The 72089-nt window shown below is 43.6% G+C and overlaps 1 protein-coding gene across 1 annotated transcript; it reads right to left on the reverse strand.

Moving 5' to 3' along the window:
• Positions 1-17525: 17525 nt before the first annotated feature.
• On the reverse strand, positions 17526-42762 carry LOC126252045 (protein extra-macrochaetae-like). The gene is made up of 2 exons (XM_049952840.1): positions 42239-42762; positions 17526-18533 (listed from the first exon to the last, which is right to left on the reverse strand). The coding sequence occupies exons 1-2, from the start codon at positions 42677-42679 to the stop codon at positions 18477-18479; spliced, it is 498 nt and encodes a 165-aa protein (XP_049808797.1). The 5' UTR covers positions 42680-42762; the 3' UTR covers positions 17526-18476.
• Positions 42763-72089: the final 29327 nt, after the last annotated feature.

A 72089-nucleotide genomic window follows, 5' to 3' on the forward strand; every position in this document is an offset into this window, starting at 1 on the left:
TGGCGCAACTCCATTGATTGCCGTTTTGTTTCAGGTTCGAAGTGATGAACCCATGTTTCATCGCCTGTAACAATCTTTGACAAGAAATTGTCACCCTCAGCCACATGACGAGCAAGCAATTCCGCACAGATGGTTCTCCTTTGCTCTTTATGGTGTTCGGTTAGACAACGAGGGACCCAGCGGGAACAAACCTTTGAATATCCCAACTGGTGAACAATTGTGACGGCACTACCAACAGAGATGTCAAGTTGAGCACTGAGTTGTTTGATGGTGATCCGTCGATCATCTCGAACGAGTGTGTTCGCACGCTCCGCCATTGCAGAAGTCACAGCTGTGCACGGCCGGCCCGCACGCGGGAGATCAGACAGTCTTGCTTGACCTTGCGGCGATGATGACACACGCTTTGCCCGACGACTCACCGTGCTTTTGTCCACTGCCAGATCACCGTAGACATTCTGCAAGCGCCTATGAATATCTGAGACGCCCTGTTTTTCCGCCAAAAGAAACTCGATCACTGCCCGTTGTTTGCAATGCACATCCGTTACAGACGCCATTTTAACAGCTCCGTACAGCGCTGCCACCTGTCGGAAGTCAATGAAACTATACGAGACGAAGCGGGAATGTTTGAAAATATTCCAAAAGAAATTTCCGGTTTTTTCAACCAAAATTGGCCGAGAAAAAAAAGTGTTGCGTTACTTATTGAACTGCCCTCGTACTTAATGCGCCCATTTAGGATGGTTGCGGCCAGATATGTTCGCTGAGTGCACTTCATCGGCTTCTCAGTGCGCACGCATTGAAGTGCGCGACTCACGGTGGTACAGTGAAAGCTGTAATTACAGTGATGCAGCGACAGTTTGTGAATGTACTAAATGCATTAATGAAATGAAATGATCGAATGGCATTGATGGCCGGGAGACCCCACCTGAGGTACTTCGGCCGGTGAGTTGCAAGTGTTTTCAGGTGGCTCCACACTGGGCGACTTTCTTGTCAATGATGATGAAGCCAAAACAACACCCAGCCCCAGAGCGGAGAAAATCTCCAACCCGGCCGGGAATCAAACCCGGATTCGCTACATGGCAGTAAGACACGCTGACCAGTCAGGTAAGGAGGCGGACATTGTATTAAAGCGGAACTGATTTACGCTGGAGAACAAATTAGTTCCATTTGTAGCCACCAGGTTAAGATGTCGCGAAGTACGCTGTATGGCGGTATGACGTTCAGCCTGTCGTTTGACAGGCCGAAACGTGAGTGAAGAGTACGACTATCGAGAAGAGAGACCTTGCGCTGTTAGTGAAACTGCTTTATGTGAACGGCAGCAATTACGGTGCTGCATTGAGAGTATTGTCGACTGTAACTTCTGAGGATAGGCTCGATGTCATTAAATGGTTTAATGAAGATGATTGTGGTGTCACCGCCAGACACCACACTTGCTAGGTGGTAGCTTAAATCGGCCGCGGTCCATTAGTACATGTCGGACCCGCGTGTCGCCACTGTCAGGATCGCAGACCGAGCGCCACCACAAGGCAGGTCTCGAGAGACTGACTAGCACTCGCCCCAGTTGTACGACGACGTTGCTAGCGACTACACTGACGAAGCCTTTCTCTCATTTGCCGAGAGACAGTTAGAATAGCCTTCAGCTAAGTTAATGGCTACGACCTAGCAAGGCGCCATTAGTTACTTCATGAATCTATAGAGTCTCACTTGTATCATCAAGAATGCTGTATACCAAAGGACGATATAAAAGTTAAGTGTTCTAGTAGCTACGTTCTTTTCTTTATCACATTCATTACGAATCCTGTTCCAGACTTCGCGCCAGTCGGCGTGTGTGTACGTGTGCCCTCTCGGCTACCCGTCACTGTGGACTGGCTGCCTTGTCAGTCCACTACAATGCTGATGAAGCTTGAAAACGTGGGTGGTCTTGATGTGGCACCTGGAAGAGAAAGGTGCCCTATCGTGATATAAGTTAGTGACAACATTGCTCTGGCTCTAACTGACCATGCAGCATGTGCCCTGGATAGTGGTAATATTCGTGCAGTGTCATGAGAATTGTCCATTCCACGGTCAACAGTACGGAAATTTTTACGGTCTGTTTTACAGTGGTACGCATACAAGAGGGTGTAGCAACTGAAACCTCACGATCCACAGCAACGTTGTGAATTTGCTCTTCGGTTTCTGGCACGGATCGAAATTTACGGCATGTGACCGGGCAATATTCTAAGGAGCTACGAGGAATATTTTACACTGCAGGGCGCCGAATTTGGAGTACCGTTAAACCGCGAGTTGTGCACAAAGACCCATTGCACTTGCCGTATGTGACTGTGTAGTGTGGATTCACAGGAACCTTACTCTCGGTCGGTTCTTCCTTGAAGAAAACACACCCAGGGGGCCCAACAGATGTACCATGATGTCTGCACTTACCGATACCTCCTTGTAGAGCATGCGATTCCTGTTTTGGGAGAGCGCTACTCTGTGGAAACTACTGTTTTCAAGCTAGATGGGACAGCGCATCATGTCGCTCGCCAAGTGGAAGATTTTCAGAATGCTACTTTCCAGCCGGCCGCTGTGACCGAGTAGTTCTAAGCGCTTCAATCCGGAACCTCGCTGCTGCTACGGTTGCAGGTTCCAATCCTACCTCGGGCATGGATGTGTGAGATGTCCTTAGGTTAGTTAGGTTTAAGTAGTTCTAAGTCTAGGGGACTGATGACCTCAGATGTTAAGTCCCATAAAGCTTAGAGGCATTTGAAGCTACTTTCCACGACCGTGATATCTCCAGAGCTTTTCCAGATACATGGCCTACAAGATCATCTGATTTGAAGCCATGTCACTTTTGGCTCTGGGAATATCTAAAAGATCACGTTTGCTAGACTCATGTTCGATCCCTACGTAATGAGAAGGCCAATATACAGGAACGCATTGCTCAGGCTCCACTAGAACTGCTTCGAACCCAGGTTTCGGCCTTTAATGCCATTTTCAAGTAATTGAGTTTATGTCATTAACATATATTACAGGACATCAAGCTCAAAATTGGCCATAAATTAAGAAAAATATTGGCTCTCCACGAAATTTCAGATGTAGAATCAGCATCTACATCTTCACCTACATGGTTGCTCTGCAATTCACACTTAAGTGCCTGGCAGGGGGTTCGTCGAACCATTTTCATACTACTTCTCTACCATTCCACTCTCGAATGGCGCGTGGGATAGAGGAACACCTAGATATTTCTCTTATTTTATTATAATGATCATTTCTCCCTACGTAGGTGGGTGTCAACAAAATATTTTCGAATTCGGAAGAGAAAGTTGGCAATTGAAAATTCGTAAATAGATCTCGCCGCAAAGAAAACCGCCTTTGTTTCAGTGACTGCCATCCCAACTCACGTATCATATCAGTCACACTCTCACCCCTAATGTGCGATAACATAAAACGAGCTGCCCCTCTTTGCAATTTTTCGATGTCATCCGTCAATCCTACCTGGTAAGGATCTCACACCGCGCAGCAGTATTCCAGCAGAGGACGGACAAGTGTAATGTAGGCTGTCTCTTTAGTGGATTTGTCGCATCTTCTAAGTCTTCTGCCAACAAAGCGCAGTCTATGTTTCTCCTTCCCCAAAATATTATTTATGTGGTGTCCGCATCTCGTGGTCGTGCAGTAGCGTTCTCGCTTCCCACGCCCGGTTTCCCGGGTTCGATTCCCGGCGGGGTCAGGGATTTTCTCTGCCTCGTGATAACTGGGTGTTGTGTGCTGTCCTTAGGTTAGTCAGGTTTAAGTAGTTCTAAGTTCTAGTGGACTGATGACCATAGATGTTAAGTCCAATAGTGCTCAGAGCCAGCCCTTTATGTGGCCTTTCCAATGTAAGTTGCTCGTAATTGTAATTCCTAGGTATATAGTGAAATTGACAGCCCTTACATTTGTGGGATTTATCGTATACCCAAACTTTATCGGATTTCTTTTAGCACCCATGTGGATGTTCTCGCACTTTTCTTTGTTCAGTGCCAGTTGCCATTTTCCGCACCATACAGAAATTCTCTCTAGATCATTTTGTAATTGGAAATGATCGTCTGATGATTTTACTAGACGGTAAATTACAGCGTCATCTCCAAACAATGTATGGGGGCTGCTCAGATTATCACCTAGATCATTCATATAAAACAGGAACAGCAGAGGGCCTATGACACTACCTTGCGAAACGCCAGATATCACTTCTGTTCTACTCGATGATTTACCGTCTATCACTACGACCTGTGACCTCTCTGAGAGGAAATCACAAATCCACTCACACAACTGAGACGATACTCCATATGCAAGCAATTTGATCAATGGTCGCTTGTGAGGAATGGTATCAAAAGCCTTCTGGAAATCTAGGAATATTGAATCGATCTGAAATCCCTTGTCGACAGCACTCATTACCTCATGGGAATAAAGAGCTAGCTGTGTTGCACAAGAACGATATTTTCTGAATCCGTGTTGGTTATGTATCAATAAGTCATTTTCTTCAAGGTGATTCATAATGTTCGAGTGCAGTATATGCTCCAAAATCCTACAGCAAATTGAGGTCAGTGATATGGGTCTGTAATTCAATGAATTACTCCTATTTCCTGTCTTGAATATTGGTGTGGTTCAAAAATGGTTCAAATGGCTCTGAGCACTATGGGACTTAACTTCTGGGGTCATCAGTCCCCTAGAACTTAGAACTACTTAAACCTAACTAACCTATGGACATCACACACGTCCATGCCCGAGGCAGGATTCGAACCTGCGACCGTAGAGAATATTGGTGTGACCTGTGCTACTTTCCAATCTTTAGGAACAGATCTTTCGTCAAGTGAGCGGTTGTATATGATTGCTAAGTAAGGCGCTATTGCGTCTGCATACTCTGAAAGGAACGTGATTGGTATACCATCTGGACCTGAAGACTTGCCTTTCTTAAGTGATTAAGTGATATGAGTTCTTTCGCAACACCTAAGATATCTACTTTTATGTCACTCATGCTAACAGCTGTTCTTGTAAAAGGATCAGTAAATAATAGTGGGAGCACATCATGTGTAAATTAAATGTGTTTTTTCTAAATATGATGTGCTCCCACTATTATTTACTGTTTTTTTTTTCCAAGATGATGATATTACACGTGGCATTTCATGGGGAGCCAATATTGTTTTAATTTATGGCAAATTTTGAACTTGATGTCCTTCAATACATGTTAACGACATAAGCTCAGTGACTTGAAAATGGCATTAAAGGCCGAAACCTGGGTCATAATTAAATAAGCATCAAACAGTCAAATGGCGGTGTGTTTATTTAAAAATTATTGTACAATTTTTGCTCAACAACATCAAAAAATTGTTAATTACATCGTTATACGGCTGCAGCATCTCGTCGACGATTCGGATGTTCACATTAAAGAAATTGTGTAAGCAGTGGTTTCCGCGAGGGGTTGCCGCGCGGTCTAAGGCATGTTGTCACGGTCCGAGCGGCTCATCCTGTCGGAGGTTCGAGTCCTCCCTCGGGCATGGATCTGTGTGTCGTCCTTAGCGTAAGTTAGTTTAAGTTAGGTTAAATAGTGTGTAAGCTTAGGGACCGATGACCTCAGCAGTCTGGTCCCATAAGCCCTTACTACAAATTTCCAAATTTTCAAACAGTGGTTGATAATAAAATCAACATTATGCATTTTTCACTTGATTCATGTTTTTTTCCGACGTCAAGTTCCTAATCCATTACATATATAGACATTTCTATACTTTTTTGCATTCAAAGTGCTATATTTGCACCTGGTGGCCAAAACTTGAAATAATTTCTTTTCCAGCGTGTATCGCATTGGCATATGTACGAAGTTTGGCTGCCATACAGTAATTACAGCACACTCTGAACATCTGTGAGCAGCTTCTCTTTAATTATAAGCACCTGGTACCTTCCATGCCATCCTAAAACGCAAAACAATTTCTCATGAAGTGAAACTAAAGGCAGTAGCAGCCATGGACCGGAAAGAAGGGAGGGAGGGAAATCAAGTGACAAGAGTGTATGAGGAACGAAAAGAAAAGGAAGTTCGACTGAGGGAAAATGTGGTAATTTGCATTACTGTTTGTTAAAGAGAAACTGATCATTTCTGTTTATTGTTTTAGGTAAAGGGTATGAGTCTGCAAAAGGAAAGTACTTCAGCATTTGGCGCCCATAGTGCAGGGTAGCTTGTTCAATAAGCAACAGTACACAGAGAAGTCGTTTTCGACTACTTCTGGTTGATTGATGGGCACAGCCACCATTGCGACATGCTCAACGTGGAGTTTATCACTATTTACTGTCAATGACTGAGTTTAGAAGGTGTAATAATACTCATTACAGGAACTTACAGACATGTATTTAAGGCACAGAGCTATTGAATTTAGTGTTAGGAAAGCCAAACGGATCTACGAAGAAAAGTTTTGCGTCGAGCATCTTACTAACTGGAAGCAATAAATCTCTATGGGTAGAATCTGCGGAGAAACCTTGGACGTTCTAGCCACAGAGAGATTTTTCGACAAATAATTGTTCGCTGAGCAGAATTTGTGAAGGCTGTGTTGGAACGTGTGCGACAATACTCATTCGTGCGCAGCCGCTGACCGTGCCCTTAAAATACAAACTTTAAAGAATACTGTGTGGAGGGTAATTCTGGAGCAGCAGTTAAACTCTGTCGTAAACACTGTATGCAAGCAGTGGGGGAGAAATGATTTTGAATCCAAATTTCGTTCCTTTCAGTGGATTATTTTATGTAGTTCTGAACTTCCGAACTCTTTGCAGCCTATATTGTTTACGGATAAATATGTTTAAAGAGTGATAAAAATCGATAGCCCATACTCGTCTTATGTCCCGTATCCACTCCCTATCAAGTTTGGGGCTGAATTGTACAAAGACAACTAATGATACCTTATCTGCTGCTGCTTCATTTGACTGCTGTCAATTCGAGTCGTGCTGCTACAGCTGTTGGAGAGACTGTTTACGAGAGGCTATGGTTTCATCACGATGATGAAACTTTCCACTTCTACGTGGGTACCTTTGAAACAAGTAGTCTCACTGTGAACTGGAAAGGGCGGTCCTGTACCACGGCTATCGTCATTATCAGAATTGACCGTGCCGGATTTTCGTATGGGACTACAGGAAGTCGTTCATCTATGAGAACTAAAGAAGATTTATTTCTAAGATGCTCATTGTGCAACAGAGAAATTTGTAAGTGAGGTGGAAAATTCAGTGCTCTCCTGTAATGCTCGTATTGCCTCTTTGAACAGTTGCAATGGACTTCAGTTTTGTTATAAATTAAGTTTGTTCTGTCATTTATTTCTGACCATTACTACTAGGTATCTAGTCACTCTGTTTAGGATCCAATGTTCCAATGCGAATGATCTGTGGAGTCATTAATCAACAATAAATCGAGTAATTCATTAAATTTTCCGTCGGTACTTGGTGGAACATAGAAATATTAGAACTGAAACACACAGTACTTATGTTCTATAATAATGTCTGTAGTCCGTTGTGAACCAGCCTTGAGCTCTCTATACCATCGTCAGACAACTTACGACTAAACAGATGTCCACAGTGTGATTTGATAGCTGTGCAAAGGAGTTTCAAACATGCAATGTGGTCAGAAACAGTATGAAATTCTTGTAAGTGTGTTGCACGGTAGACTGTGCTGTGAAATACTTATTCAGAAAAAAATTCTATAGATTGCACCGTTTCTGAATTAATTAGCACTGGAGGTAGCCGATCAGGTCGTTGCGCGAGCAAGTTCACATGGTCCGCCAGATAGTGTCAGTTGTCCTCATAGCGTAGGCGATAGCGCACGAGACTGCTCAGCCTTTGAATGGGGGTTGCATCCTCACTATCGTCCCATGTCCAACATTTTTGTATCGCTCTCTTGATTCGTTTTAGGAAACGAAACGAAGAACACGCTTAGCGACGCCTTCTCTGGCGGGCCGCTTGCATTAGCGCCCACAACGGACTGACTTGCAAAATTCGATGCTAATTAAGTCGAGAAGGGCGAAACTTGTCGAGTTTTTATCTCAAAAACTATTTCTCAACACAACTTTGCAAGCCACATCCTTACAAGCTTTTCAGACTTCTCCTGGCGATCCTGATACGACTTTTTATGGCTGTGGAGAGTGTTTCACAATTCATGTTACACGCCTCTAGAGGTTGTAGAGTTGCGTAGGAACCCATGTTCGCAAACGTCATCCAACATCGTTACAGAGAGTCAAAGTTACAAGTGCCGGCGCGTGTAAATGTATGCATTAACAAGACGATTCCGTAATGAACTTGCAAACTTTCAAGGAAGTCTAGTAAACATGGGATCTAAAATTTATACTTTAAGAGCCATGAGCACTTGTTTACATCCGCTAGTGTAAAACGCATCTTTTGTACTGTACAAGTGCTCATAGCTCTTAAGCTATACATTTTAGAGTCCATGTTTACTAGACATTTTTTTCTTGTTTTCGTCCGCTCTACCACCTCAGGAAGTTTCCTACCGTACAATCTTAGCAAATACTGTACCGGTGTATGTATTCCACAGTCAGAGGTATAAGATCTGTTTCCGCTTGTAACTGTCGACCTGTTCTTTTCCGTCAAGGGCGCCGTTACCTTAAATCGTTATCCTTCAAAATTTGTAACATCATCAAGGAATCACCCTGTATATACATACATTTACAGGCGCCGGCACCTGTAACTATGAAGCTCTGTAGCGTCGATAGATGACGTTTCCGGACATGGGTCTCTATGTAAAACTTGATCTACTAGGTCCCTTCCAAAATCTTTAGAAGTCAATAACATGAATTGTGAAAATGTTCAAACGTGTGTGATATCCTAAGGGACCGAACTGCTGGGGTCATCGGTCCCTAGACTTGCACACAACTTAAACTAACTTGCGCTAAGGACAACACTCACAGCCATGCCCGAGGAAGGATTCGAACCTCCGGCGGGAGGGACCGCACAGTTCGTGACATAGCGCCTCCAACCGCGGCATGAATTGTGAAACACCCTGTAGACCTGTAGGAGAAACAGAAGCATAATAAAATAAAAAAAGAAGCCATGAACTAATAAACGTTATATTGCTTTAGGCTCCGATATTAAAATACACTGAAGTGCCAGAGAAATTGGTATAGACATGCGTATTCAAATACGGAGATATGGATATGTGAACAGGCAGAATACGGCGCTGCGGTCGGCAACGCTTATACACTCCTGGAAATGGAAAAAAGAACACATTGACACCGGTGTGTCAGACCCACCATACTTGCTCCGGACACTGCGAGAGGGCTGTACAAGCAATGATCACACGCACGGCACAGCGGACACACCAGGAACCGCGGTGTTGGCCGTCGAATGGCGCTAGCTGCGCAGCATTTGTGCACCGCCGCCGTCAGTGTCAGCCAGTTTGCCGTGGCATACGGAGCTCCATCGCAGTCTTTAACACTGGTAGCATGCCGCGACAGCGTGGACGTGAACCGTATGTGCAGTTGACGGACTTTGAGCGAGGGCGTATAGTGGGCATGCGGGAGGCCGGGTGGACGTACCGCCGGATTGCTCAACACGTGGGGCATGAGGTCTCCACAGTACATCGATGTTGTCGCCAGTGGTCGGCGGAAGGTGCACGTGCCCGTCGACCTGGGACCGGACCGCAGCGACGCACGGATGCACGCCAAGACCGTAGGATCCTACGCAGTGCCGTAGGGGACCGCACCGCCACTTCCCAGCAAATTAGGGACACTGTTGCTCCTGGGGTATCGGCGAGGACCATTCGCAACCGTCTCCATGAAGCTGGGCTACGGTCCCGCACACCGTTAGGCCGTCTTCCGCTCACGCCCCAACATCGTGCAGCCCGCCTCCAGTGGTGTCGCGACAGGCGTGAATGGAGGGACGAATGGAGACGTGTCGTCTTCAGCGATGAGAGTCGCTTCTGCCTTGGTGCCAATGATGGTCGTATGCGTGTTTGGCGCCGTGCAGGTGGGCGCCACAATCAGGACTGCATACGACCGAGGCACACAGGGCCAACACCCGGCATCATGGTGTGGGGAGCGATCTCATACACTGGCCGTACACCACTGGTGATCGTCGAGGGGACACTGAATAGTGCACGGTACATCCAAACCGTCATCGAACCGATCGTTCTACCATTCCTAGACCGGCAAGGGAACTTGCTGTTCCAACAGGACAATGCACGTCCGCATGTATCCCGTGCCACCCAACGTGCTCTAGAAGGTGTAAGTCAACTACCCTGGCCAGCAAGATCTCCGGATCTGTCCCCCATTGAGCATGTTTGGGACTGGATGAAGCGTCGTCTCACGCGGTCTGCACGTCCAGCACGAACGCTGGTCCAACTGAGGCGCCAGGTGGAAATGGCATGGCAAGCCGTTCCACAGGACTACATCCAGCATCTCTACGATCGTCTCCATGGGAGAATAGCAGCCTGCATTGCTGCGAAAGGTGGATTTACACTGTACTAGTGCCGACATTGTGCATGCTCTGTTGCCTGTGTCTATGTGCCTGTGTTTCTGTCAGTGTGATCATGTGATGTATCTGACCCCAGGAATGTGTCAATAAAGTTTCCCCTTCCTGGGACAATGAATTCACGGTGTTCTTATTTCAATTTCCAGGAGTGTAGAAGACAAGTGCCTGGAGCAGTCGTTAGATTGGTTACTGGTACTAAAATGGAAAATTATCAAGATTTAAGCGAGTTTGAACGTGGTGTTATAGTCGGCGCACGAGCGGTGGGGCACAGCATCTCCGAAGCAGCTGGGGATTTTCCCGTAAGTCATTTCACGAGAGTACCGTGAATATCAGGAATCCGGTACAACATCAAATCTCCGACATAGCTACGGCCGGCCAGTGATCCTGCAAGAACGGGACCAACGAAGATTGAAGAGAATATTTAAACGTAACAGAAATGCAACCTTTCCGCAAATTGCTGTAGATTTCAATGCTTGGCCATCAATGCGTGTCAACGTGCGAACGGTTGAACGAAAAATCACAGATGTGGGCATTCGGAGCCGAAAACCCACTCGCGTACCCTTGATGTGTGCACGACACAAAGCTTTACGCCTCCCCTGGCCCCGTCAGCACTAACATAGGACTGTTGATGACTGGAAATGTGTTTTTGGTCGGACGAGTCTCGTTTCAAATTGTATCGAGCGGATGGCCGTGAGTGAGTATGGACACAACCGCATGAATTCATGGAACCTGTATGTCAGCGTGGAACTGTTCAAGCTTGTGGAGGCTCTGTAATGGTTTGCGGTGTGTACAGTTGGAGTGGTAAGGGACCCCTTATACGTCTAGATACGATTCTGACAGGTGACGCGTACGTAAGCATCCTGTGTGATCATCCGCATACATTCTACATCTACATCTACATGACTACTCTGCAATTCACATTTAAGTTCTTGGCAGAGGGTTCATCGAACCACAATCATACTATCTCTCTACCATTCCGCTCCCGAACAGCGCGCGGGAAAAACGAACACCTAAACCTTTCTGTTCGAGCTCTAATTTCTCTTATTTTGTTTTGATGATCATTCCTACCTATGTAGGTTGGGCTCAACAAAATATTTTCGCATTCGGAAGAGAAAGTTGGTGACTGAAATTTCGTAAATAGATCTCGCCGTGACGAAAAACGTATTTCCTTTAATGACTTCCATCCCAACTCGCGTATGATATCTGCCACACTCTTTCCCCTATTACGTGATAATACAAAACGAGCTGCCCTTTTTTGCACCCTTTCGATGTCCTCCGTCAATCCCACCTGGTAAGGATCCCACACCGCGCAGCAATACTCTAACAGAGGACGAACGAGTGTAGTGTAAGCTGTCTCTTTAGTGGACTTGTTGCATCTTCCAAGTGTCCTTCCAATGAAACGCAACCTTTGGCTCGCCTTCCCCACAATATTATCTATGTGGTCTTTCCAACTGAAGTTGTTCGTAATTTTAACACCCAGGTACTTAGTTGAATTGACAGCCTTGAGAATTGTACTATTTATCGAGTAATCGAATTCCAACGGATTTCTTTTGGAACTCATGTGGATCACCTCACATTTTTCGTTATTTAGCGTCAACTGCCACCTGCCACACCATACAGCAATCTTTTCTAAATCGCTTTGCAACTGATACTGGTCTTCGGATGACCTTACTAGACGGTAAATTACAGCATCATCTGCGAACAACCTAAGAGAACTGCTCAGATTGTCACCCAGGTCATTTATATAGATCAGGAACAGCAGAGGTCCCATGACGCTTCCCTGGGGAACACCTGATATCACTTCAGTTTTACTCGATGATTTGCCGTCTATTACTACGAACCGCGACCTTCCTGACAGGAAATCGCGAATGCAGTCGCACAACTGAGACGATACCCCATAGGCCCGCAGCTTGATTAGAAGTCGCTTGTGAGGAACGGTGTCAAAAGCTTTCCGGAAATCTAGAAATACGGAATCAGCTTGAGATCCCCTGTCGATAGCGGCCATTACTTCGTGCGAATAAAGAGCTAGCTGCGTTGCACAAGAACGATGTTTTCTGAAACCATGCTGATTACGTATCAATAGATCGTTCCCTTCGAGTTGATTCATAATGTTTGAATACAGTATATGCTCCAAAACCCTACTGGAAACCGACGTCAAAGATATAGGTCTGTAGTTCGATGGATTACTCCTACTACCCTTCTTAAACACTGGTGCGACCTGCGCAATTTTCCAATCTGTAGGTGCAGATCTATCGGTGAGCGAGCGGTTGTTTATGATTGCTAAGTAGGGAGCTATTGTATCAGCGTAATCTGAAAGGAACCTAATCGGTATACAATCTGGACGTGAAGACTTGCCCATATCAAACGATTTGAGTTGCTTCGCAACCCCTAAGGTATCTACTTCTAAGAACCTCATGCTAGCAGCTGTTCGTGTTACAAATACTGGAATATTCCATTCGTCTTCCCTGGTGAAGGAATTTCGGAAAACTGCGTTCAATAACTCCGCTTTAGCGGCACAGTCGTCGGTAACAGTACCATCGGCACTGCGCAGCGAAGGTATTGACTGCGTCTTTCCGCTTGTGTACTTTACATACGACCAGAATTTCTTCGAATTTTCTACCAAATTTCGAGACAATGTTTCGTTGTTGAACCTATTAAAGTCATCTCGCATTGAAGTCCGTGCCAAATTTCGCGCGTCTGTATATTTTAGTCAGTCTTCGGGATTTCGCGTTCTTCATTTTCATTGTGCAGTCCGACCGACTTGGGCGATTCCAGAAGGATAGTGCGACACACCACACGTATAGAACTGCTACAGAGTGGCTTCAGGAACACTCGTCTGAGTTTAAACAATTCCGCTGAACCATATCTGGGATACTTTGCAACGTGCTGTTCAGAAAAGATCTCCACCCTCTCAGTACTCCTACGAATTTATGGACAGCCCTGCACGATTCATGGTGTCAATTTTCTCCCGCGCTAGGTCAGACATTATTCCATGCTACGCCGTCTTCCTTCACGTCTGCGTGCTAGCCGGGGCCTTACACGATATTAGGCAGGCGTACCAGTTTCTTTTGGCTCTTCAGTGTATAAGAGTGTTAAGGCCAAAACAAGTGAGCACTCGCACAGACTACCCTGGTATACGGACAAAATAACCCGTGAATGTGATGAACAGGCAAAACGAAAGTGGATTAGGGGGAGGATAGAGTTTGAGAGCAGTATGCTATTTAGAACACAAATGCATTTACTTGACCAAGTGTGAATAATATAACTCTAATTAATCATTAAAGATTAAGTCTGGATTCAGTGACTGGTGTTTATCGACAGCCTGAACTTGAGGTAATATTAGTTGCCTACCATAATTTGCCCGACGGCGAATATTACATTTAATTTCATAAGAATGACATTCAGTTCGAACATGTTCAGCAAAGGTAGAATCATTGGCGCATTAAGTGCAGAAAATCCCAAATTGCATTTCGTTCTAAAAGTGGAATCTTGTATTTACTGTTGAATAGTGTGGGAAACAGTATTCAAAGTTTATGAAGCTGGTATACAATTCCCGGATTTTAGTTTTCTAACAAGTTTAGTGTCATATCTACATACAGCACGCTATGAATGTGATTTAGTGTCTTCTGAGGAAGCTAGGGAAGTGCTGTTATTCACCACATCTTCTTTCTATGAAGTACGTTGTCACATAGGGTAGGGCTATAACCATTGTTGTATGTAATTTCTCTAATTACTTTTAATTCATTTTCGGAATATGATTTGATTTGTACTCATTGATGTACTGTTTTAAAATTTACAATTTTCGACTTTGGGTATTTCAGTATGCTTGTGTTGTCGTTATGTATAGTTGTGTTGTATGGTTGTAGAAGGTCATAAATGTCTGTTAAAACAACTTTCGTACAGTCATGAACTATCGCAAATGTTATGTGGACTTTCTGTTTAGTCTTTTAAGTTTTCTGAAGATGGTGAACCATGTCATTTCACAGTGATTTATAAAATACAGGGCGATTCAAAAAGAATACCACAACTTTAGGAATTTAAAACTCTGCAACGACAAAAGGCAGAGCTAAGCACTATCTGTCGGCGAATTAAGGGAGCTATAAAGTTTCATTTAGTTGTACATTTGTTCGCTTGAGGCGCTGTTGACTAGGCGTCAGCGTCAGTTGATGCTAAGATGGCGACCGCTCAATAGAAAGCTTTTTGTGTTATTGAGTACGGCAGAAGTGAATCGACGACAGTTGTTCAGCGTGCATTTCGAACGAAGTGTGGTGTTAAACCTCCTGATGGGTGGTGTATTAAACGTTGGTATAAACAGTTTACAGAGAATGGGTGTTTGTGCAAAGGGAAAAGTTCTGGACGGCCGAGAACGAGTGATGAAAATGTAGCACGCATCCAGCAAGCATTTGTTCGCAGCCCAGGAAAATCGACTCGCAGAGCTATCAGAGAGCTGCAAATTCCACAATCAACTGTATGGAGAGTCCTACGAAAAAGGTTAGTTATGAAGCCTGAACGTCAACTACCCGAGGCGATGGATCGGCCGCCAGGCAGCCCGTGACAGAGCACTTCATCACTGGCCTCCAAGAAGCCCTGATCTTACCCCCTGCGATTTTTTCTTATGGGGGTATGTTAAGGATATGGTGTTTCGGCCACCTCTCCCAGCCACCATTGATGATTTGAAACGAGAAATAACAGCAGCTATCCAAACTGTTACGCCTGATATGCTACAGAAAGTGTGGAACGAGTTGGAGTATCGGGTTGATATTGCTCGTGTGTCTGGAGGGGGCCATATTGAACATCTCTGAACTTGTTTTTGAGTGAAAAATAAACCTTTTTAAATACTCTTTGTAATGATGTATAACAGATAGTTATATTATGTTTCTTTCATTAAATACACATTTTTAAAGTTGTGGTATTCTTTTTGAATCACCCTGTATGATTGCGGACAGTCAATACGTTGTATGTTGTTTCAGATTTCAATAAATGAAGTCAGGTTAAAAATCTGCTGATGTGTTTTGGCTTTAATTGCTGATTCAGGTCTACACTGTCATTCGTCCACATATAATTATACAAACTCTTTGCTAAATGCGATGCAAAAGCCAGTTAATATTTTAAAGAAATTATGCACCTTGACTTTCGTACCTTGGTGATTTCAAATTGTCTCTCATTTTGTTTTCGTTGAGGCTGTGCGATTTCTTGTACTACAGAGCTTGTGTCTCATAACTACTGTTACTAGTTCACTGACATAATATAAAGCAGTGCTTACGAACAGCACCAGTTTACTGTATTTAATAACAATATATGTATCACAGATTAACAGTATCACATCGATGGATGCACGTATGATAGGCGAAAATTGTTGAACCTGATGCGATACCTACAGTCACAGGAACTTATGTCTTGGTGGAATGTTAAATGTAATGTCTCTATATCAAACAGTGATTAACCGTATGTAAGAGGACAGCATGGGTCCATTTTCGCCCCTACCTCATTACCACCCATATATGCTGTCCAATTGTTTTTTTCAGTTATGTCCATATTGCTCGCCCTAAAATCTTATTCAGCACCTGAAGTTTATACAATAAGTGGTGATTTCTTTTCTTAATACGATATTGGATCAGGTCATCTGGTATAATGTAAGTCACATTCAACATTGTTAACACCAGCACCTGCCTGCCACCATGTTGTCGTAAGAACCAACATCTGATCTTTAAATATCGAATTATTTCTATCACTTCTTTCCGTAATCTTCTTCTCTAACTGTAGTATCTAGTTAGAAATCTATCTGATCAAAACTAAAAACTGATATAGCAGATGCTGACTAGATGCTCACTTCATTTTACACATTAAAAGAAATGCATTTACGACACTAGCACTCTCTTATCATGTATGAAATGCGTAACAGTTAATAAAAATGACTAGAAGTGATTCCTCTGTGGCCACAGTTGGGGAGTTTTCGAAGAGGGAACTTCTTTCAGCTCAACAAACGTTACCTGACAAGTTGCTGAGACTTCAAACAGTAACATTTTACTTAGTTTGTTTATTGTAGCTATATTGCTTGATATCAAAATTATGTGACGTCATATGAGATAGTAATACTAAACTGAAGTGTTCAGAATACATTTTACGCAATTCAAGTTTTACAATACCTTAAGTAAATCATTATTAAGCATAAATGTCTTGTTTCCAGGCTGACTAGCAAAAATATGCCTAGACCACTATAATCTCAGTTTTTATCTGACATTAGTCATACCACAACAGCTGAAAAGTCTACTGTTCATATCTTTCACACTGTCTCATCATAACGGACGATTTTAATTTTTTTTGTTTGCAACTGATTTCGTTTTAGTTTTACACAGTATTTAGGCAACACCTAATGTCCTCCTTTCGTGCCTCAGTTTTTTAATGTCCAAACAGTGAACAGCATATGAGAAAGATCACCAGGAAAGTTGTCAAAATACTGTGTAAAGATAATCTACTTCAGCTGGAAATGCAGAACGTTCCAAACCTGTATCTTTGACTGTTAACACGTGACCATCTTAGTCTCAGGTTGTTGATATGGTAGTGAGCTTCACACTGGTATCATTATTCTTTTATTCCTTGCTTTTGCTATGAAAAACTATGGAATGATGTCAAAAACAGCGAATTTAGAAATGTATTTGTAGTTATGCGATCAAGTATGAGCCAGTGTAAATTGAAGTGCAGACTATTGTGTGCATTGATAGCAGCTATACAATGATCTAGTTTAATTTTCCTGTAGTTTTTTAAAAGTATCAGTTATTAATGAGTATTTATCTCCTTCAATTACAATATTATTCTTTTCAAGTAACTGTTGCATTTTCCTCCTACTAGACAAGAGAACCAACCCTATATACTGCTAGGATTGTCATGGGCACTGAGATGCACTGAGTCTTACGTTCTTACTATAAAGTTTATATTGCTGCACAACTGTTTTATTTTCTGAAAAGGCTGAAAGAACATTTATGCCAAAAACATCACAGCATGTTATTGGTGGAAAATTCCTTGTAAGGTTTATGATTACCAAAAACAAATAATGAAACAAGTTTTTGCTATCTAGTGAATATAATTTACTTAAAAATTCACACACACAGGAAAATGGAACAATAAACAATTTACTGGCCAAAGTAACCTATTTACTGTTCAGGAAAATACACTGACACACTCGTACCCTCTGGCTACTGGTGATACATAATATACATTTAGGAAAGTCGTATGTACAGTCCTTATTTACAACAAATTTGTACAGATATATTTATATACACATTGATTATGAGTCTTACATCACAGACAACAGCAGAAGTTACGACAACAACACTGAATGTTTAGGATATTTAAATTGCTTCATCTTAATAAGTAGAACATCAAGTGAATAACAACACTTACATTAAGTGAACAAACGACATTACACAATATATAGAGATGCTACAAGGTACGTTTCTGAGCAGTTCAACTCCAATTGTCTAAGCACAAATGTGCAATAAATTTCCTTTTTCCAAATTTAATGATCAGTATAACAATTCAACCATAAAAGTTATAATTTTGTTATTCCAAACCAGAGGAGATCTTGCCTTGCTCAGATTGGGCACCTCATAGCTGTGACAAATTTGGGGAAAAGTTCGAAATGTATTCCACTGTAACTTGGGGGAAAAGTTCGAAATGTATTCCACTGTAACTTGGGGGAAAAGTTCGAAATGTATTCCACTGTAACATGCAATTCCACTGTAACATGCTTATAACTATGAAAACATTGAGTGAAAGGACGACACGGTGTGATTCAAAAACACTTTGGAGATCCACTCATCATATACAAATAGTACTGCTCACTGTTAGTTTTGTATACAAAGGTGAAAAAAGTGTCTGTCAAAAAATTTCCTGAAGCCCTGATATGACAGATGGTCCGCTTAGTGACAATGTGATGATGACTGGATGACTTTCGAGATGATGGTGACGGTGATGACGAGGTGATGACAGCGATACGGTGCTGTTGTGGTCCCTCAGCAGGATACAGGCCTGCTGTCAACCGGCGTCGCCTTGTCGAGGTGTACTGGCGCCTGGAGAACAGAACAGAATGACGTGGTCAGGCACACAGTAAAGTCTCAGAAACATCACAGTGGGCAAGGTGGAACATTTAGAGAGCACCGAGCTGACAGAAACTAATGACACAGTTGCCGTTCCCTTGTCCAGTTATTTAGGTGGAAAAAACAATGGACTGCCATTTTAAACCAGTAGCATAAGTACGCTAGTTTATTTATTTTCCCTGCATACCAAAAACGAGGCCTTTCGAGGCAGTTACAAACAGATAAATTAGTACTGTAGTTAACTCATTAGTCATTTTCTGTAACAAAAAACAGCCACAATTTGCTTTGCTAGTACTTAGCCACCTTCAGGGTCTTACGAAAACATTTACATTAAATTTAGTATAGCTAAAATGACATTGTTTCATACAGCAATGCTTTCATTCACATTGCTATTTAGAAACATGCAAGCAGTGTGTAATACTTGGGTGAAAGACACACAACATGCAAGCTAACATGCTTATCCACGAATTATTTAGAAAGAAAAGTGGAGAAGTCATATCTGGGTTTGACTCTGTACTTTTAAAATTCTGTCACATAACAGCAACTACTTTTTAAAATATTACAAAAATTTCATTTCATGCATTGTTCTCAGATGTGATATTAAGCAAGAAACATTTTCTTTTTAGTCATGCATGATAATATACATAAAATACTTATGCAGATACCAAAAGGCGTTTGTTTGCTGCCAAAACGCATTGTACCAGTTTTACTCACATACAAAATGGGGTTACAATAAGGAAACATTGTCACAGGGTGCCAAGAAGAATCATTGTAAGATCAATCTTTCTGCATGCATTAGAAACACTGCAACGTATGCATTAGAAATCTTCAAAAGCTGAAACGAGGCAAGAAGAAAAACATCAGAACTTGAAAGTAGTATGCCAGAGATTTTAGGAATGATGATGTGGATGAAGACCTGTGTAGCAATGTGTGATGGCTATCTAAACCTCTTGGAGCAGATATAAAGAGTTGGGGGTAAACGAGAAGTTGAACTCACACCTATACTCGACGTCCATAGCGGTGAGGAAAGATGTAATGAGGATATGAAGAAAATGATGGTTATCTGGGTAGGTATGATACCATGTGGTTGGAGTGTGGGAATGAAATGGACTAAAGAGACATCTATGATCATAGTAGATGTTAGCGGATTTCGTCTAGGATAGGCTAATATAGTAGAATACGTCCGGAAACAGCTAAACAGGAATCTGCAAGTATAAGGCGGTGATCCTTGAGTAGAAAGGTGTTTAAGCGGCTCCGGAAAGGCTCAAAATCATGAAAAGTTCAATTTTTACTTTTTTGCGTTTTCTGAATCTGCAGACTATTACCTTTTAATAGATATATAATTTATTCAATTCCGAAGACTACAACTATTTTTAAATTTTTTTTGAAATGTGTTCTACATGGGCGTGACCCACTGTGGCGCTGTTAAACTGCTGTCAAATGGTGTTATTATTAAGTGATGTGAGATAAAGTTTGTGTTGTGGCTAACCTTGTTTTCAGAGACTTAGCAGCACCTAAACTGTTGAAAAAGTGTATTCACGGAAAAACTCAAAACCCCAATGAAAGTGTAAATAGTGTTGTATGGTCGAGAATCCCCAAGACTGTATTTGATGGAATAGAAACACTTCACTTTGGTGTGTATGATGCTGTTGCGACTTTCAATGATGGCAACATTGTAAGGTGCAAGGTATTTAGAAATATGGGAATGAAGATAGGTTCTAACATGGTACGAGCGATGCTTGCTTTAGACAAGGAACGCCTTCGGGCTGCAGACAGGGCTGTAAAGAGTCTAGAAATACAAGCAAGAGTAAACAGGAGGAGGAACAAGAGGAAGCTGGAGGAGGAGTTTGCAGAGGATAAAGATAATCCATCCTATGGACCTGGAATGCACTAAAAAGTTAATCCAATCTTTGTCGCTCGATTCCCAAAACTTTTATTTTCTCATACTAATTACATGTTTTCTAAGGATCTTCCAAACATATTTGTTTCAAACTTTCAGTAAATGTTACACAGTACCTTCTGCATAATTTAACACAGCCTTTTTCCAAAAACTGTATATTTTTTAATATATAAATAAAAAATTGCAAAAAAATGTTGTGAATTTTCATTACAATTGAAAAAATCATCTTTAATAACTGAACTAAAATTTTGTAAAATCCCTGTGAAGTTGTAGCCCATATTCCAATAAATAATCTGTAAAAAGTTCAACTTCCTACCTCAAATACTTTGTGAGGAAAGATGTAATTTATAAGAGTTATTTTAACATTGCAAGTATAGGGCGTTCCGGAGCCCCTTAATCATGATGTTGCAAAGTTCGTCGATCGGGAGTTCGGTTTTGGTTCGAGTGAAGTTTTCGAGTTCGGTGCAGAGCTGCTCCGTAGTGAGGGAAATTTATGAATGGGTAAAAGTTTGGCGGATGTTTTGAATGGCTGGGTTGTTGTTACTCGCTGAGAAGCAGGCGCCGGGATGTCAGGCAGTGGAGGGAGGGCTTTCGGCAGGTAGGATGGACGCTGCTGACAGTGTGTTTGCCTACGTGACGAGCGCGCAAGGTCGCCGGCGGCCGGGCGCCTTGTTCCGTGTCGGACGACGCAAACACCGGGCAACAAGGTGCAGGTAGCTGCTTGCTTGCGCCTACCGACACGTAGCCACGCAATCTGCACCCGGGCCGAGCACGCGCGCCCTCGCTTCTGCCATACACAACACTGTAAAAACGAACTCTCCTGGACAGAGTCGTGGTACAAACCACCACTAGACTATTCAGACGCTCGCTCATTTCCCTAAATCAGTCTGGGCCATTTCCGAAGTGGTTCTTTGGGAAAGAAGGGATGTTTTGTCATATTACTGATATAATTATCGTCACTTACGATTCAGTGGCTCATCTTAGAATACTGCTCAAGTGTGTAGGCTCCTACCAAATAGGATTAACAAAGAATGTTGAACGTATATAGAGAAGGCCATCACGAATGGTCACAGGTTTGTTAGACCAGAGATGTTGAAAGAACTGAATCGGCTGGCACTTGAAGAAAGCGTATACTATCCCGAAAAAGCCTACTAAGAAAGTTACAGGAACCGGCTCTGAAGAATGACTGTAGGAATATACCACAACCCGCTATATATCGCTCCCATGAGGACCATGAGGAGAAGAAGCGTATAATTACAGCACTCCATACGTTAAAACATCGGGAGAAAGCCCTTATAACTGATACAATAGGACGTACCCTCTGTCAGGCGCTTCAAGTGATTAGCAGATTAGAGAGATAGATGTAGACGTAGATAGCTGAGCATTAGTAGCTATGCGAAGTACTAAGCATTAAAATAAACTAGGGACAATGAAACCAAAAGGATCGCTATCGGAAATATGGTATGAAACGGTGGAAAAAGGTGTCCTCTAACTGCTAGATCAATGATGATCAAAATGAATGCAGAACTCATGTAGTATATATCTGATATAGAAACACTAGTAAAAGTCTCTATGCACGTCCGACATTACCTGTATGACTCTATTCCAGGAATTTCGATCGTCGGAAGAGGAGAAAATGAACTTCATCGCCGGGGGCCTGCCAGGTCTCCAGATCTCACACCTTGAGACTTTTACTGCGGTTTTACGTAGAAGACTGCGTCCCCCCCCCCCCCATCCTCACCATAGCCTGACGCTCTTGCAAGTCTGCGACATCGAATTGTTGAAGCTGTGAATGCGATAACGAGAGACCAGCTGCTTCGTGTGTCGCGGAAAATGATCCAACATTATCATATTTATCGTGAAGACATGGTGCTCACACAAAATATATGTGTGCGCGTTTTGCGATGTTGTCCGTTGTCCGTGTCAATACTTTTGATCCAATATTCCAATATTATAGAGGTACAAATACAATTCTATGAACTGGTATCGATGTCAAATATCCTATCGGATCTGGCACGTTCGACCAGGAATACCATCACTTCTGTTGTTTGTGGAGCAAAATAACTGACATTGTCTAAGTTAGACTGGGCGTCGAATGCAGTTTACGAACACAAAAAAATATTGTCATCTGATACGAATACAAGTGCTACGACGTTTTTCTGAAAGTAAATGTCTCGAGCGCATCCTTGCATGGCAGTCAAAAGATTAACATTACAGAACATCAGAAAGCAGAAGATTTTTAAGTGCGGTAACTTGACTAGAATAATGGACTAATGGTTCAAATGGCTCTGAGCACTATGGGACTTAACATCTGAGGTCATCACTCCCCTAGAACTTAGAACTACTGAAACCTAACTAACCTAAGGACATCACACACATCCATGCCCGAGGCAGGATTCGAACCGGCGACGGTAGCGGTCGTGCGGTTCCAGACTGAAGCGCCTAGAACCGCTCGGCCACCCCAATAATGGACACGTATTGAGTCATCAAGGACGTTATCGTTTTGGCAGTGGAGTTAACGGTGGCTCGTAAAAATTGTGGAGGCTGACCAAGGTTTGAACACAGTAAGATTCAAAACAATGTGGGATGCACAACCGATGCAAGTGTTCAAACATGTCTTCACACGACACTAGTGTGGCGAGCTACATCAAACAATCTTCGGCCAGAAGGCTACAGTAAGTGGTTTGATTCCTCCTCACATATGATCAAACTCGAGTGGCGGACGCTCAAGAATGGCGTTGTGCATCAGGGGTAGGTTAACTACTGAAATTTCGACAGAATACTTTCCAGGACGAGTAGGACAACATATTACTTCCTCTCACATCTCGCGAAACGACCACAACGAGAAAATTAGAGAAATTACAGCTACTATAGATGCTTAGCGACAATCATTCATCCCACATGCCATTCGACAGTGGAACTTGGGAAGGGGCGGGGATAAGTTAGTGATACCAGAAGTACCCTCTGACATACGCCGTAAAGTTGCTTGCGAGGTAATGACGTATCCTTTGGATTTTGCTCTAGTTCTGTAACTGCATGCTTGAATAATTGCAGGCCTGTGAACGCAGTAATTGCGAAATTGTTTCGCTGGTGCGGCGTGGAGAATCCATGCGCCCCAGATGCAAGTAGAGAGCAGGCGAGGCGTTCCTTCGCGCTCCTTCAGGTCCTCCTCATTACGCGGCAGTTAAAACGCCATCACCGGCTGCGGTTGCGACAGACGCACAGCACGCCTGCCGGCGGGCACCGGTTTCCATCTGCAGCTGAACCCTCAGGTTCCTGGCAGACATGTCGCTTGTCACTTTTACGAGCCTACGAGATAGGCATACAGAGGTGAGGGCCGTACCACTGTCGATTGCTGAAGCAAACACGTCACATGGCAGCTGCGAAACTTGTCTACATCGTACAGTGAAATGAGGCATCGAAGGCAATGAATGTACAGTAATATTGCTGAAATCTGCTGTGTATTTTTGATTCCAGTGAAGAGAACTGGTAAGAGCTGAGAGAAAGTAGTAATAATACAAGAAAGCGTTATTAGCGTCCGCCAGTCCGTCGAAGACTAAAGCACTAATAGCAGATTGAAGGAAATCCTTTTTGAAGGTATACAGGGTGGTCCGTTGATAGTGACCGGGCGAAATATCTCACGAAATAAGCATCAAATGAAAAAACTACAAAGAACGAAACTCGTCTAGCTTGAAGGGGGAAACCAGATGGCGCCATGGTTGTCCCGCTAGATGGCGCTGCCATAGATCAAACGGATATCAACGGCGTTTTTTAAACAGGAACACGAACATGTAATTCACAAAGCGAAAAAAGTGGTCCAACTAAACCATTCATATTTCTTTACGTACTACACGAATATGTAATAAAAATGGGGGTTCCTATTTTAAAAAAACGCAGTTGATATCCGTTTGACATATGGATCCGCCATCTAGCTGGCTAACCATAGCGCCATCTGGTTTCCGCCTTCAAGCTAGACAAGTTTCGTTATTTGTAGTTTTTTCGTTTGACGCTTATTTCGTGAGATATTTGGCCCGGTCACGATCAATGGACCACCCTGTATACCTTCAAAAAGGATTTCCTTCAGTCTGCTATTAGAGCTTTAGTCTTCGACGGATTGGCGCACCCTAATAACGCTTTCCTGTATTATTACTACTTTCTCGCAGCTGTTACCAGTTTTTTTTTAGCTGGAATCAAAAATACACGGCAGATTTCAGCGATATTACTGTTCATGCACTGCCTTCGATGCCTCATTTCACTGCGCGATGTAGACAAGTTTCGCAGCTGCCTTGGGACGTGTTTGGTTCAGCATACCAGCATAAAAATTCCTATTGACGATGGATAAATTTACCCGAAACGGTTTTTGGTGCATCTTTTAGAAATTTCTCCAACCAGTCGCCTTTTGTTCTAATCTTCAATTTTTAATGTCCATTACTGGTTCCGAATGGCTCTGAGTACTATGGGACTTACCATCTGAGGTCATCAGTCCCTTAGAACTTAGAATTACTTAAACCTAACTAACCTAAGGACATGACACACATCCATGCCCGAGGCAGGATTCGAACCTGCGACCATAGCGGTCGCGCGGTTCCGGACTGAAGCGCCTAGAACCGCTCTGCTACCGTGGCCGGCACCGGTTCCGAATCGTCTAGCGATTCATCAGCAGATCTTACATATTTATTGCACGTTTGCTTCGTTGTGGGAGTCCTGCGTGAGAGGCAAGATGTAAAAACAAATCAGGTAAGCACTGAATGTGGCGACAATTATTCACATTATGAGATCGATGTAGTTACATTCCTTACAGTTACTACCAGCTACAACGATCTCAAAATGTGAATAATTCTCGCCACATCCAATGCTTACGTCTTTCGTTTTTACATCTTGCCACTCACGCAGGACCCCGACAACGCTGCAAACATGCAACAAATATGTACCATCTGCTGATGAATCGCTACACGATTGGGAACCGGTAATGGAAATTCACAATTGAATACAACTAAAGGCGACTGGTTGTAGTAATTGCTGGAAGCCTCAGTCATCACAGTCGCAGTGTTCCACATCCACAACGGATAGAAGTTTTGGTCAACACTGTTCTGTCCGCCTCCGCAGGTGAATGATCAGTTCGACAGAATACCGCGTGTTCGATTCCCGGCTGTAACAAAGATTTTCTTCGCTCGGGGACTGAGTGTTGTACTCACCACCATTTCATCAATATCGACAAGGAAGTCGACTCAAATAAGGAGACTTACGCGTGACAACCGAACTCCCCGAAACGCGACTTCCGGCCAAACGTACCATGCACACATTCAACATTCTGTGTCAGGACGAATGGAAAAACCCTACATTGTTCCCTGCGGACAGGATCCAGTCAAGTCTAAATGCGTATAATAACTGTCTGAGGGTGGTTGTACAGTAGTACTAGTGTTGTACTACTAGTAGAATTAGTAGTTACAGTAATAGTCCACATGGAAGGCATAGGGGATACAGTATTAGATAAGAGAGCTTTGCCAGACTTGACATCAAATAAGGCAGAAGGATCAGGAAACATTCCTTCTGAATCCCTAAAATCATCGCCGAAAGTGGCAACCAAGTTACCTTTCAAGATGGTGTGCAGAGGAGAAATAACATCAGACTCTCGCAAAAATCTTATCCACAGAATAACGAATATAGCGAAAGCAGGTAAGTGTGACAAGAATCGCACACGAGCTTTACAACTCACGTATCCAAGTTGGCTGACAGGAATAATATTCAGAAGAACGCAAAAGAAAACTGACGACCTGTTAGCTGGCGATCGCTAGTCTGGCTTCAGGAAACATAAAGGCAGCAGGGAAGCAGTTCTCACGCTGCGCTTGATAATGGAAGCAACTCTCTCCGTCCGAACACACCTGTAACTCCCAACAGTACCGACTGACCGCCATGTCGTCCTCTAGCGATAGCCTTCACTCGATGCAGATATGGAGGGATATGCGGTCAGAACACCGCTCTCCCGGCCGTTGTCAGCTTTCCTGACCAGCGCCGCTATTTCTCAATCAAGTAGCTGCTGAACTGGCCTCACAAGGACTGAATGGGTGCATCCCGCTTGCCAATAGCGTCCGGATAACACGGACGGTGGCCCGTCCAACTGCTGGTAAAGCCCATCAGCGCTTAACTACGGCGATCCGACGGGAAGAGGTGTTGTCACTGCGGCAAGGCCGTTGGCACTGTGGAAGCAAGGTTAAGAAAAAAGGACAATCAGGACATCTTCAAAGGATCTGTCGACCTAGAGAATGTTTTCGACCATGTAAAATTGAGCAAGATGTTCGAAATTCTGAGGAAAATATGAGTGAGCTACAGGTAAAGACGCGTAATACGCAATATGTACACTAGCCAAAAAGGAACAATAAGCCTAAGACCAAGAACGAAATTGTCGGATTAGAAAGAGTGTAGGCTAGGTATGTTGTCTTTCTCCCCTACAGCTTGATCTGTTTATCGAAGGATCGACGACGAAAATAAAGAAAGGTTGAAGAGTGGAGTTAAAATTTAGAATCAAAGGATATGAATGATAAATGGTTCAAATGGCTCTGAGCACTATGGGACTTAACATCTGAGGTCATCAGTCCCCTAGAACTACTTAAACCCAACTAACCTAAGGACATGACACACATCCATGCCCGAGGCAAGATTCGAACCTGCGACCGTAGCGGTCGCGCAGTTCCAGACTGAAGCGCCTAGAACCACTCGCCCACTCCGGCCGGCTTATGAATGATTAGATTCGCTGATGACACTGATGTACCAGGTAGAATGTGAGGACGAAATACATGTGTAGGATTTCTACTATCTGGGAAGGACAAAACAAGGAAGACATAAAAAAACAGATTAGCACAGGCAAACTGGCCGTTCGTGGCTGATACATCTGCTAGTTACAAACATCGGTCTCAATCAAGGGAAAATTTCTGATAAAGTACGTTTGAAGCACAAAATTGTATGGTAGTGAAGCATGGACTGTAGTGAAACCGGAAAAGAAGAGAATCGAAGCGTTTGAGACGCGCTAGTGCAGGAGGACGTTGGAAACAGGTGGAATTAAGAGGTTCACCCCAGAATCGATGAGAGGCGACGTAGCGAAGAACATTGAAGAGAAGGATGGCAGTACGCACGTTAAAGACTTCAAGGAATGATTTCCATGGTCCAGGAGGAAGCTGCAGAGGGTAAAAACTGTAGACAGCAAATAATTAAGGACGTAGGTTGCAAGTGCTACTCCGAGATGAAGAGTTCTGAACAGGTGTAAGTAGGCTGTTTGGGTTTTTATGTTGGTAACGTCACGTAGCGCTCTGTACGAAAATCACTGACTGTGCTGTGTGCACTCTGTGGCTGGTAAGGGGTTTACCAGCACAGTAATTCATTAATTTTTTTAAGGGGATGTTTCACAGGAGAGAAATTCCTGGCGGGCCGCATAAAACCAGTCATACGGCTCACTACTCAAAGACGGTAGTAGTAGCAGTAATCCCGCTTTGTACCGGCACCCGCTTACTGCACCCTCCCAGTCCGACGCGAGAACGTTTAGAATAGCACGCTGACGGCGGCGGCGGCGGCGGCGGCAGCTGCTTGCAGAAGGGTGCGCCGTCCCGCGACCAGCAGCAGGTGTTGGCGGGTGCTGCGCTATCGTGGGAACGGGCCCGTCCCTGCCGACAGCGCCACGCCAGCTGCGAGCAGGACTCCTCGGCCCGCCGTGGCCGCCAGATAAGTAAAAACCTGCGGGGTCTTACCGTAGCGTGCCGTGCCCTGCCGTGGGAAAACGGATTAGCCGCGAGCGGGCTCCACGACTCCGCCTCGAAGTACCCACCCAACTGGCAGCGGCGAGCAGTGCAGTCTGTACTCTAATTCAGGAGAAAGCCGGTTCAAACCCCACGAGGCGGTTCTCGCCTGTAGTTATACTGTGCCCGCTCTACGTAATCTCACAGGAATACAGAGCTAATTATGAGGCGGGATGAGAAGCGCTGCAAGATTGTGCACTGATGAAGCTGTTGTCTACAGTACTGCACACCACTGTGAAGTGCACGGCACAAGTTACTTAGCATGGTGCCATATACACTACTGGCCATTAAAATTGCTACACCACGAAGATGACGTGATACAGACGCGAAATTTAACCGAGAGGAAGAAGATGCTGTGATATGCAAATGATTAGCTTTTCAGAGCATTCACACAAGGTTGGCGCCGGTGGCGACACCTACAACCTGCTGACATGAGGAAAGTTTCCAACCGATTTCTCATACACAAACAGCAGTTGACCGGCGTTGTCTGGTGAAACGTTGTTGTGATGCCTCGTGTAAGGAGAAGAAATGCGTACCATCACGTTTCCGACTTTGATAAAGGTCGGATTGTAGCCTATCGCGATTGCGGTTTATCGTTGGTCGAGATACAATGACTGTTAGCGGAATATGGGATCGGTGGGTTCAGGAGGGTAATACGGATCGCCGTGCTGGATCCAAACAGCCTCGTGTCACTAGCTGTCGACATGACAGGCATCTTATCCGCATGACTGTAACGGATCGTGCAGCCACTTCTCGATCCCTGAGTCAACAGATGGTGACGTTTGCAAGACAACAACCATCTGCATGAGCAGTTCGACGACGTTTGTAGCAGCATGGAATATCAGCTCGGAGACCATGGCTGCGGTTACACTTGACGCTCCATCACAGACAGGAGCGCCTGTCATGGCGTACTCAACGACGGACCTGTGTCCACGAATAGCAAAACGTCATTTTTTCGGATGAATCCAGGTTCTGTTTATAGCATCATGATTGTCGGATCCGTGTTTGGCGACATCGAGGTGATCGCACATTGGAAACGTGTATTCGCCATCGCCATACTGGCGTATCACCCGGCGTGATCGTATGGGGTGCCACTGGTTACACGTCTCGGTCACCTCTTGTTCGCATTGATGGCACTTTGAACAGTGGACGTTACATTTCAGATGTGTTACGACCCGTGGCTCTACCCTTCATTCGATCCCTGCGAAACCCTACATTTCAGCAGGATAATGCACGACCGCATGTTGCAGGTCCTGTACGGGCCTTTCTGGATACAGTAAATGTTAGACTGCTGCCCTGGCCAGCACATTCTCCAGGTCTCTCACCAATTGAAAACGTCTGGTCAATGGTGGCCGAGCAACTTTCTCGTCACAATACGCCAGTCACTACTCTTGATGAACTGTGGTGTCGTGTTGAAGCTGTATGGGCAGCTGTACCTGTACAAGCCATCGAAGCTCTGTCTGACTCAATGTCCAGGCTTATCAAGGCCGTTATTACGGCCTGAGGTGGTTGTTCTGGGTACCGATTTCTCAGGATCTATGCACCCAAATTGCGTGAAAATGTAATCACATGTGAGTTCTAGTATAATATATTTGTCCAATGAATGCCCGTTTATCATCTCAATTTCTTCTTGGTTTAGCAATTTTAATGGCCAATAGTGTACTTGTGTGTCATCCAATTGCGCTCCCGTACGGAACGCGCGAAGAGTGTCTGGTTGCTCTGTATATGCTGCAGTTAGAGTTTTAAACGCCACCTCTCCACAGCAGCGACTTGAAGGAAGTCTGAGATTCTAATTTTTTAAAGAAGCTTTCGCGGTGTAATTATACTAACTTCAAGAGTTTGCAAATTCAGGTTTTTCTAGATTTCGGTGACGCTCTACGGCCTGTCAAACCTGTGATCATTCGTTCCGCTCTTCTTTGCGCATCTTCCGTATCTCCTTTCCGTCCTACCTGTTATGGGGCCCACACACTTCAGCAGTATTCTAACGTTAGTTGGGAGGCACACGTGATTTGGTAGCAGTCCCTTTTGTACACTGTTGATTGCTGAGTGTGGCGATCGTCAAGTACGTGGATAAAATTGCCATATGCTGTAGTGAAATGCATCTGTCTTGAAAAGTAGACAAAGCTCAATAATGCCTACAAAAAGGTGGAAGTGTCCTATAATATCCGAACACAAGAATGATGGTGATGCAAATCTTGAGTTCTTCCGACCATACGTAGTCTTTACCCGGTAACATTAAGAAACGATAAGAAACGGGACGATCGCGTAAAATCAGTAACATGGAATTTGAATGGAAGACATTTTGTTTGAAGTGTTCTGGGGACGTGCATTGCACGTGTGAAGAAAGTCTCACGCAGGACGCCAGTGGCCAGGTTCTGAACATTTTACCAAAAGAGGTGACGGTGGTGTACGAAGCGGACTGGCTGTAGGAAGAGGGCAGTTCAAATTCCAGACCGGCCATCCATACTTAGATTTCCCGTAGTTTGCTTAAATCGCTTAAGACAAATGGAGGGATCATTCCCACGACAAGGGCACGGCATATTTCCTTCCCCTCGAGTGATTCCCAGCCTCGAATTCTGCTGCATCTCTAAAGACCCCTTCGTCGACGGGACATTAAACAATAGTCTTCATTCCTGTTTTCAGAATTGGTATGAGGATTTCAAAGTGACTCTTACTCTGTACTCCAAGTCTTGAAGACCTGGGACAGAACAAAGTAGCGCAGTAACGAACGAGCGGGTCTCGCTTTCGGGAAGACCGAGGTTCAAATCCCCGCTAGGCATTACGGAGGCTTTTAGTGTTTTCACTAAATCACTTACGGTAAAATGGCGCAAATTTCCTTAGAAAAGAACGTCGCCAGTATTTCCTCTCATTGTTCGCCAATATTACGAACTTTCCCGTCTCTAATGAGCACTTCCTTAACCAAGTGTTGGAGGTGTAACAATTTATCGTCCTTTCACAACAACGATCTTTAAGAAGCGTTTGAGGTATGGTGCTGGAGACGCCCGTTACAGAAAATTCCTTGTAAATGTTCTAGAAGGAACGGTATGAGGAACGATAGCACGAGAGACCGCTACTGGCTTAAAAAAAAAAACACCAAGCTACACATCCGCGACTCATGCATTAATTACGCACAAAAGGAAGAAGCTAGCGTTCAGTAAGATGGGGAGCTTTGAACCAATCTATAGACTGAAGCCAAAGAGGGCAATAACGACTGGAGGTACTCATGTAAACCATATACATGGAAGCAGGAAAGGGTCGAAACGCGAAGTACGCGAAGTAAAGGCAGTCGCACAGAGTCGGCTTTAGGTTCTGCAAGTGGCAGAGAGAAAAAGGTTTCATTAAGGTTTCAAGTTATGTGTAAGGTTTGTTCGAAGTGTGTCAGTCCACTCGTTCTCAAATAGTGGATGAACGTATTGCGAATGTTGTGCGCGCTCGCCACTTCACAACATACAGTTTCAAACTTTAATGCTTGACTTATTGTGTTAAATATTTTGCATAAGAGTGAACATCTTAATGAGTAGATTATGACTGCGTTCAAAATTTTCAAATTCGGCCAATAATCATGTGAAATACTGAAAATCAAGCTTCTGTTGTCCTTGAGAGTCGTTGGCTAGGAAACCTGGAACTACGATCGTGCAGTGTTTTAACCGTTTTGTAATACAGCTTGTAATAGTACTTGAATTACGTAACCATTAAGGCACCTCACCTCAACCTCTCGATACCAGCAATATTCTACTGTGTTTCTGTAAAACAGTTAACATATTTCTGTGACAACATTCAGATTTGATTTCATTACTGTAGAGGTACTTTGATACATCGATATGTTTATATTGCAATGATATAATTCTTATGTGTATACTTTCTTTTGTCACTATGATCTTTGACGTACTTGTAACTCTGAGTTTTGGGCGCGTAAGCGGTTATTAGAGAGTCAAGTCTTGGTCGTCATGTCGAAAAGACACAAATTGTAGTCAGTTTATGAAATGTGAACTTTAACAGTGAGGAAGATATTTTCAAGTATGTTTTATATTGTGAAGTGATGTTGCAACAAAAGTAATAAGAAAGAAGTGTAACTTAAATTAGGAGTGCTGATTATTTTTTTACATCACCATTGTTCTAACTTGCAAAAGTTTAATCTTCAAGAATGGTTTATGAAACACATCTATAAAACTTCTGAATATCGCAGAATATCACCTAGGCCTCTTTGCATCCGAGCTTGGAATCATCACCACCTAGATTTTCGACGATTGGGCCACGAGTTCACAACGAGACCAGCGTGGGAAACACGAAAAGATGAGTGCCTAGTTTATCCATTATTTCATGAAATGACTTTATTAACTGTGCTCTAATGACACCTGTCACATAATATAACTTCGTTGTTGCCCGAAAATGCAATATTTAGCAGCGTGAGCAACACTACAATCATAATTAATTTTTGACCTTAGTTGTGGTAGGGTTGTTAGAAGCTATAACGCAGTTTGTCTCCCGCTCCCCCCTCTCACAGCTGGCGTTTCGGAGTAAACAAATACGCGCGCTAGGCGCGTCGCTCAGTGAACGAATCACGGGCGGATGCGGGATGGACGCCCAGGAAGGAAGGGCGGCGTCGCGACGCAGTGGGCCGCAGAGCCGGCGTCGCCCCATCCTGTGCTGCGGATGACCTCTCTGTGTCCTGGCCTCTGCCCGCAGCCGCCTGCCACCGAAGAGTCGCCGGCTTCCAGGAAGAGGCTCGCAGACTGCACGGAGGGAGCCGGTCGCGGCTGCGGCAGACCAGACCGTTGTCGTACTTTCCCAATTGCGGTCTGCCCCTCCAGCCTTTCATTTCGCAGCACTGCAGAGGCTCAGAAGAACAATGGCTGGCTGTCTGCGATCTGCCTGCCGTGGTTTCTGCCTCTCCGTGCATAACGTGTACAAGCAACAGTTTTCTCGCCGTGCTGTTCTATTCGCCAATGAGCACCACACAGGCTGCATTAGGCTTTGCCTATTTCTTTCGATTTTCCGGCACCGTAATTAGGAGTTGTGTACATGTATATAGATACTCCGAAATCCGCCGTACGGCGGGTGGCAGCGGGTATCCTATACCACTATTTGTCATTTCCTTTTCTCGCAAATAGGATGAGGGAAAAACGAACGCCTCCGTATGATCTCTAATTTCTCGTACCTTATCTTCGTGGCCCTTCTGCGCAATGTACGTTCGCGGCAGTAGAATCGTTCGGCAATCAGTTTCAAATGCTGGTTTTCGAAATTTTCTCAGTAACGTTTCTCTAAAAGAAATTCGCCTTCCCTCCAGGGTTTCCCATTTGACTTAACAAAGCAGCTTAAATCACTTAATAAAGGCGAGGCCTCCGGTCCAGATTCTATACCAGTCAGGTTACTCTCAGAATATGCTGATAAAATAGCTCCATATGTAGCAACTATATACAACCACTCTCTCACAGAAAGATCCGTACCTGAAGACTGGAAAATTGCTCAAGTCACACACTACCCAAAAAGGGAAGGAGTAATCCGCTTAATTACAGGCCTATATCACTAACGTCGATTTGCAGTATGGTTTTAGAACATATCCTGTATTCCAACATTATGAAGTACCTCGAAGAAACCGATTTATTGACATATAGTCAGCACGGATTCAGAAAATATCGTTCTCGTGAAACACAACTAGCTCTTTATACTCAAGAACTAATAAGTGCTATCGATAGGGGATGTCAAATTGATTCCATATTTTTAGATTTCCAGAAGGCTTTCGACACCGCTCCTCACAAGCGTCCTCTAACCAAACTGCTTGCCTACGGAGTATCGCCTCAGTTGTGCGACTGGGTTCGTGATTTCCTGTCAGAAAGGTCAGAGTCCGTAGTAATAGACGAGTAAAACAGATGTGATACCCGACGTTCCCCAAGGAAGTGTTATAGGCCCTCTATCGTTCCTGATCTATATTAACGACATAGGAGACAATCTGAGTAGCCGTCTTACATTGTTTGCAGATGATGCTGTCATTTACGATTCAGATAACATATCTGTATGGTGCGAAAAGTGGAAATTGGCTCTGAATAAAGAAATGTGTGAAGTTATTCACATGAGTACTAAATCAGCTAAATCAGCTAAATTTCGATTACGCGGTAAGTCACACAAATCTCAGGGCTGTAAATTCAACTAAATACTTAGGGATTACAATTACAAATAACCTAAATTTGAACGATCACATAGATAATATTGTGGGTAGAGCAAACCAAAGGCTGCGATTCATTGGCAGAACACTTGTAAGGTGCAACAGGTCTGCCAAAGGGACTCCTTACACCACGCTTGTCAGCAAGGGTGCAGATAGATAGTTCGCCAGAGAGGAACGAAAGGATTTCTTCAGACAGTCGCTGCAGAATATATGAGAAGCTTCAGGAACTTGTGCCAATCATTTATTTGTTAGACGCTTGCTACTATTCTGGAACAGTTTTACAGAGATGAGATTCCTCCCTACAAGGTCATATCGTCCCTGAAAACCCCAAGGAGCTCCATACGTTTTCTACACGTTCATACCGTGAATAGCGTAACGTCTGTCACTACAATTTCGCTGCTCACGATTTTTCCCCATTGAAAACAAAGCTCAGTGGCGAAGATGGTGCCTGAATGAAAGCGTAACGTTTTATTTATTGGCCAGACTTTCCCATCTTTATGAAGCCTAATGGTTGGATGTTTCTTAATCACTAAATTGTATTCTCTCAACTGTTAATATACCCTCTCACGTATGGAGTACAGAGCTGTTTTTCTACCTGAATCATGATTTTTTTTCACGGCTCATTTATTTTTATTTCGTAAAACGGTTGTGAATCGTTGTATGTTAACATTCGATCTATCCCTTCGTTTGCGTAGGTATGACGCTGGGCATCTGAATCTGAATGAGAAACTGGACTGGAGCTGTCACACTGTGCAACCAATCTTCCCGTCTGTAAACATCGCGAGTCGTAGTGGAACAAGCTAAAGGTGTGGAGATTCACGACCTCGCGTCGACCGCAGCGTCTCTTCCCCACTCTGGCAAACCGGTTACACAGCTGAGTTACCCTAGATCCCAATACGGGAGTCCAGTTCGTCACACTAAATATACGCCGAACATCTACCGCGCATGCGCACCGATAACGTCGGAACGTAACGCACCGAATATGTTGACATGAAATAATCCACTTAGCACCTACTGCAATATACTTTCGCGTAATTCTCAGCTATATTTGCTGTTTTGATAGAACCTATTCATACTGAGCAAGAAGTCAGTACGTCTTCCAGAAGGAAGAACGTCATCCGAAGGCACATCTTCATACTTCGGAAAGTTTCATTATACTAGCGCAGCAGCAGCAAGCCAGCTTATGATATAGACGTGTGATACAAGTGAACACATTCGTAGTGTACTATTCTCGAATGGAAGGATGTGATTATGGTTTTAGAACGTCAGTAGAAAAGTTTCTGACGAAAGTGGTCATGTCCGTGACAGCGTCGATACGTATCTTAAGTGAAAGTCCGATTTCAGACGAATTCATTACGGAGAGGGTTGTGGAAACGTGAATTCACGGTAGTTGTGCAACTGAATTAGAGATTACAATCTGGATGTACCTATTCGTCTCGTTACTAAGTTTGACTGTTACAAAATATACGCGGTGCATTCATGCAGAGAGATCATACTTTGGAAACCTGTGTACTCTTCAAAGAAACATACTAAATGGTAAGTAACACAATAATAGTGTAGCACCTCGTGGGAGTATAGAGCTTTATCTTACAATCCATCCATATTTCATATCAAAATTAGCAGGTCTGCGGAGTTTTGGCCGTTCAGAGACTTTAATCTCTAAGCGAAAGTATTGCAAACCTATAGAACCACTGCAAACGTTTCGTGTAGCGTTAGTAGGTAACATCAATATTTCTGAATGATTTGAAGGTAGACAAACACATACGATGTATCCTGGCAACAGATATCAATGGTTACACTAGCATAAGAACTTAGCAATGACAGTGTTTGGAAGTATTTTACCACATACGGTTAAGTACATACTAGTGGAGAATGACAAGGGACATTTAACGGGTGTTGTAGAATGAATGTCTTGCAAATACTACTTGATACGTAAAGTTTAACTCTAGTAAAAAAGGTCTCTTTCATCCGCGAAAGCATCGAAGCTTCTATAACGCTGTTGAGGATTTCAATTCAAAAGAAAGTTAGGGTTTAACGATGCGTGGACGAAAACTTCGTTAGGAACCGAGCACAGGCTATGAATGCACTTGCATGGCGCGGGAGTTGAACCACGTATTACCATAGCAAACATGTCGGCACTCTGTTAAAAGCACGGGAATCCTTCCTTTGCACAGCAGAAAGGTCATTTGATTCTTACTCCCGATGCTTTCTCCGTGTATCAATCAACGACTCACCTCGCTGGGCGAGAGATTCGTATACTATTAGTGGCAAAACGATTAGAACGTAACGAAAGATACAATATTCATTTTGTATTAGGAATGAAACTGCTGTTGGTAACATGCGAGCTGCATTGAGACTTTCTGAACGTATATTTCTTCTATTATTACTCTTATTTTGCCACAGTATTCCTCCTTTCGTTACCATATGTCCACACATTCAGCTCTTATTACTATACACAACATTCAGTTTTATATGTTAGACGTTGTTATCAGTCTGTCGTTGCGAAGTTTCTCACTCCTTACGTATCAGATGGACTTTTCCTGTATTATTTACCAGATCTCTTCTTGATCTTTACTTCTTGCCATGTGGCACCGATGAAGTTTCAAGTGTTGCTTGCCTCTGCTAGGAAAAACAACTGCCTCCAGAAAACTGGAAAGCATCCACGTGAATCGTGACTGTGGTCACCTCCACAGTGGGAATTACCTCAAAGCCTGTGAAGGCCAGCTGCTCTTCCCGATGAAGCCATAGCACGAAATTGTCGCGAGTTTCAAACTTCATCCCCAGCTGCTGCGAGAACTCTATTGAGAAATCTTTAGTGAAAAACTTTGTTACGTGTAAGTCTTTCTCATAAATGTCTTTCTTCGGCCCAAAAAACCTCACTAAATTGCAGGGTGACCTATGGTAAACTGATGTTTTTAGATTGGCTTATACGTCGTTCAATTCTGGAGTGTCCGATATTTCAGATCTCAACCCTTGGTTCTGTATAAATAAAGATTTTTTTAAAAACTTTTTTTATTCACTGAAAATCGCCCGTTTCCCGTAGACCAGCCTGTATTTATCCTTGGAACATTTTTACAATACTGTTGGACACGTCAGATACATTACACAGTATATTTACCCGTAAAAGCAAAAGGAAATATATGTTCGGAATGGCATTAGAGTCCTGCAGAGACTTTGGTAGATGGCCTTAGTCAATTCATGAGGTACCATCCCAGCATTTGCCTGAAGCTCATACGAAACCACGCTACACCTAATCACGATGGCCGGCAGAGACAGAAATCTTGTCAACTCAGGCAACCAATATCGCTGCGCGCTCATCCCTAAGGAGCAACACACTGATCTGTTGTAAGATCCCCACACACCTGCTCAATCGTATCCCGTGTACTCCGTCATCAAATGGGTGAAACCTACAAAGGAATGATGCACAATTGCTCGTTCGTAGTCGGCTACCTTAGATCGCATTACATACCGCTTACATACCTCTCATTTGTCACAACGTAACTGCTTAGCCGCTAACCGCCACTTACGGTGTTCTAATCGATCGCCACTTGAATGAGTCGTCAACGTCAAATTGCGATGTGGGATGCTTCGGTAGAAAGGCTGTTCGGAATGTCTGGGAACGCACGCGAGCTGCCGTGCTTGCGTGGCACCTTTTAAGGCGAGGAATTCTGCAGCGTGTATCTAAGAGCAAAGCGGCCTACATAGGCAGCGACAAGGGCTTAGCAGTTGCTGCAGTGCCGCCTTAGAGACACCCTTCTAGGGCAGCGAGCTGTCTGCACGTGGCTCACCGTATGTTTTGTGAGCACACAGAAGGCGTTGTCAGTACGGCCGACGTGAGACACGGGGAGTATACGGACTTCAGCACCATATGCTACAACCGACCGGCGCGTCGGTGCCAGTCGAAAGTCCAAAGCTCCGTTTCCTTCCGACAGCTTGACGGTACCAATAGAGAGCTCAGCGAAACAAGTGTCTTATTTCGAGTGCAGCGTGGATGTCGCATTTTTAGTCTGCTTCCAGAGACAACGATCACAACACAAGTGAACTGTTGATTTTAGAGAACTAATAAAGTGCTCAGACTCTTTTTCGAACTATTTGTAGTTTCTGATTTTGTTGTGGCTCACCTTGCTGAATGTCCCTGATAAATTAAGAAAAATGTGTGAAGGTCGACACTCAAAATCAAAAACTGTTCTTGAAACGGCAGAGAATGAGACAATGCGACAATACTAAATACATTAATATTATTATACGATGTCGTGATGATGGGCTGCGATCGAAAGGCGTGTGCAAATGTATTATTCCCTTTAAGAGCAAGTGATCTGTTGGTTTTAGTGACCGAATGAAGGAGTTATACAAGAGGTGTACATGACGTACGTAACTGTCGCGGGCCGCCTTCACGACTTCACTTCCTACCTCAAGAAGTTAAAAAGAAGTCCCCTCCTACAACTGCCGATAACATTAACAACCTTTGATATTTCTCCATTTGTTACATTTTCTCTGTCTTTTTCCCGTTGTATACATTTTATCAAGCAAAATATAAAACAAATCAGTGATGATACGCATAGGATTAACACTTTCAAGCACGGCGATGGTTGCGACGTACACTTCATATAAATGTTGTCATGGTGAAATCGAACATTCTAGCGTATCGTAATTACTGGGAAGGAAGCGTGCGAAATGTTCTCAGAGGCCGTGCAAAAACACGGCCATTAAACTCAAAAATGGTCAAATCTATTTTCTTAAATTTTGCAGTGTCATAGGCCCTGAGAGTGAAAATGAGCAGTTATTGCTGCGTGGGATTCCGAGAGACAAGAGACCGCGAAGTCAATGTGTCACGCTTCGCTGCACCTTACGTCGATTCCAATTTGAATACTGTGGTAGTGTACTGAGCGTGTCCACATACACAGCAAGCATAGGATTCCTTTATAGCACGGGAAACTCGTTGCTGGTCAGGTATCGGTCGCTTCATTACGCTTACGTTACTGTTACTGCAGCTGGGACTTCAATCTTAGCACTGACTCGCTGAGTACACGAAAAACACTGTGTTGATTGAGATTTTGCTGCGATACGCATATGTAATGCCAAGTGAGGACTAAGTGCGTGAGGTGCGAACAAGTACAGAGTGACACACACACACACACACACACACACACACACACACACACAGACACACACACACACACGCACACACGCACCAGCCTCCAGCTGTGGCCGAAGTGACATTTAGGTTTAAAACACACGCCGAGCTGAGCAGCACCATACGGCAAACTTCTACCTGCAGGCGTCTTGTACAATATTGACACAGCCAGTCGCCGAATGCTCAGAAAAATTAGTGCACTTACATAGAAACTAGAGGATGCAGCTACACACTAAACTACGGTCCGAAAACACACCTAGCACGTAATAGCTTTAAATAAGCTCAAGGTAATTACAATTATCTCTAATGTTGCCTACAAATGAGTTTAATTTTCGAGTAATTATGAAAAGACAGATATTGTAAAGTGAAGGAAGAACAGAGAGACGTAGTAAGCTTTTCCACGCTAGGAATTTGGCGACATGAGCTTCACGGGGAAAGGAAACCAATAACAGACTGTCATGATACTTAATTAGCACGATGCACAAATGACTAACCGTATCTACGATGCTGGCAGACACTCGATAGGCTATAACATCACGGGCATACTCTGAATTAAAGCAAGAAAGCTCAGCGCAGGCCAAAGAGGCGTAAGTCTGATGAGAAACGCACAACATAAGGCAGAAAAACTCCTCACTGCACACGGACAAACTTCACAACTAATTGCCTCACGCCAAAAGATGTTACGAGCGCATCCAAGCAAAGACAAGGAATGACAAATGTCATACGACATGTTCACATGCGAACTATACCATATAACAAGGAGAAGACGGCGGCACAGTTACGTGGCGGCCCTGGGTGTTTTAAAGTCAGAAATTAACAGGCTCCGTACGCTAGCATCGGGTGGTGGAAGGATACATGTTTCCGGGTTCCAGCCGTGTCGAGGATTCAATAAGACACCTGACGGGCTGGGGACGAAGCAAAAGGCACGTTCCAAACCGTCGCCTGTCAGTTGACACGACGAGGTCAACGCTGAGGAAAGGAATCATGGCAAGCGGACATATAAACCATCCACGCGGACGAACTGCTGACGTTAGTAGAAAGGTAGAGTAAAACAAGCAGCAACATGTTCGCGTATGTGGAATTATGGGCACAGTCTTGGTCTAGCCGCTAAGCACGTCTTTTGCAGCTCCAACAAGATATTTTAAAAATCAGGAAGTTGCCTTCTACTCTACCGAAAAACATCACAAGCAAACAAGTTTTCTTAGGGCAACGCAAGCAGTTTCGCTCAAGTTTTCCACCCACACAATGACGTGCACGACAAATTGTCAAGTGTCCGGAGTCACCACAGGCGCCGTCTGCAGATGACAGTTCACATGAAAAGCCAGACAGCATGAAAGTACAACTCGGAGTGACGTACAAGTTACGTGCAGAGATCTATATTAACGAGCTTAATTTTAGGGCTGCCAGATATAGATTAAAAGCGTCGATTTACAGTGTGGCTGATAAATATATGGTTTACTGAATGACCATGGGTGTTCACGTAACTTGCGCGGTAGAATATAGTCACAGACACGGTTTCTGGGAACTTGGAGATGTTTAAACAGACCTTAAACACAGGGGTTTCTTTAGCTTAGATATGAATGTAGTACAGTCCTCTCACTTTAACTGTCGGTATAATAAAATTATATAACGAGGTTTACGTACTGAAGCGGAAGTGTAAACCGTTGAAATGTTTTACAGAATTACATAGTTATGAGACGCGAAGTATATTCCTGCGGTGGAACAGACGCAAAAACAAACACGCAACTTCGGAATTGTGACGCGTTGCCTCAGCTGTCAATACATGCAGTCGCGTGAAGCTGAGGGTTAAACCGCATAGAGTCTTATTGCCACTACGTAAAGACAGAAATATGCATTGAAACTACCGGGCAATTACAGGCTACCATGTAATGGAAAGAGTTACGTATTGCAGTCCCTCGCATATTTTCATAGTTTGTGTTCAACTATAGATCAATCTGTGACGACAAGCTTTACTCGTTTACATACTCGTTCGCTTCGGTAACTCGCAACCAAATTGTCACCTTCCGTCCCAATCTACGGCTGTGGCTACACGATATGCAGCAGTCTGTGACAACAACGAAGATTTCTGTGGGGAGCGGGGATCCCATTACCGGTCTCTAGTACAAGAAATGCCTGAAATCAGCCTGTAAGAAACGCGAGACACAGCTTTATCACTGTTAAGCGTTGGTGGAAAGAGCTGTCAAGAATTAGTCTATTTTTGGAGTTATCACATACGAACTGTATACTGCAAGCAAGTCCGTATCGAGGATTGTTGCGGTTGAGTGGTGTCTCGAAGTCAGTCGCAACGAGAGAACTACGAAGTATTACTATACAGGTTGCTGGCAACAAGTACGACAGCAGTGCCAAGAAAGCCATGAGTAAATAAGGATCACTATGAAATATATGTGATAACTAGGATCTGTTGCTGCTGCAGAAAAAATGTAGCTCTGAAAGAGTAAGAAGTTGATGGGAACAGCTGTTAAGAAGTACTGTCAGGAGTTCTCTCACAGACACTTTCAGGACACAAGACAGCAACAGTGACTGATGCTGCAGGGCGGTTACCGGGTGTCACGAAGTAGGAGGAAACGGCAAAGTGCTGTGAGGCAGGTTAGCGACGACACGCTACGCATGCAGATACAGGTGTGAGGTGCGGGGCTAGCGGTGGAGTGGCGCGGGTTGGCGTCTGGTACTGACCGTAGCGGCGTGCAGCAGGTCCTGGGCGGCGCAGGTGGCGTTGACGGCGACGCCGACGTTGGCGTTGGGCGCGATGACGCCGAGCGGCTGCCTGGCCGGCGCCGGGGGCAGCGCGCCGCCCCTCTGCTGCGGCTGCCTGGCGCCGTCCACCGCCGCCGCCGCCGCCGCCGCCACCGGGTGCGTCTCCAGCGCGTACTGCAGGTCGCAGATGTAGTCGATGACGTGCTGGATCACCTCCAGCTTGGACAGCCGCCGGTTCTTCGGCATGAACGGCACCAGCTCCTTCAGCTTGGACAGGTACATCTGGATCTCCTCGTTCTCGACGTCGCGCCGCTGCCGGTGCACGCGCCCGTTCGCCACTGTGTTGAGCGGGCCCGCCGTGCCGCTACCCGCGCCCGCCGGCGCAGCCGCAGCCGCCGTCGCCGTGGTTACCGACTTCATCCTACTACTGTGCGTGCAGTGTTGCTGCTACTACTACTACTGCCTACTCTCCCCAGCTCTCCCCAACAAACTGCGGCCCCCTCCGCTCGCCGCGGGTGCTTTTAAGCGCTCGGCTGCCCCCACCACCGCGGCCCGTGCCCCCGCCCTCTGGCGGTCGCCCGCGGCCAATCGCAGACCGCGCTGGGAGTGGCGTCCGGCGCCACCGGCCAGTAGCGGCGCCCGGGCCCCTACTGCCGCGGACGCACCTGCGCGCGCCGGCAGGAATGTAGTTCCATCTGTGGAGAGAACCAAAAATCAGGGTGTCGTTCGCTTCCTCGTCGCAGGGTCCCGCTACGGCGCACCTGTGCCCCTGTGCTGCCCTGCGCCACCTGCAAGTGACACCTGCAGCATCGTACGTAGTGACGTAGCCTGGGCTCAATGAAAGTCGCTCATTCCCGGTGTCGAACACCGCAGTCTTAGTTCAAATTGCGTATAGTGGACTATTAAGGTTAACTTTAAACGCGAACATCTTACAAGGGGAGGCCGCCAATTGTGAAATTCAGATTCAATTCATACTGCGCATAATAAAAACTCATGGCCAGAGGTGTAATGTGGCAAAGCACCAAGATGCACTTCTCAGTCGTTGTCGAGAAAATCGACAGTTAAAAGAAACCGTTGCGGTGAAATACTCTCTACGATTAACAATTTTCTACAGCGTCGTGGCGCAGCGGTAAGCGCTCGGGTTCGTATTCCGAAGGTCGCCGGATCGAATCTCTCGCCATGCAACGTTTTTTTTAGTTTTTTTTTAGTATTGCCATATATATATATATATATATATATATATATATATATATATATATATATATATATTTGAATTACAAAAACTAATTATATATATATATATATATATATATATATATATATATATATATATATATATATTTGAATTACAAAAACTAATAAAAAAAATTGCATGCCGCGAGATTCGATACGGCGACCTTCGGATTACGAACCCGAGCGCTTACCGCTGCGCCACGACGCTGTAGAAAACTCTTAATCGTAGAGAGTATTTCACCGCAACGGTTTCTTTGAACTGTCGATTTTCTCGACAACGGCTGAGAAGTGCACTTGGTGCTTTGCCACATTACACCTCTGACCATGAGCTTTTATTATGCGCAGTATGAATCGAATCTGAATTTCACAATTGGCGGCCTCTCCTTGTTAGGTAAGGTTATTCATATCGATTGAACACGACACCATCTTTGTTTGCAAAATAGTCAAAAAATGGTGCAAAAGGCTCTGAGCACTATGGGACTTAACTTCTGAGGTCATCAGTCCCCTGGAACCGTACCGGTCGCGCGGTTCCAGACTGTAGCGCCTAGAAACGCTCGGCCACCCCGGCTTGCAAAATATTACCGTTTATATGTGGTATCTTACGATAGAGAAGGAGCGCGTGACCACTGGAGACAACGCCACAAGTTAGCCCAAAATCGTAGCACAACGCATACCTATGTCATACTAGCACACGTAAATCCACCTGATGATGGAGGTTTAAACCTTCGAAACGCGTTGTGCATATAAATAAACAGTGACTGGTGACAGTAAATTTGTTGTTCTTTCGGTATCAGTTTGGGTTACATATGAAGGGCTTATTTCACTAGTGGTACAAGTCCATTACCTCCACTTTTCTGCCTATAATGCTTCTGACATTAACGGTCCAAACAAACAGAAAGAAAGGTTCATCTCTAGCAAGAAGCCATATGCTTGAATATTTCTGGTATTTCAGCTGCAGATTTTTCAGCGTTCGTTTAACTTTAGGACTCTGTATCTCAGAATGAACAAAAATGCACTCGTACCACTATTGAAATAAGCCCTTCATATGTAAACTAGTTACATATGATGGGGCATGGTTCACTTCGTAATACGCCATGTACATGCTGCGTGTACATCTCTCTGAGGAGGCTGCTTGTTCCTATGCTGAGACAGGGGCCCTAGGAACAAACTTTGTTCTGTGATCGTTGATAACAGGAATGACGAGTACGCTTTTGCATAACGACACATTACAGAGACCAGACCTTACGAATCGATCTCAACGACTGTGAGGACATAATATTTAGAGCACTAGATTAACCGTGCTTCTGCGACGAGAGAGCAAGCAGAACCGAGCACTGGCGACGAATGACGCTACAGACAGCGCTGGCGACACATACGACAGTAGTAGTGCTAGCAAGTCGGACGACGGCGGCAGAGGAGGAGACGTAAGAACATAGAATAAGGAGTAAGTGCGAAGTAGCCTACTAACATTGGCGAGGTGTTACACTAGCGTTGCTAGCTACTAACGCAACAGAATCCTATAACCGTAGGAATGAAACTATACTGACCCCTGACATAACATATTCATACATACGTGGTGTTCCAGATGAATGATTAACTTTGAGGAATATGACAGGAAAGATCATTCGAAGCAAAAAAGTCAATTAAAGAAGGGCTCAAAATGCGTACCTTATGAACTATGGACAGTTTTTCATCTTCGCTACTTTGAAACGCATCTCTTGTGCTGAAGAAGTGCTCATAGCTCAACAGGTATGCGTTTCGGAGCCCTTCTTTAATTGACCTTTTTGCTTCGAATGATCATTCCTGTCATATCCTTAAATATCGACCATTGCTCCTGGGACGCCGTGTATACACATGACAGAGGTCTGAACAACATAGACTAGCAAAATTATAAATGAGGCCATAATGAAACATGATCGGATGTAGTCACCAGAGTGTCATGAAAACTAGTGTACTGTAGACAGTAATATTAGATTGTAAGACATATGCTGAAATAGATGAAAGCACGCGGTACATGAAAAATAAAACTTAATCTACGTAATATTACCGCCTCGGTGGTGGCGTTCGATGAAACTGCAGATCCTTTTTGTTGCTTTTCAGCATATAAAATGTTAATTTTAAGCATTTCCGTTCCATAATTAGTTATAGCATTCCAAGTACATAAACCTGCAACTTGGTTTGAACTTTGCTAAAATATTAAGAAACCAACTAATTTTCATTTTACTAACTTGTAGCACGTTGTAGGTGAAAACTAGGTCGGCAACTTGTTTTATAATTGAAATAAATGGTTGTAGCTTCATCATAAGTTGCGTTGAGAAGTTTTTTTTTCTTTTTATTTCTTGATGGTGACTGGTTCCGGACACCTGTGACCATTTTCAACATGAGGGAACTCGGAACTTAAGAGATCTCTAAAGCCCGTCATATGTGGTGTATTTGCTGTTGTTGAGTCGGTCATAGTGCCGATTTGATCAGCACTGCAGGGGCATTTTTCCTACATAGGATATCGCCTGTATTGTCACACTTACGTTGCGGATGATTTGAAAATGGTCACAAGTGTCCGAAACTAGTCACCATCAAGAAAAGAAAAGAAAAAGAATATAAACCTCTTATGGCGGAGCTACAACCGTTTAAAAATGGTTCAAATGGATCTTAACATCTGAGGTCGTCAGTCCCCTAGACGTAGAACTACTTGAAACTACTAACCTAAGGACATCACACACATCCATGCTCGAGGCAGGATTCGAACCTGCGACAGTAGCAGCAGCGCGGTTCCGGACTGAAGCGCCTAGAACCGTACAACGGTTTATTTACATGTAAAATTTAATGTTTTGAAAGCATGACCTGTATTAGCCAATAGGTACTATGTCAAATGTGCAATTCAACAAATAAAATAAACAAGTAATAACAAAAACATTTAATTAATGTTGTACGAAAATTTATACTTTCGGCATTAGCTACCCTTCTGTTCGTCAGGGAATCAGCGACTGCTGATGAAGTAACGGATTCACACAGGTGTAACACTGCCAGTTGCAAACAGTGATTACAGTGGTACCAGCCATGAGATGACAATGTCTTCCTTTCCATCACGACGTATCAGTAAGCTACATACTACTATGCAGTCTCTTCCACTTACTGCTGAACTCTAAGATCGTGTCACACATTCTAACTTCCACATCTTCTTCTGCGACTGAGTAATGTTATCTTGAACTGTGGACTACTACAGTTCGTGTCTGTTCAAACGATGTTTCTTCTCTATTGGGAAGGCTTTATTTTGCAAAAGCAGGTATTTCTAGATTCTTCTGCGTGATTTGCTGCTGACGATGTGTACTGCTTCCACTTCAAAGGCACCATCCCGTCCGGACGAGGATTTGAATCTCGACTGCGAGCGCAGTTTGTTACCACTGCGTCACTGTGAGTGGCGCGTAGTAACAGGATACCAAGTGCAGGTAATCGCTACGGTTATGCGACAGTTTAAAGGCCATTTCAGAGGGATGCAGTGGAACGGGTGCAAAATTACGTGACGGCATTCACACATACAATCAGTAGAATGGAACAGAATGTCACTACCGTCGAGGATTCTCGGGGAGAAAGGTGAACGTCCACGTCCCATGCTAAAAATGGACGTTAATCAATTGCCACTATGTACACTCTTGTTACATTAGTGGATCTATGATTTTGGGTCATCTGGATTCTTATTTATTGTTAGTTTCTTCATGTCTTTTTCTCTGCAACTGCATACTGAGTGGATTAACAACCGCTGTAGTTGGTAAAGAAGGTTTTTTTTTTATTTTACTCCTCGAACGGTTTACGCTTTTATAATGGAGCTGCTTTCTGGCAGAATGTGAAAATTGTGCAGAGCAGAGCGAAAGAATGACTACAACGCGGGATGCAATACAGTTTTTTTCTTCATTATTTGGCCATTGGAAAGAGGAAAACCACAAAGAACGAAGTAAACAGGCTCTGTGTCTCACTTTCTAATCAGGCCTATTGTCCAGTGCGTTTGCATGTACGTACACATTTGATAAAAGGCGAAGCGTTCGGAAGACAGGGTCTGTTGGCAGTGTAACTTCGTGCACCTAAGACACCATCGGTAAGTTGGTGTTTGTGTAAATGATTAGCGTTCCAATTCTCTGACAGGTGGTATCGTTCCTATTCAGTGATGTAAACAGGCCTGGTGGGGTTTAGGCCTACAAGGGGCGCGAGCAGCATCACGTGTTAAATGATAATGATGAATCAGATGTTGACGTGAAGGACAAAAGATGCTGCAGACCCAAGTGAGACAGATTTATCAGCACTTGATACTGTTTGAAATGAGCTTCATTGAGTTTGTAGTGGACTGACAAGGCAGCCAGTCCACAGTGACGGGTAGCCGAAAGGGCACACGTACACACACGCATGGCGCGAAGTCTGGAACAGGATTCGTAATGAATGTGATAAAGAAAAGAACGTAGCTACTAGAACACTTAACTTTTATCTCGTCCTTTGGTATACAGCATTCTTGATGATACAAGTGAGACTATCTTGAAATACATGCAATGGTACAAATGGCGCCTTGCTAGGTCGTAGCCATTAACTTAGCTGAAGGCTATTCTAACTGTCTCTCGGCTAATGAGAGAAAGGCTTCGTACGTGTAGTCGCTAGCAATGTCGTCGTACAACTGGGGCGAGTGCTAGTACGTCTCTCGAGACCTGCCTTGTGGTGGCGCTCGGTCTGCGATCCTGACAGTGGCGACACGCGGGTCCGACATGTACTAATGGACCGCGGCCGATTTAAGCTACCACCTAGCAAGTGTGGTGTCTGGCGGTGACACCACAGAGTTTCTCCATTTGGCCGGCATGTATAATCTTCCATTTTTCAGATTTGTGCGCTTTACAACGTGACAGAGGCTCAATGTTGGACTGCATGGGAAAGTGACGGCAGTCATATTCAACGGCAAGTTTCCGATCGGCGACGTCTCACCGCCACAAAATAGTATCTCCGTTTTGTGCACGAAGCGCATAGTAAGCCCTCTACGCCTTTCATCCGTGAACAGATAATGGACTCCCTAAAACATTGTTTCATCCCACACCATTAGCCGCAGACTAGCAGCAGCTGAATTAGGGAACTACCGTCCCGTGGATAGCAGCAGAATCCTCTGCAAGCTTGCAACTCCCATAAGGAGTATGCGTGCCCTGTGACGGTATAGGTGGCAAAGAGAGCACTTCATGTAGACTCCACATTCACGGCGACCGATTTACATGAGACTGCAAGAGTCGATAATCTTGCAAATAGGTTCAAAGTGATAACAAAGGCTTCATACCTACAAGAAGACGATCCCCGAACGAGTTAATGAGTGGACTTGGTTAAATAAATAAAATAAAATAAAATAAAATAAAACACAAATAAGAAATATTTATTGGAAGCCAGTCCGACTGAGCTTTCGCAAAAACGACCTCCGCGTCTGCGGACGACATGGCAAAACGAGTACTTACAAAGAACGAAGAGACTGCCATCAAACAGCTCGAGATGCTTAAGGAATGAGCAGAAAAAGTAGGGCTACAAATCTTATTCGAGAAAACTGAATTCCTATATTCAGAGGCAGAAATCGCGAGCCTGAAAACAAAGTACGGTAACTTCAACAGAGTCCCGTACCTAAAATACCTCGGAGTATTTATCGAACCGACAGGTCTTGCAAAAATCTCACAGAAAATCCGCATCGAGAAAGCCAAAAAAGCATTACGGTTAGTACAAAAACTTTACAACAAAAAATCCATCTAAAGTCACACGAAACTTACAGTCCTCTACGTAAGCGAAACAATTACTCTTAACAGAAAACACAGACTTGAAGGAATAAAGAAAGAAGAAAGAAAGATCATTAGGAAAATTTTAGGAACAAGACACACCCACGACGGATATAGACTAGAATCAGTCAAAACAAAAGGATAGTTTTCAACATCGAAACTGACGTTAAGAAAAGTCAAATGAAGTTCTTTAATCATCTCAACAGAGAAGAAACAGCAGTTAAACAAGTGTAGAACCTCGAAGAATCTGCAGAGAATGTTGACCTGCAAATCTCCATTGAGAAGACTGAATTCATGTATTCCAAGTTAGATATTCCGAAACTTAAAACAAATTGTGGTGAAATCAACAAACATTTTAAGTATCTCGTTGAAATTATTGAGCCAAAAGGACTTGAAAAAATAGCATCACGAAGAAACAGACTGCAGAAAATCAAGAAAGCGTCCGGACTTGTTCCAAATTTGTATAACAGAAAATGCCTGTCAGAAGGCGCTAAAATCAGACACTACAACACAGTAATCGAACCGACAGTCACATATGCAAGTGAAAGACTCTCATTGAATCGAAAACTAGATTTACAAGAAATAAAGAAAGTAGTGAGAAAGATTATTAGAAAGATTCTGGGACCACGATACACATAAGTTGGATATAGACTGCAGACCACTGAGACAGCAGAAAAATTATCAAACGTCGAAACTGACGTCGGAAAATGACGAATCAAGTTCTATGGACACCTAGACAGATTACCTGGAAACAGACTCACTATATGTCTATTGGACTATATGACGTCACTTAAAGCTTGGTTAGTCGAAGTTAAGAAGGATTTGACAAAAGCAAAAAGTGGCATAACAAATACATCAGACAGGGATATACTCAGAAGCAAAATTGACAAGTGTAAGTTTATTCCAGAGACGGAACAAAACCATACCGACCAAAGTGGATCAAAGAAAGAAAGAAGTCCTTTGCGTAGGAAATGAAGAAATATTGGGAAAATAAGAAGACGCTTAGGAAAAAATGAAAATCACCTGCTTATCGTTCTCCAATGTGGACATTCGTTAATAGTAATAACAACAATCATAAGTATAAAAAAAAATTTAGAAAAATTAGGCGAAAAAACATGAAAATTAAGGAAACTGAAAACGGTACATTTGCCCATCAATGTACACAGAATTAAAGACTGAAACGTAGGACATACAAGTAAGATAGGAACCATAAATATATCACCCCTATAAGATTGGAGGCAATGTCTCCCAGACAACAGTCTCCTCCATACTCAAACAGTTACCGCGTAAGCGCCAAATATTTGGTGATCAGCAACTGCATAGTCTGTCGTTAACACCAGAACACAAACGGTTCCGTTTTGGAGTGGTGCCGCGGCGGGGAAACAACGACTAGCGGTTCTTCACTAAGCCGGATGACCATCGACGAGTGTGCCAACGTCTTGGTAACATTTTTCTAATTCTCTGGAAGGGCACAATTGTGTTACTCCTGACGTAATGTTGCGAGGAACCGTTGGATATGACTTCAAGTCAAAGCTGGTAGCTACTCAGAGAAATCTGGCGGCACAGTGGTACGTCAGTGAAATACTGAGAACTAAAGTGTTACCTCTCATAAACCAGTACCGTGGTGCCACTTTTCAACAGGACAATGCTTTTACACTCATGGAACGGCTCTCTATAAACTGTCTGCATCTCCTAAGGCCAACAAGAAAGTTACCAACTTTCCCTTGTGATTTCCTTTTTGTTGTTGTTACTACTGGTATTTTGCAATGTAAGTGTTTATCTTAACATTAAACTCATGACGCGGAGTTATTATGAAACGATCTTTATATCCACAATCCTAATTTCCTTCTTTTACAAATTCATTTAATTTTTGGCGTGCACCTTCCTTTCAAAGGTCTGATGGGAATAAGAACAGGAACTTCAGCGTAAGATAGCACTCGAATTCATGTTCACAAATCGTGAGTTCCAAATAATGTAATTTCTCCGATACTACTGGTCTGATTCTGAAGAATGAAACGACGTTGATTTTGGCCCGTTTAGAACTGTGCTAATGTTGTTGTCGTGGCCTTCAGACCAGTGACTGGTATGATTCAGCTCTCCATGCTACTCTACCCTGTGCAAGCCTCTTCATCTACGAATAACTAATTCAACCTACATCCCTCTGAATCTGCTTAGTGTATTCATCTCTTGGTCTCCCTCTACGTTTTTTACTTTCCACTGTTCCCTCCAATACTAAACTGGTGATCCCTTGATGCCTCAGAACGTGTCCTACCAATAGACCCCCTTCTTCTATGAAGTTGTGCCACAAATTCCTCTTCTCTCCAATTCTATTCAATACCGCCTCATTAGTTACGTGATCTACTCATCGAATCTTCAGCATGTTTCTGTAGCACAAAATTTCGAAAGCTTCTATTCTCTTCCTGTCTAAACTAGCTATCGTCCATGTTTCACTTCCGTACATGGCTACACTCAAAGCTAATACTTCCGTAAAAAACTTCCTGACATTTAAATCTATACTCGATGATAACAACATTTCTCTTCTTCAGAAAGACTTTCCTTGCCATGGCCAGTCTACATTGCATATCCTCCCTACTTTGACAGTAATCATTTATTTTCCTTCCCAAATAGCAAAACTCATCTGCTACTTTGTGTCTCATTTCCTCATCTAATTCCGTCAACATCACACGACTTAATTCGACTACATCCCATTATCCTCGTTTTTCATTTGCTGATGTTCATCTTATATCCTTCTTTAAAAACACTATCCATTCCGTTCAGCTGCTCTTCCAGATCGTTTGCTGTCTCCGACAGAATTACAGTGTCGTCCACAAACCTCCAAGTTTTTATTTCTCCTCCATGGATTTTAATTCCTATTCCAAATTTTTCTTTTGTTTCCTTTACTGCTTGCTCAGTATACAGATTGAATAACACTACAACACTGGAGATAGGCTACAACCCTGTATCACTCCCTTCTCAAGCACTGCTTCCCTTTCGTGCCCCTCGACTCCTATAACTGCCATCTGGTTTCCGTACAAATTGTAAATAGTTTTCGCTCCCTGAATTTTACGCCTGCTACCTCCAAAATTTGAGGGTATTCCAGTCAACATTGTCAAAAGTTTTTCTAAGTCTACGAATGCTAGAAACGTAGGTTTGCCTTTCCTTAACTTTCCTTAAGTCGTAGAGTCAGTATTGCCTCGCGTGTCCCAACATTTCAATGGAATATAAACTGATCTTCCCCGAGGTCAGCTTCTACCAGTTTTTCCATTCTTCTGTAAGGGATTCGTGTTCGTATTTTGCAATAGTGACTTATTAAACTGGTAGTTCTGTAATTTTGACACATTTCAGCATCTGTTTTCTTTGGGATTGGAATTATTATATTTTTCTTGAACTCTGAGGGTATTTCGCGTGTCTCATACATCTTGCTCATCAGATGTAAGAATTTTGTCATGGCTGGCTCTCCCAAGGCTATCAGTAGTTCTAATGGAATCTTGTCTACTTCCGGGACCTTCTTTCGACTTAGGTCTTTTAGTGTTCTGTGAAATTCTCCACGTAGTATCATATGTCCCATTTCATTTTCATCTATGTCCTCTTCCATTTCCATAACATTGCCCTCAAGTACATCTGCCTTGTATGGACCCTCTATATGCTCCTTCCACTTCCCTGCTTTCCCTTCTTTGCTTAGAACTGGTTTTCCATCTGAGCTCTTGATTTCATATAGGTGGTTCTCTTTTCTCCAACGTCTCTTTAATTTTCCTGTAGGCAATATCTATCTTACCCCTAGTGATACAAGCATCTACATCCTTATTTGGAAATTTGTGGTAAGGTCTTATGAAACCAAACTGCTTAGGTCATCGGTCCAGAAGGTTACACACTACTTAATCTAACTTAAACTAACTTACGCTAAGGACGAGACACACACCCATGCCCGAGGGAGGACTCGAACCTCCGACGGGCGGCAGTCGCGCGGACCGTGACAAGACGGCTACCCCGCGCGGCTCTCTACATCCTTACATTTGCCCTCTAGCCAGCCTCGCTTAGCCATTTTCCACTTCCTGTCGATCTCATTTTTGAGATTTTTGTATTCTTTTTCACCTGCTTCATTTACTGAATTTTTATATTCTCTAATTTCATCAATTAAATTCTTCCGTAACCCATTTATTCCTTCTAGCCCTCGTCTTTTTACCTATTTGATCCTCTGCTGCCTTCACTATTTCATTCCTCAAAGCTACCCATTCTTCTTCTACTGTATGTCTTTCACCTGGTCTTGTCAATCGTTCCCTAATGCTCTCTCTGAAACTCTCTACAGTCTCTGGTTCTTTCAGTTTATCCAGGTCCCACCTCCTTAAATTCCTACCTTTTTGCAGTTTTTCAGTGTTAGTCTACAGTCCACATCTGCCCCTGGAAATGTCTTACATTTTAAAACCTGTTTCCTAATATTTGTCTTTCCATTATACAATCTATTTGAAACCTTCCAGTGTCTCCAGGCCTCTTCCACGTATTCAACCTTCTTTTATGATTCTTTAACCGTGTTGGCTATGATTAAGTTATGCTCCTTGGAAAATTCTACCAGGCGGCTTTCTCTTCCATTCCTTTCCTCCAGTCCGTATTTACCTACTACTTTACCTTCCCTTTCTTTTTCTACTGTCGGGTTCCATCCCTCCATGACTATTTAATTTTCGTCCCCTTATCTATCTGAACAATTTCTTTTATCGCAGCGTATATTTCTTCAATCTCTTCATCATCTGTGGAGGTAGTTGGCATACAAACTTGTACGAATGTGGTAGGTGTGGGTCCGTGTCTATCTTGGCTACAATGTTGCGTTCACTATGCTGTTCGTAGTAGCTTATTCGCGTTCCTTTTTTTTTATTCATTATTAAACCTACTCCTGCATTATCTTCCTTTGATTTTGTATTTATAACACTGCATTCATCTGACCAGAAATCTCGTTTCTCCTGTCACCTAACTTAACTAACTCCCACTACATCTACCTTTAACCTATTTCTCTTTTTAAATTTTCTATCCTGCCTGCGCGATTAAGGGATCTGACATTCGACTCTCCGATCCGAAGACCGCCAGTTTTATTTCTGCTGATAACGACGTCTTCCTGAGTATTCCCCACCCAGAGATCCGAATGGGGGACTATTTTACCTTCGCAACGTTTTACCCAATAGGACGCCATCATCATTTCACCATACAGTTGGATGCACTCGAAAAAATTACGGCTGTAGTTAAACTTTGCTTTCAGCCGTTCGCAGTAAGAGCACAGCAAGGCTGTTTTGGTTGATGTTATCACTCCAGATCGATCAACCATGCAGACTATTAGCCTTGAAACTACTGAAAAGGCTGATGCCCCTCTTCAGGAACCACACGTTTGTCTGGCCTCTCAACTGATACCCATTCGTTGTGGTTGCATATACGGTACGACTATCGGTATCGCTGAGGCACGGAAGCCTCCCCATTAACGGCAAGGTCGATGGTTCATGGGTAATGCTACTAACAGTGGAAATTTTTATAGTTCTATTTCAGAAAGCGTAGTTGATACCGATATCTTGTAATTATATGAAAGTATTCTATACGTCATTTAATTTGGACTTTTTAGCAATTCATATGGTGAAAAGAGAATACAATATTTTAAACACATCAAGAAATGTCTGAGGTAAACACCTTAGCCGAAACAGCCTATGTACTTATACACTACAGCACCAAAGAAATTGGTAGAGGCATGCGTATTCAAATACAGAGATATGTAAACAGGCAGAATACAACGCTGCGGTCGGCAACGCCTTATATAAGACAAGTGTCTGCTGCAGTTGTTAGATCGGTTACTGCTGCTACAACGGCAGACTATCAAGATTTTAGTGAGTTTGAGCGTGGTGTTATAGTCAGTGCACGAGCGACGGGAGACAGCATCTCTAAGGTAGCGATGAAGTGGGGATTTCCCCATATGACCATTTCTCGAGTGTAACGTGAATATCACGAATCCGGTAAAACATCAAATCTCTGACATCGCTGCAGCCGAAAAAGGTCATGCAAGGACATAACTAACGATGACTGAAGAGAATCGTTTAACGTGTCAGGAGAGCAACCCTTAAGCAAATTGCTGCAGATATCAATACTGTGGGCCGTCAACAAGTGTCAGCGTGCGAACCATTCAACGAAACATCATCGATGTGGGCTTTCGGAGCTGAAGGCCCTCCTGTGTGCCCTTGATGACTGCACGACACAAAGCTTTATGCCTCTCCTGGGCTCCGCAGCACTGCCATTGGACTGTTGATGACTGGAAACATGTTGCCTGGTCGAACGAGTCTCGTTTCGTATCGAGTGGACTGACGTGAACGGGTATGAAGACAGCCTCATGAATCCGTTGGCTCTGAATGTCAGCAGGGGACTGTTCAAGCTGGTGGAGGCTCTGTAAAGGCGTGGGACGTGTGCAGTTGGATTGATATGGGACCCCTGATACGTCTAGATACGTGGCACGTACATCAGCGTCCTATGTGATCACTTGCATCCATTCATGTTCCTTGTGTATTCCGACGGCCTTGGGGAAGCCCCGACACGTCCAGAATTGCTACAGAGTGGCTTCAGGAACACTATTCTGGGTTTAAACACTTCCCCTGGCCACCAAACTCCCCACACGAACATTATTGAGCATATCTGGGATGATTTGCAACGTGCTGTTCAGAAGGGATCTCAATCCCTTCGTACTCTTACGGCTTTATGGACAGCCCTGCAGGATTCATGGTGTCAATTCTCAAAAGTACTACTTCAGACATTAGTCGATTCCATGCTACATTGTGTTGCGGCAGTCCTGCGTGTTCACGGGGGCACTACACGATGTTAGTCAGGTGTGCCAGTTTCTTTGGCTTTTCAGTGTATGTAGTGGATAGATGGGCTATTCTAGCGAGAGATGATTGAAAAAAAAAAAAAACTGACAACTATTCAGTGTAGGCAATTACTACTGCAGTTCGATATCGTATACTGAATTTACATGGGCGAAACAGATTCAAAGAAAAACAAATCAAAACTGCACGACAAGTCATCTGGGTCTAAGAATTAAAAGAGGTGAACATGATATCAAAAGTGTTAATTCTACAAAGAAAGTTAGGACTGACGTAAGTCAAATACCGAGACGTGGATTTGGTTGGCTAATTGGGGATAAGGATTAAGACTCACTTCTTCGAAGAATAGTCGATCTGGGGTTAGCAACGTCAGACAGAAATATGATCGAATCGTGACAGTATGTAGGAGTGATAAGCTCGAGGCATCGGAAGCAACGTGGATGCCAGGCACGTCCGTAAGTATGTACTAGAATATGTCGGAAGCTCTATAACGCTATTCGCAAGTGATGCGGTTGTGTACAGTGGGTTAGCTACGTCAGAAGACTGTAGAGAACATGGATGAATGATGTCCCGACTAGGAGTGGACCCTGAACGTAAATCAATGTAACATATTGCGCATTCGTAGAAGAAGGAATACACTATCGCACAACTATACCTTTGATGACAAGCTGCTGGAAATAGAACCTATCGTGGAGTGACTATGAAACAAACAATATGGAAAGCAGATGCTAGACAACTTCATAGGAAGGACCTTAAGGGAATGTGAATCATCCGCGAGATAAGTGGCTTACAAACACTTGTTCGACAGATTATTGACTCTTGCTCGTCACTCTAGGACACCTACCATTTAGGATTAGCAGAAGAGATGGAGGAGAGACAGCGAAGAGTAGCGTATTTCGTGACTGGGTCGTTTTGTGGGCGCGAGAGCGTTACAGAGATGCTCAAGAAACTGCGGTGGCAGACGCTACAAGAGAGGCATAGTGCGTCACAGAGTGGTTTACTGTTGAAATTCCGAGAACTTACATTCCAAGAAGAGTTGGAGAACATATTACTTCACCCCAAAAACGCCTCGCGAATTGGCCGCAACGAGGAAATTCGAGAAATTAGAGCTAATACAGAAGCTTACCGACAGTGGCTGTTCCCGTGCACCATTCGTGAACGAAAGGGAGGAGAGAGATTAGCAATTTGTACCAGAAGTACCCTTCGCCACACTCCGGCAGATGGCTTGCGGAGTATTGATGTAGATGTAGATAATTTAAAGAGAGATAAAAAAGTGTGTGTGTGTTCGTGTTTATGTGTATGTACGTGTGCGTTTGTGGGCTAGTGGCGCTCAACGACTAGATTATCAGTGGAGTTTCGAAACCAGTAGAAACGAATGTGGTTAAAGGGGAGAAAATGCGAGAAAATAGATAAAAATCAACCTGAGATAAAAATGAAATGATCGTATGGCATTGTTGGCCGGGAGGCCCCATTCGGGGGAGTTCGGCCGCCGTATTGCAAGTCCTCTTTAGTTGTCGCCACATCGGCGACTTGCTAGTCAATGATGATGAAGGACACACAACACCCAGTCGCCTGCCGGGAATCGAACACGAGCCCCCTGTGTGATAGGCGGTAACGCTACCGCTACGGTACGGAGGCCGACAATCTGAGACAAATCGCACTAACTCTCACCCAGTCCCACAGTTGATCATGACCACAACAGCTCACATCATGGGAGATAGCACTAAAATTGTTTAGATGTTTTAAGTCTGTGAAGTATAAGTAAGACACTAAAACAGATTCATAGGATCATGTGGCTTGCTGTTCTCTTACCAAAAACACGAATGAGCCACCCACCAGTAGGTGATAGCACATGGCTGTGTTCGTCTCGCGGGTAGAGAGACCCCTATGCTGCCACGATCTTGGAATTTCCAATGATTCAGATAAGATATCTGTATGGTGCGAAAATTGGCAATTGGCCCTGAATAAGGAAAAATGTGAAGTTATTCACATGAGCACTGAAAGAAATCAGCTAAATTTCGATTACGCGATAAGTCACACAAATTTGAAGGCTGTAAATTCAACTAAATACTTAGGGATTACAATTACAGATAACCTAAATTGGAACGATCACATATATAATATTGTGGGTAGAGCAAACCAAAGACTGCGATTCATTGGCAGAACACTTAGAAGGTGCAATAGGTCTACTAAAGAGACTGCTTACACCATGCTTGTCCGCCCTATTCTGGAGTACTGCTGTGCGGTGTGGGATCCGCAGCAGGTGGGACTGACGGATGACATCGAAAAATTACAAAGAAGGGCAGCTCGTTTTGTATTATCGCGAAATAGGACATGATACGTGAATTGAAGTGGCAATCATTAAAACAAAGGCGTTTTTCGTTGCGACGGGATCTTCTCATGAAATTTCAATCACCAGTTTTCTCCTCCGATTGCGAAAACATTCTGTTGGTACCCACCCACAAAGGGAGAAATGATCATCTCGATAAAATAAGAGAAATCAGGGCTCGCAAAGAAAAATTTAAGTGCTCGTTTTACCCACGTGCTGTTCGAGAGTTGAACGGTAGAGACACAGCTTGAAGGTGGTTCATTGAACCCTTTGCCAGGCACTTTATTGTGAATAGCAGAGTAATCACGTAGATGTAGATGGATACTGGCTGAGGTTTTTCCTCGTTCCAGTCCAGGATGGCCGCAGATGCACTCGGGCCACTATGAAATGCTTACCTGGGATCTTTCCTAGTGCCGCAACAAGAGAAGGGCTGCACCCTACTTGCAGTCAGGCCGACAGTCTTCTGCCGCTCTTATTAAATGTGTATGGGGCCCGTAACCAAGTTAGGGAGCTGACGAGGGATACCACAAAGCTGACGATCATTGGCGAGAGGCACCGCCGCCACATCCGGCCCCGATCGGTCGGGTGAAGGAATAAATAATGTAAAAAATGCAAAGCAATAAATAATGACGTGAAGAAGTGACAAGGCTCTAAACTTAATGAACGTCAGGCGGATTAGTAATAGTAAAATAAGGTGAGAGAAATAATCAGGTCAGTAGCCCGATGGACACAGTCGAGTTTTTCTCAAAGATAAGCAGGCGGCAGGGACGTCCGACCCGTAACCGCCCCATCCCCGATCTGTTATAGTGAAAGCGTTGATGAAGGGGATAGAATCTGTTCTCCGAAGGAAGCATAAAAGCCCGTTCAGCTGTACTTTCGCTAGCAGCCGGTGTCAAGTGTGGCGGAACCGGTTTATAGTATTTCGTGACTTTAATTACTTGTAAATGATATTTGAGGTAGATCATATATATAAAACCATTAACTATTGTCCGCGTAACAATTCGTTTGATCTCAAAAATGATTATCCCGGCTAAAATTTGTCACTCTGCCAAAGAAATCTCCACTTGACGTTGTGTGGGAATGTCTGTAAAGTAGTGTGAGTTGCACTAAATTGCATATCATTTATCAGATTTTACACAACAGTTACTTAACATGGAAGCACTTTTCTCTAGCAATAGGAACTTTTAGTCACAACACTGACGTATGTCTCCTGTCAAAATATTTCATGTAAATCGTGCGAAATAATTAGGCTTCATACATCAGCAAATAAGCTGGGCGGCCGTGCGGTTCTAGGCGCTACAGTCTGGAGCCGAGCGACCGCTACGGTCGCAGGTTCGAATCCTGCCTCGGGCATGGATATGTGTGATGTCCTTAGGTTAGTTAGGTTTAATTAGTTCTAAGTTCTAGGCGACTGATGACCTCAGAACTTTAGTCGCATACTGCTCAGAGCCATTTGAACCAATCAGCAAATAAGAAATTGATATTATGTAACGTGCTGTGAGCACTGTATTTAAGAATTCAATCTGAGTTGAATTCTGTCTTTTAAAGTAGATTCGGGACCACCGGTGCACATTTATTTACACTCATTTATATCTAACAACATTTATGTTTGTTAAAATTCTCGATTCAAAACTGCCGCGGTGATATTTTTTCTAAGATGGCGGCAGACAGGCGATAGTCAATTTGTCTATTGTTATTCTCGATTCCTTAGTTAATGTATTTAGATAAAACTCTTTGAGCCTTTTAGCTCTATTCTTTAGCATTTAAAATCGTTTTCAATGATAAATACCGGTCATATTTTTTATACCAGCTACCAGTAAACTCCGCTGTAAGTTACTAGCGCTAATGGCTGCGCCCCTAATTGCGGAGCTGAAAATTAACACTTAAAAACATTAATTAGATTGGATTACAACTGAAATAAATAAAAATCCACGTACAATAGCGACTCCATTTTTCAAATAATAATTAACAGTATATATATATATATATATATATATATATATATATATATATATATATATATATATATATATATATATATATATATATGTTGTTGTGGTCTTCAGTCCTGAGACTGGTTTGATGCAGCTCTCCATGCTACTCTATCCTGTGCAAGCTTCTTCATCTCCCAGTACCTACTGCAACCTACATCCTTCTGAATCTGCTTAGTGTATTGATCTCTTGGTCTCCCTCTACGATTTTTACCCTCCACGCTGCCCTCCAATGCTAAAGTTGTGATCCCTTGATGCCTCAAAACATGTCCTACCAACCGATCCCTTCTTTTAGTCAAGTTGTGCCACAAACTTCTCTTCTCCCCAATCCTATTCAATACCTCCTCATTAGTTACGTGATCTACCCACCTTATCTTCAGCATTCTTCTGTAGCACCACATTTCGAAAGCTTCTATTCTCCTCTTGTCCAAACTAGTTATCGTCCATGTCTCACTTCCATACATGGCTACACTCCATACAAATACTTTCAGAAACGACTTCCTGACACCTAAATCTATACTCGATGTTAACAAATTTCTCTTCTTGAGAAACGCTTTCCTTGCCATTGCCAGTCTACATTTTATATCCTCTCTACTTCGACCATCATCATTTATTTTACTCCCTAAATAGCAAAACTCCTTTACTACTTTAAGTGTCTCATTTCCTAATCTAATACCCTCAGCATCACCCGACTTAATTTGACTACATTCCATTATCCTCGTTTTGCTTTTGTTGATGTTCATCTTATATCCTCCTTTCAAGACATTGTCCATTCCGTTCAACTGCTCTTCCAAGTCCTTTGCTGTCTCAGACAGAATTACAATGTCATCGGCGAACCTCAAAGTTTTTACTTCTTCTCCATGAATTTTATTACCTACTCCGAACTTTTCTTTTGTTTCCTTTACTGTTTGCTCAATATACAGATTGAATAACATCGGGGAGAGGCTACAAACCTGTCTCACTCCTTTCCCAACCACTGCTTCCCTTTCATGCCCCTCGACTCTTATAGCTGCCATCTGGTTTCTGTACAAATTGTAAATAGCCTTTCGCTCCCTGTATTTTACCCCTGCCACCTTCAGAATTTGAAAGAGAGTATTCCAGTCAACATTGTCAAAAGCTTTCTCTAAGTCTACGAATGCTAGAAACGTAGGTTTGCCTTTTCTTAATCTTTCTTCCAAGATAAGTCGTAAGGTCAGTATTGCCTCACGTGTTCCAACATTTCTACGGAATCCAAACTGATCTTCCCCGAGGTCGGCTTCTACCAGTTTTTCCATTCGTCTGTAAAGAATTCGCGTCAGTATTTTGCAGCTGTGACTTATTAAACTGATAGTTCGGTAATTTTCACATCTGTCAACACCTGCTTTCTTTGGTATTGGAATTATTATATTCTTCTTGAAGTCTGAGGGTATTTCACCTGTCTCATACATCGTGCTCATTAGATGGTAGAGTTTTGTCATGACTGGCTCTCCCGAGGCCATCAGTAGTTCTAATGGAATGTTGTCTACTCCCGGGGCCTTGTTTCGACTCAGGTCTTTCAGTGCTCTGTCAAACTCTTCACGCAGTATCTTATCTCCCATTTCGTCTTCATCTACATCCTCTTCCATTTCCATAATATTGTCCTCGAGTACATCTCCCTTGTATAAACCCTCTATATACTCCTTCCACCTTTCTGCCTTCCCTTCTTTGCTTAGAACTGGGTTGCCATCTGAGCTCTTGATATTCATACAAGTGGTTCTCTTCTCTCCAAAGGTCTCTTTAATTTTCCTGTAGGCAGTATCTATCTTACCCCTAGTGAGACAAGCCTCTACATCCTTACATTTGTCCTCTAGCCATCCCTGCTTAGCCATTTTGCACTTCCTGTCGATTTCATTTTTGAGACGTTTGTATTCCTTTTTGCCTGCTTCATTTACTGCATTTTTATATTTTCTCCTTTCATCAATTAAATTCAATATTTCTTCTGTTACCCAAGGATTTCTATTAGCCCTCGTCTTTTTACCTACTTGATCGTCTGCTGCCTTCACCACTTCATCCCTCAGAGCTACCCATTCTTCTTCTACTGTATTTCTTTCCCCCATTCCTGTCAGTTGTCCCCTTATGCTCTCCCTGAAACTCTCTACAACCTCTGGTTCTTTCAGTTTATCCAGGTCCCATCTCCTTAAATTCCCACCTTTTTGCAGTTTCTTCAGTTTCAATCTGCAGTTCATAACCAATAGATTGTGGTCAGAATCCACATCTGCCCCAGGAAATGTCTTACAATTTAAAACCTGGTTCCTAAATCTCTGTCTTACCATTATATAATCTATCTGAAACCTGTCAGTATCTCCTGGCTTCTTCCATGTATACAGCCTCCTTTCATGATTCTTGAACCAAGTGTTAGCTATGATTAAGTTATGCTCTGTGCAAAATTCTACAAGGCGGCTTCCTCTTTCATTCCTTCCCCCCAATCCATATTCACCTACTATGTTTCCTTCTCTCCCTTTTCCTACTGACGAATTCCAGTCACCCATGACTATTAAATTTTCGTCTCCCTTCACTACCTGAATAATTTCTTTTATCTCGTCATACATTTCATCAATTTCTTCGTCATCTGCAGAGCTAGTTGGCATATAAACTTGTACTACTGTAGTAGGCATGGGCTTTGTGTCTATCTTGGCCACAATAATGCGTTCACTATGCTGTTTGTAGTAGCTAACCCGCACTCCTATTTTTTTATTCATTATTAAACCTACTCCTGCATTACCCCTATTTGATTTTGTATTTATAACCCTGTAATCACCTGACCAAAAGTCTTGTTCCTCCTGCCACCGAACTTCACTAATTCCCACTATATCTAACTTTAACCTATCCATTTCCCTTTTCAAATTTTCTAACCTACCTGCCCGATTAAGTGATCTGACATTCCACGCTCCGATCCGTAGAACGCCAGTTTTCTTTCTCCTGATAACGACGTCCTCTTGAGTAGTCCCCGCCCGGAGATCCGAATGGGGGACTATTTTACCTCCGGAATATTTTACCCAAGAGGACGCCATCATCATTTAATCATACAGTAGAGCTGCATGTCCTCGGGAAAAATTACGGCTGTAGTTTCCCCTTGCTTTCAGCCGTTCGCAGTACCAGCACAGCAAGGCCGTTTTGGTTAATGTTACAAGGCCAGATCAGTCAATCATCCAGACTGTTGCCCCTGCAACTACTGAAAAGGCTGCTGCCCCTCTTCAGGAACCACATGTTTGTCTGGCCTCTCAACAGATACCCCTCCGTTGTGGTTGCACCTACGGTACGGCCATCTGTATCGCTCGCTGAGGCACGCAAGCCTCCCCACCAACGGCAAGGTCCATGGTTCATGGGGGGATATATATATATATATATATATATATATATATATATATATATATATATATATATATATATATTTCTCTTTACAGACCTCACACGTCTCACGTCCGAACATTTCATCCGTTAGCACAGGAAAAACAACTGAACCACAATTATCACAGATAAAAAAAAAATTATAATTGCCGTTGTCCATGAGTGTAGTTCTCTGGTAATAATTTTAATTCACACAGAAATTAAATTATTACAGAAAGAATGAACTAATTATCGTCATTTTTACACGATACAGTCCTTTTATACGTAATATCGATAATATTTGTTGAAGTTTCTTCACTTAGTTCATTTTAACATCTTGTGGCTAGAACACAGTCTCGTGGATATTACACAAGGTAAGGAATCCTTAACGTCTTGCGTTCGCCGGAGTGCCACTTCTGAGCAATAAACATAGGGTGTAACAGAGATAAACGGCAACCTGGAGTCTGAGTCACTTGTTCGATCAACCAGAAGAAATAAAATGCTGTAAAAAGCAGAAGAAATAAGCCTCGCAGAAATGCCGTGAAGTGAGTAGATTAATACAACTTGGATAGTGTGACTTGAACAGCAGTCCTGAAACCCTTTCGCTCTCTTTCGTGGCCCTGATCACTCCCAGGTGAAATATAAATGATAATATACAGAAACTAAGATACAACATTTTGAGCAAGTACGTGGTATTATAAGAAAACGAATAATAAGCCAAGATTGTATAAAGTAATGGCAAGAGGAGTATTAATGTTTTGCAGTGAGATCTGGAGGACTAAACAGAGGACATGATTAGCTTTTCAGTGCATTCACACAAGGTTGGCGCCGGGGGCGACACCTACAACTTGCTGACATGAGGAAAGTTTCCAACCGATTTCTCATACACAAACAGCAGTTGACCGGCGTTGTCTGGTGAAACGTTGTTGTGATGACTCGTGTAAGGAGGAGAAATGCGTACCATCACGTTTCCGACTTTGATAAAGGTCGGATTGTAGCCTATCGCGATTGCGGCTTATCGTATCGCGACATTGCTACTCGCGTTGGTCGGGATCCAATGACTGTTAGAAGAATATGGAATCGGTGGGCTCAGGAGGGTAATACGGAACGCCGTGCTGGATAGGCGTCGTATCACTAGCAGTGGAGATGACAGGCATCTTATCCGCTTGGCTGTAACGGATCGTGCAGCCACGTCTCGATCCCTGAGTCAACAAATGGGGACATCTGCACGATCAGTTCGATGACGTTTGCAGCAGCATGGACTATCAGCTCGGAGACCATGGCTGCGGTTACCCTTGACGTTGCATCACAGACAGGAGCGCCTGCGATGGTGTACTCAATGACGAACCTGGGTGCACGAATGGCAAAATGTCATTTTTTCGGACGAATCCAGGTTCTGTTTATATCATCATGATGGTCGCATCCGTGTTTGGCGACATCGCGGCGAACGCACACTAGAAGCGTGTATTCGTCATCGCCATACTGGCGTATCAACCGGCGTGATGGTACGGGGTGCCATTGGTTACACGTCTCGGTCACCTCTTGTATGCATTGATGGCACTTTGAACAGTGGACGTTACGTTTCAGATGTGTTAAGACCCGTGGCTCTACCCTTCATTCGATTCCAGCGAAACCATACATTTCAGCAGGATAATGCACGACCGCATGTTGCAGGTCCTGTACGGGCCTTTCTGAATACAGAAAATGGTCGAGTGCTGCCCTGTCCAACACATTCTCCATATCTCTGAACAATTGAAAACGTCTGGCCAATGGTGGCCGAGCAACTGGCTCGTCACAATACGCCAGTCACTACTCTTAATGAACTGTGGTATGGTGTTGAAGCTGCATGGTCAACTGTACCTGTACACGCCATCCAAGGTCTGTTTGACGCAATTCCCAGGCATATCAAGGCCGTTATTACGGGGAGAGGTGGTTGTTCTGGGTACTGATTCCTCAGGATCTATGCACCCAAATTGCGTGAAAATGTAATCACATGTCAGTTCTAGTACAATATATTTGTCCAATGAATACCCGTTTATCATCTGTATTTCTTCTTGGTGTAGCAATTTTAATGGCCAGTAGTGTAGGTCGCGTAATCTGGCTACAAGCTGGATGTTTCTTCCGCAATATTGTAGAAAGACTTGGCAGGAATGTAGCCACTGTGGATCATGGTTGGCGGCGATGGACACGGGAATGTACGTTCACAACAAGACCGGACTCCAGATGACCACGCGGCACTATTGGGAGGGAAGACCTTTGTGTTCATCGTATGGTTCTGGTGAATAGTACTGCATCATCATCAGCAATTTGAGCAGCAGTTAGCACCACAGTGACACAATGTTTAAAACCAGTTACGTCGACTCCGAGTTAGATGCTCTGTACCGTGCATTCCACTCACACCACACCACCGCCACTTGCGACTTCAGAGGTATCAATCGAGAGCTGCGCTTTCTGATGAAAGCAGGTTCTGCCTCCGTGCCATTGATGGTTGTCTGTTGGTCAGTAGAAGGCCAGTTGAGATCCGGTAACCAACGTGTCTGCGTGCTAGACTCACTGGACCTACAAATGGAGTTATCGTTTGAAGTGCGATTTCCTATGACAGCAGGAGCATTCTCGTGTTATCACACGCACCCTGCAAATTTATACGTCAGGCTAGTGATGCGACCTGTTGTGCTGCCATTCACGAAGAGCGTTCCCGCCGGCGTTTTCCAACTAGATAATGGTCGCCCACATGCCGCTGTTGTAACGCAACATGCTCTACAGAGTGCAGACATGTTGCCGTGGCCTCCTCGACCACCAGATCTGTCGCCAATCGGATACATATGAGACCTCATCGGACGACAGCTCCAGCGTCATCTACGAACAGCATTAACAGTCCCTGTAGTAACGACCTAGTGAACAGGCATGACACTCCATCCCACAAATTGACATCCGGCGCCTGCTCAACACAATGCAAGCACGTTTGCATGTTTGCATTCAATATTCTGGCTGTTGTTAATGTATCAGCATTTTGAATTTTCAATGACTTCTCTCACTCTTACATTAACCTGTGACCTCACAATGTTAATCGCTTAAATATGTTACCCTTGACAAATGTATTCCCGAAATTTCATTACTCTATATTAATTACTCTTTGGTGCTGCGATATTTTTTTCCGTCTGCGCCCGCATCTCGTGGTCGTGCGGTAGCGTTCTCGCTTCCCACACCCGGGTTCCCGGGTTCGATTCCCGGCGGGGTCAGGGATTTTCTCTGCCTCGTGATGGCTGGGTGTTGTGTGCTGTCCTTAGGTTAGTTAGGTTTAAGTAGTTCTAAGTTCTAGGGGACTGATGACCATAGATGTTAAGTCCCATAGTGCTCAGAGCCATTTGAACCATTTTTTTTTTCCGTCTGTGTAATACTGAGGAAAAGGCAAACGATTACAGAAGAAAATGGAAAGAATATGTTAAAAGAATAAATGAAGACAGGTTGACGAATCAGGTAACGGTTTCTAAGCCATCACGAGGAAGAGATCCCGGAAGACCTAGGAATAAATGAGAACAAGTGATAGTACGAGATCGGAACAATCATTTTGTCTAGATCTTGAAATGCAGAAGAAGAAGAAGAAAAAGAAAAAGGTTGTTCCTTGCTGTTTGATTGAACTATCTTCAGAGATGGGTGGGAGAATAATCGTTAGTTGCAAATATTATGGATTGAAAAGAATATAATGGAAGCGGTGGAACTGGTTTTGTGCGATATTTGCGATTACAAAGCATTGTGTGACTCTGTATGTTGTAGAATGTGAGCTCTAGGAGACCAGCGCACCAGTGATCGAGTTGCTATTAGTTTATAGAGGATGAAAGTATTCGGGCCTCAGTTGCTGCATGATGTTGGTACATGTGCGATAATGAAGGAGGAAAGGTGAAATTGACTGCTTCCTAGATAACTGATACTGGTTTTGGCTGAAAATAAAGGTTGTCCTCGGGAAAGGTACGATGTTCGTATCTCGATAACTCTGGTGAAGAGCAGAGGCACCCCGGAATGCAGCTTCGCGTGGCAGCAGAAGCTGCAAGCGTTCTGGCACTGGTGGCGCTGTAAGCGATGGCAGGGTAGTGGAGTGTAGTGGGGTGGCCTTGTAGCACCCTTATCTGGCCGGCGGGACACCAACAGGGCAGGACGGACGCGCCAGGCGTCGAACGCCGGCTTTCTGGCCAGCGTCCAGTACATCTACAGGCATACTCCGCAAGCAGCGTACGGTGAATGACGCAGGGTACTTAGTGCCGCTACTAGTTATTTCATTTCCTGTCCCACTCGCAGAAAGAGCGGGCGAAAAACGACTATCTACGAGGTGCATTCAAGTTCTAAGGCCTCCGATTTCTTTTCTCCGGACTGGAAAGAGATAGAAACATGCGCTTTGTTTTAAAATGAGGCCGCGTTAATTGTCAATACGTCCCAGAGATGGCAGCACCGTACGGCAGATGAATTTTTCTGCCAGGAGCGAGAATGAGAACTGTTTTAAATACTTAAAATGGCGACGTTTTCCTTACTTGAACAGCGTGCAATCATTCGTTTTCTGAATTTGCGTGGTGTGAAACCAATTGAAATTCATCGACAGTTGAAGGAGACATGTGGTGATGGAGTTATGGATGTGTCGAAAAGTGTCATCCAGGTGTGTGCCACGAATGCTGACGGACGACCACATGGCTGCCCGTGTGGCATGTTGCCAAGCAATGTTGACGCACAACGACAGCATGAATGGGACTTTCTTTTCGTCCGTTGTGACAATGGATGAGACATGGATACCATTTTTCAATCCAGAATCAAAGCGCCAGTCAGCTCAATGGAAGCACACAGATTCACCGCCACCAAAAAAATTTCGGGTAACCGCCAGTGCTGAAAAAATGATGGTGTCCATATTCTGGGACAGCGAGGGCGTAATCCTTACCCATTGCGTTCCAAAGGGCACTACGGTAACAGGTGCATCCTACGAAAATGTTTTGAAGAACAAATTCCTTCCTGCACTGCAACAAAAACGTATGAGAAGGGCTGCGCTTTTGCTGTTTCACCAAGACAACGCACCCGCACATCGAGCTAACGTTATGCAACAGTTTCTTCGTGATAACAACTTTGAAGTGATTCCTCATGCTCCCTACTCACCTGACCTGGCTCCTAGTGACTTTTGGCTTTTTCCAACAATGAAAGACACTCTCCGTGGCCGCACATTCACCAGCCATGCTGCTATTGCCTCAGCGATTTTCCAGTAGTCAAAACAGACTCCTAAAGAAGCCTTCGCCGCTGCCATGGAATCGTGGCGTCAGCGTTGTGAAAAATGTGTACGTCTGCAGGGTGATTACGTTGAGAAGTAACGCCAGTTTCATCGATTTCGGGTGAGTAGTTAATTAGAAAAAAAATCGGAGGCCTTAGAACTTGAATGCACCTCGTATAAGCCTCTATACGACCCCTAATTTCTCTCATCTTTGTGGTTCTTTCACGAAACATACGTAGTCGGCAGTAGAATCGTTCTGCAGTCGGCCTCAAATGGCGGTTCTCCAAATTACCCCAATAGCGTCTCGTAAAAAGGACATAGTTTTTCCTCCAGGTATTCCCGTTTGAGTTGACGAAGCATCTCCGTAACACTTACATATTGCTTAAACCTATCGGTAACAAATGTAGCAGTCCGGCTCTGACTTTCTTCGACATCCTTCTTCAGTCCGACCTGGTACGGATACCAAATACTGTGTAGGCAATGCTTGGTAACATTGTTCTCGTATACTGGACCGTGTGTGTGTGTGTGTGTGTGTGTGTGTGTGTGTGTGTGTGTGTGTGTGTGTGTGTAAACACCTCATCCGAGCCATCCAACCAGCCGCAGAAACAGGACCCAAACTCTTCCGAAGAGAACCTGCACAGCCAGGTCTTTGAAGAAAGCTAAAACTATTGTTAAGGGAAATTTTGTCAGTGGTTCATTCAATTATTGCTATGTCCTTCAGCGGAATCTCATTAAGGTTAAAGCCACTTTGATTAACAAAAATGTGTGAATATCTTTCACTAAACTTCAGGGACTTGCCAGCTTCTATTCAGCACCTTCACAAAGAACAGCAATTTTCGACATAACAGTCCGAAAACGTCTGCGCGTTTAGTGCCGACTCGATGGAATCTCCTGTCAAGGAGTGTGAATACTGCTTCTAAATACAGGGTAGATGTTATCAAGTGCGCGAATAACATGTGCAATGTGGAAAAAAAAGTGTGTAATGAAAGCACTATCCTTCAAGCCTGTGACTTACTATCGATTTAATTGAATAAGGTTCATTTATTGCCTTTCGTTTTTTTCATAAAATTATGATCCATGTGGATTCTGTCAAACCAGCTACAGGGAAGGGATATTGACCCAGCTTATGCACGAAGTGAGCTGACAGCTTTTCACGGTGAAATTACAAAAATTAGAAAAGGAATGAATGAAAATTCAACAGATTTAAACGAGTATCAGAAAAGAGGGAGACCTGAAGGTGTAGGAGCGATGTGCACTCTGCTGCGAGACTCAAAACAAGTATGTGATGTTACAAGTTGCGACGCGAAAGTGGGATTCAAGTTCACTTGGCAGCTTGTAGCAACCTTTCTTTTTCCACAAGAGAGATTCACCACATACTGTTTCAGATTTCCAAAAATGTCTTTCAGAGCTGCAATTGAATGCTATCGTTTTTTGGAAGCCAAGAAACTTCGAAGGGATCTCTCTGTTGTTTATGGAAGATAGGAGTTAAAAAGTATGTGTGAAGCTTTGAGCTTACTGGCTTACATAATAGATAATAATCTTTGTGATACATTGAGCGAATGTGTGAAACTCTTGAAACCGATCATTACGATCACAGTGGCTCCATCAGAACCAGAACGTTGCTTTTCATCTCCTAAAAGCATCAAAACCTTCGTACAGAATACTATGGACCCTAAAAGGGTAACAGCACTCACAGTTCTCTCTACTGAACGAGATCTCATTTTAGGAATTACTTTCAATCAAATAGTAACTGAAAAATTTGCAGATATGAAAAAAGAAGAATGGATTTTCTGTGCAAGTGATCACAACTTCATGAGAACGCAGAGATACAATCGAACGGCGTTGAAATCGGTCCTGCTGAAAAGTTTAATAAGCCAGGCCAGTTACCTTTTGATCACGTAGAGTTGCAATTCACCTTAATTTGTTATGTTTTGCAAAGTAATACTTTATTCTTTGTACTCATTTTGGTGTTATTACTAGTAGATGCTGCAGTGACGTGGTCGAGAGACCTGTTTATATCATGTATTACAAGAACATCAACAGTGTGCTAAATCTCTCTCCTTTCTCAATATATTTACTGGTCAGCATAGTGCACCACCATCTTTTTGGTCATACGCTACCACTGGCACCTCATCTCTCAACAGGATGGATGATAGAAATCCAAGCGCAGTGGCGTCCTGTGCGACGGACCACTCACAAAACCGCTGACACGGATGCAAGTCGTAGCTGATACGGAAAGTGGCATCTGACGTGGAGAATGTTCCACACGATCGTCTGGTTCACCTCATACTGTTGTGCCAGATCCAGAGTGCTGAAATCGGGGTTCCCGTCAAAAGATCTTTTATGTTCATCTTAAAGTGGCTGTATCTCCGTTGAAAAGCATTTCCGGCCATTTGTCCGTCGTACCTGTTTTGCTCCGTATCTGTCAGCGATCGTTTCCTGCAGTTTGTCACCAATTAGTGACACCACCTTGTGTAGTATAATCATAACTGAGATTACTTTCTCTAAAATGATTTTAAAGTTTTTGTAGGAGTATCGTTTGTTTCACTGAATCGACAGAATAACTTCTGTCTTTTTCTCTTACGACTGACCAAACATATCAATTCCGTTCCACGAACAAGCTGTAATTTTTAAGTAGCTATGTGAATGTTTGTTTGGCTCGGTAGCTTACTACGTAAGCGTTAGACTGCGTAGAATCTGTCTGCTCGATCCCTGTCGGTCACAGGAATTTTTCTGTCGGTTAACGCTTCTCTCACCTTCGGAGATGATGTATTAGTCTGAAAAATGAAAAGTTAAACAATTCTTCGAGTTCACGTTAAACTGTAGATGCCTCTGCAGATGTCACTTAAAAGATCGGAGAAAGGCAGGCCCATAGCAGCTGCAGTAGGCTTGTGGGTAACATAGCATCTCTGGGGTGACGACAGCTCTATTTACGTGATTATCTTACGTCGCATTAAATGTCACCAGGACTTGTATCTTCTCTTAGAACATGAGAAACATTTTTCTCCATAAAAACAGAATGTACTGACTCGGTTTCATCTTAGGTAATACAATCATGTAGGCACCTGAAG

This window comes from Schistocerca nitens, chromosome 4, assembly GCF_023898315.1.
Source record: "Schistocerca nitens isolate TAMUIC-IGC-003100 chromosome 4, iqSchNite1.1, whole genome shotgun sequence".
NCBI lineage: Eukaryota > Metazoa > Arthropoda > Insecta > Orthoptera > Acrididae > Schistocerca > Schistocerca nitens.

Coding starts and splice junctions, on each gene's coding strand:
- LOC126252045 (XM_049952840.1), bottom strand. CDS start 42,679: ATGAAGTCGGTAACCACGGCGACGGCGGCTGCGGCTGCGCCGGCGGGC. Junction 18,534..42,238: donor ACCTGCTGCACGCCGCTACG/GTCAGTACCAGA, acceptor TCTGTTCTCCAG/GCGCCAGTACACCTCGACAA.